Below are 72,089 nucleotides of genomic sequence, written 5' to 3' on the forward strand. Positions count from 1 at the left end.
AGAGGGAGGGTCGACCCCTAAGCAAGGACAAAGCAAGAGGAATATATTTGATAAGGTGCCTTCTTCTTCTCTTATTCAACTTCTCTTTTTGTATTCGGCCACACAAAGCAACCACAAAAAATATGGTCGTCCCTAGCATGATGAAAGGCAAGGAGCCGACCCTAAGGAGGAAGCTAGATTGAAGAGAGAAAATAATTAATTAGCTCTTGAGGCAATACCTCCCCTTCTTTTATAATCCTTGGCCATGACAATTAAGAAAAGATTTTTCCAATGAATTAAAATCTTCCTTTTAATCATCCCTTGATTCCTCTAATTTTCCTCTTGTGGTCGGCCCCTTGCTTGGTGACCAAGCAAGGGTGGCCGACCCCTTATCATGAAGAAAATTTTCTTATAAAATTTTATAAACAAAAAGGAAAGCTCTTATAAAATTTTACAAGCTCTCTATTAATTTCCTAATGTGGATGGTAAAAAAAGAAAGTTTTAAAAATTAAAACCAAGTTTTAAAATTTTAAAAAAACATCCTTTTATAGAATCCCTTTTTAACATGGTTACAAAAAATAAAACTTTTAAATTTAAAACTTTCTTTTAAAACCATGAGGATGGTTACAAAAAAGGAAAGTTTTAAAACTTTTAAAACTCTCTTTTAAACCATGTGGCCTAATTCAAATAAGGAAAGTTTTATAATTTTGAAATCTCTCTTTTAAAACTTGTACATATCTACAAAGAGAAGATTTTAAAAATTCAAAAACACCCCTTAACTTTGAATTATGTGGCCGGCCCCCTTGCACAAAGCAAAGGCCGACCACCTTGAAGGAATTTATGGCCGGCCCTTGGCTTGGTCACTAAGCCTTGGGTCGACCCTTCTTGGATACCAAGATGGGCTTTCATTAAGTGGACTTGAAGCATTAATGAGGCTACGACAGGGACCTAGAGGAGAAATTGGTTTTGGCCTTCCGACAAGCTTGAATATCCCGTGTTCGCCCCGAACACACAACTCAAGTTCATCAATAATAACTCATTCCACTAGAGAGTTATTATTGCACTACCACACCAATCCCAAATTACATTATGGGCTCCTTCTTATCATGAGTGTGTTAGTCTCCCTGTGTTTAAGATATCGAATGTCCATTAATTTAATTGAGTTACTGACAACTCACTTTAATTAATGTCTTAGTCCAAGAGTAGTACCACTCAACCTTATCGTCATGTCAGACTAAGTCCACCTGCAGGATTTAACATGACAATCCTTATGAGCTCCTCTTGGGGACATTCTCAATTTAGATTACTAGGACACAGTTTCCTTCTATAATCAATAACACACACTATAAGTAATATCATTTCCCAACTTATCGGGTCTATTGATTTATCGAGCTAAATCTCACCCTTTGATAAGTTAAAGAAATAAATACTAAATATATGTGTTTGTTATTATATTAGGATTAAGAGCACACACTTCCATAATAACTAAGGTCTAGTTCTTTTATCAAGTCAGTATAAAAAGAAGTTACCTAAAATAGTCCTACTCAATACACTTAGAGTGTACTAGTGTAATTTATTAGTCAAGATAAACTGATACCTAATTATACTACAATTATTCCAATGGTTTGTTCTTTTCCATCTTAGTCATGAGCAACTATTTATAATTTATAAAGAACTGATAATATGATCTTCTGTGTGTGACACCACACACCATGTTATCTATAATATAAATTAATTGAACAACTACACTTAACAAATAAATATAGGTATTTGACCATTGTGATTCTTTATTTCTAAATAAATATTTATACAAAAGCTAGGCTTTTAGTATACACTCTAACACTGCGAACCGAGAAATACCTCATTATCCCATGCTACTCACAAAATTCCTGAAACTTTGAATCTGTGCACTCAATCCCATTGTCTGACTTAAGGTATTTGATCTTTCTTCCGGTCTGGTTCTCCACTTTAGTTTTCCACAGTTTAAACTTTGTAAAAGTTTTTGATTTGTGACGCATAAAGTATACCCAGACCTTTCATGAGAAATCATCAGTAAAACTCATAAAATACAAGTGCCCTCCACGTGATGCTACACTGGCTAGTCCCCAGAGATCCGTATGTACATAGTCTAGAATCCCCTTCATCTTGTTTGTTGCTGTCTTGAATTGCACTTTGCTCTGTTTCCCAAGAACATAGAATTTATAGAATTCAATCTTACACTTCTTGATACCCTTCAACAAATCTCTCTTGTGAAGTTCTAGCATCCCATATTCACTCATATGCCCTAGCCGCATATGCCACAAGACAGTACTGTCTGATTCAGACTCCACTGAGGCGGCTCCACCTACAACTGTAGTCCCAATCAACTTGTAGATGTTTCCTGCTACCTTTTGTCCTTTCATTATCGTCAAAGCTCCCTTGCTGACCTTAATCACCCTGCTCACTGATTTGTAATTACAACCAATACCTTCCAGTGTGCCTAATGAGATCAAGTTCTTCCTTAGCTCTGGTATATATCTGACATCACATAAAGTTCTGATCACACTATCAAACATCTTGATTATGACATTCCCTATGCCGATAACTTTGCATGATGCATCGTTTCCCATCAACATTGAACCAGAATCCACTGCCTAATAGGTGTCAAACCACTCCTTGTTTGGAGTCATGTGATATGAACATGTAAAGTCTAAGATCCATGCATTTGTTAGCTGCTCCGAACTTGACATAACTGATAGCATATCTCCATCACCGCTCTCTGAATTTTCTTCTCCAACTATGTTTGCAGACTTTACCGAACTACCTTTGTTCTCTGCAACATATTTCTTTATCTCTAGACAATCTCTCTTGATATGACTTTTGCCTCCACATTTGTAGCACGTGATCATCTTCTTCCTTCTCGATTTTGAACGAACCTTCTTGTTGTTACCCGATCCATGTAGAGATTTACTCCTACCACACTCTTAGTTGTTATTTACCACAAGTCCTTCTCCCTGAGAAACTTCATCTCTTGTTTTCTTCTTTTGGTGAAAACCTAGCAACACACCTGTGATCTCCTCTAATTTGAGAGTTTCCTTACCCTACATTAAAGTAGTAACCAAATTCTTATACGTAGGAGATGAAGGTAGAGAATTCAACAACATCAGTATATTGCCTTCGTCTTCGATCTTCACACCAACCCGCTTCAGATCACATATAATCTGGTTGAATACGTTGATATACTGGCTCAAATCGGTTCCTTCTGTCATCTTCAACCCGAATAATTTCTGCTTAAGATACAGCTTGTTTGTCAATGACTTTGACATGTACCGGCTTTCTAACTTTTGCCAAACTGGCACTGGTGATTCGTCGTCCATGACATGGTACATCATGTCATCCGTAAGACAAAGTCTGATTGTTGCTACTGCCTTCACCTTAAGTTCTTCCCAATCTGATCTCTCCATGCTTTCCGATGTTCTTTCTCCTAGCGCCTTCACCATGCCTTGTTACACCAACTGTTGGAATGTATACTAAAAGCTTAGTTTTTTTATAAATATTTACTTAGAAATAAGAATCATATTGGTCAAATATCTACATTTATAAGTTAAGTGTAGTTGTTCGATTAATTTATATTATAGATAACATGGTGTGTGGTGTCACACATAGAAGATCATGTTATCAATTCCTTATAAATTATAAACAGCAGCTCACGACTGAGATGGAAAGGAATAACCCATTAGAATAGTCATAGTGTAATTAGGTATTAGTTTATCTTGACTGATAAATTACAATAGTACACTCTAAGTATATTGAGCAAGACCATTTAAGGTAAGTTCTTTTTATACTGACTTAATAAAAGAACAAGACCTTAGTTATTATGGAAGTGTGCGCTCTTAATCATAATATAATAACAAGCACATATATTTAGTATTATTTCTTTGACTTATCAAAGGGTGAGATTTAGCTCGATAAATCAATAGGCCCGATAAGTTGGGAAATGATATTACTTATAGTATGTGTTGTTGATTATAGAAGGAAACTGTGTCCTAGTAATCTAGGTTGATAATGCCCCCAACAGGAGCTTATAAGGATTGTCATGTTAAACCCTGCAGGTGGACTTAGTCCGACATGACAATAAGGTTGAGTGGTACTACTCTTGGACTAAGATATTAATTAAAGTGAGTTGTCAGTAACTCAATTAATTAGTGGACATCCGATATCTTAAACACAGGGAGATTAACACACTCATGATAAAAAAGAGCCCAAAATGTAATTTGGGATTGGTGCGGTAGTTCAATAATAATTTTTTAGTGGAATGAATTATTATTGATGAAATTAAATTAGGTGTTCGGGGCGAACACGAGAAGTTTAATTTCATCAGGAGACCAAAACCAATTCCTCTTCTCGGTCCCTATCGTAGCCTCTTATTAATAAAGTATTATACCCACCTATACCCATCCTAAGGTGGCCGGCCAAGCAAACTTGGAACCCAAGCTTGGGCCAACCAAGCAAATAGGATGAGCCAAGTTGTGTGGTCAACCCTAACTCGAATCCAAGCTTGGTGTGGTCGGCCACATTAAATCAAAAAGAATTTTATTTTTTAAATCTTTCTTATGTGGATACCATAGTTTTAAAAGAGAGTTTAAAATTTAAATCTTTCCTTTTATAACTTTCTACAAAAGATTAAGTGAAAGGTTTGATATCTTTCCTTATTTTTAGTTAAAAGGAAGATTTTAATAAAACTTTCCTTTTATGAAACCATCCTCATGATTTTAAAAGAGAGTTTTAAAATTAAATCTTTCCTTTTATAGTTATTAAGAAAAGGATTGATATCTTTCCTTATTTGTAGATTGAAAGGAAGATTTTAATTTTGATAAAACTTTCCTTTTATGAAACCATGTTCATGATTTTAAAAGAGAGTTTTAAAATTAAAATTTTCCTATTATAATTTCTACAAAAGATTAAGAAAAGATTTAATATCTTTCCTTATTTGTAGATTGATAGGAAGATTTTAATTTTAAAGATAACTTTCCTTTTTGGAAATCATCCACATGTTTTAATAGAGATATTTTAATTTATAAAATTTTCTTTTATAACCAACCATGAAGGGAAAAATTAATAGAGAAATTTTTATTTTAAAAATTTCCAGAAACAAATTAGGAAATTTTAATTCTTGTGATTGAAACTTTCCTTACTTGGAGAATTAGAGGTGATCGGCCACTTTAATAAAAGAAAAGAAAATTATTTTTTATCAATTAAATTTTCCTTTTCATGGCAAAGAAAATAAGGAAATTTTTATTAAAACTTTCTTTATTTGCCAAGACCAAAGATTATAAAAGAGAGGGAGAGGGTGCCTTCACAAAGAGAACTCTCTTCTATTCTTCTCCTCTCTTCCTTGGTGTGGCCGACCCTCTTATTCTCCCTTTTTCTTTTTTCTTTCTTCTCCTTGGCTGAACCTCATCATCTCTTGGAGCTTGGAAGGTGGCCGGATCTTGCTAGGAGAAGAAGGAGGAAAAGGAGGCTTTGTTTCTAGCATCCCTTAGAGCTTGGTGGTGGTGGCCGAGACTTGCTATCTCTTGGAGAAGTTTGCTTGGCCGAAACTTGGAAGAAGGAAAAAGAAGGGCTTGGGTGGTTCTCGTCTTGGAAGATCGTCGCCCACACGACGTCCGAGACAAGAAGAGGAATACGGTAGAAGATCAAGAGGTTGTTGCATACAAAGAAAGGTATCACTAGTAATTATTTTCCGCATCATACTAGTTTTTCTTTGTATGAATTCCAAACACAAGAGGCTAGAGATTCTAGATATTCGGATTTGTTTCAAATTTGTGTTTCTTTTATTTTTCAATCTTGTGATTCGATTGTTCTTTTTGGTTAAACCTAGAGTTATATAAGGAAATTAAATATTGAATTTTGTTAAGAGGCTTTTTCGAGGCAGTGGTGGATGTTCCCATACCCAAGAAGGTCAAGTGCCTCGCCATGTTTGACCTGGGAGATGATTTCCGAAATAAATATTTAATTGAATTTGTAATATAGGTGGATTTGAATCTATAATGTTAAGTATCGTTTGCGATCCAAGTCTAAACCTCTAAGAACAGATAAGTTAAATTTGGAATCAATAATGTTAAGTTCCATTTGCAATTCCGAATTTAATTTCTAAATAACACAATAGGTTATTAAGAAAGGTTCAAGACTTGTACAAAATTTTTGTACAGGGGAACCGGTACGATATTCCTTGGACCAACCAACACCAACAAGTCCTTGACTCTTCTCTGTCATAATCCGAAGTTTCTGGTTCCGTCAAACATCACTAGATCAAACTTCGCAGAAGTGGTCCCCGACATGTTGAAGAAATCTGCCAAAAACTTGTAACTCTAATACCAATTGTTACACAAAAAGAGGGTAACAGCTCTCAACCTCTAAAATACGGAAGAAGAGGAAGAGAGAAAAGAGATCACACGGAGCAACAAGACAAAGGTGCACAAAAGGAGAGCAAACACGAAGAAAGAGAAGAAGAAGAATTACCGTGGTTCGACGACGTGCCTACTCCACAAAAATGATCGAAGCTTTATTAGAATTCTCTCTACACAAGAGAATCATATTACATGATTAGGTTTTGGAAATCTAAACCCAATATCTCTCTCTTCCTTTCCCTCTCTCTTGCCGTCGACCATAACAAGAAGTTCTCCTCTTATTGTCGTGAGCCACCCAAAGGAAGAAGATCTTCCTTTTGCTTCTTCTTCCTCTTCTTGATCCTTCTCCTTCACTTGTGACTAGTACGTTATAAAGATGAAGCTTGATCTCTTAGAGTTGTCTTGAAGAGCTCGGCGTGGATACGAAAGAGACGAGGTTTGACAATGTCACAAAAGGTTGATGCCTTTCTCGTTATAGGTCATCCATAAGTTATACCTAGAATACTTATTATTTATTTTGTTTTATTTTATGATCTTGTCTGTGCTATTATATCTTTCATATGCGTAGTGTGTGTGATGTAATAAATTAGTTTATTTATCGTTAAATCTTCCACTATACTTGTTTATAAAACATATTTTTAACACACACCACATTAGGCATATCCCAATAGTGATATCAGAGCTCGATTGTGCTTCAACATGATCGTAAAATTGTTTATAGTTCATAATTAGTATTGTAATTAATTTTTAGGATTTGTTTTTTAAATTATTAAGAAATTTTTTATTTTTGGAAGTTTCCTAAATTGTTAGAAAATTTAACTTTTGAAAAGTTTCTAAAATAATTTTGAAAAATAAAATTTAGAAATATTCTATTAATTTAGAAATTATCATTTCTAGAAAATTTAGGAATTTTCTGGAAAGTTTCCTTCCATAGGGTTAGAAGGCGCCATTGTACTGTTCATCGAAGGTGCCTTCCTGTTGGTGTAGCGGGGCCGGTAAGAGGGGAGGGGTGAATTGCCTGCAAAATAAGAATACCCTCCTTAAACTTTCAACTCTAAAATTATAGCAACAATAATAAGAAAATTAAAAAAAGCAGAATAATAGAAAAGAAAGAAGACTCAGCAATTTTGACTTGGTTATAACTAAGAAGGTTGTTAATCCAAGGTGATTGGAAAGCACACTAGAAAAGTCTCCTTCTTTAAAGGCGGAGAAGTCTTTTACACACTAAAAGCTCTTACAGGTTGCTAGGAAGTTGTTACAGAGTTGATTGATTAATTTTCTAGCTTCAGGGGCCTTTATATAGCTCTTGGAAAACCTATTCCGAGTCTTGAAGGCACCTCCAAGAGGGTTGAGAGCGCCTCCAAGGGGTTTGACCGGATAAAACTTTATCCGCGCTCAAACGGTTAAGTAGACTGGGTCTGAGGCGCCTCCAATGTTCTTGAAGGCGCCTCGGACAGCTTGAAGGCGCCTCAGACAAGTCTGAGGCACCTCCAACATTGCATAGTATAAATAGCTTCCAGCTTCTCTTTTTCCTCTTCTTCCGAAGCTTTGATCGCTTGGGTGATTTTGGCCAACCGAAATAGAACTCACCCGAACCCAATTTCCGGCCTTCTCCTCGAGCATGCTTCCGACTCTGTTTCTCGTCCCTCAAACGTCGTGCACGTTCTTCTCGTCCACCGGTGTACTCTTCTGTAACTTTCTCGTCCTTCAGACGCACTGAGCCCATCGACTCCTTTCCCGTGTCGTCCTTCTCGCTAGCTGCGTCTTCCGCTCAACTTTCTGCGCTCCTAAGATCCTGCACACTTAGACACAGGGATCAAATAATAAGCAGGACCTAACCTAACTTGGTTGATCACATCAAACAACCGCGAGGGTCCAACAATCTCCCCCTTTTTGATGTGCATCAACCCAAGTTCAAGTTAGGAAAAAAAATAGACAAACAGTAATTTATAGAAATTACTAAACTAAAAGTTTAAGCATAAAGATTACAATAAAAGAATTTTCAAAACTAAGAATTTTTTTTAAAAATTTTTAACTCTCCCTAACTTATTCCTATCTCTTCCCCTTTGATCACAGAAAAAAAAATGGGGGCATAATTATCAAGTAGAAGTTTTCTAAAGAAAAGTTCAAGTTTTAAAATAAATCATTTTCAAAAATAATTTCTAAGTAGAATATATTTTTTAACTTAGTCAATTTTTAAACAATTTTGATAACTTCTTTTTGAAAATTTTCTAAGTGAAACTTTAGGTAAGATAATTTTTCTGGAAAAAAATTTAAAAAAATTATTTGAAAAATTTGTCTAAATACAAAAATTTATTCATGAACCATTTTTCTAAGTATAAAAATATTTTTGAAAAAATTGTTTAAAAAATGTTTGAAAAACTTTTTAAAGCATTATTTAATTCTAATTTTAATGTTTTATCAGAAAGTTAATTAAACATTTTATTTCAATATTTCTACGTTCAGGTCGTGACGAGGCACTAGGCCTTCTTGGTTATTGGAGCAACAACCACTTCCTTAGACAAACCCTCATAAAGAAATTTTAACGTTTAATTTTCTCGCTGAAAGCTTTAACCAAAAAAAAATTAGTCTAGAAAAGATTTTGGAACCCAGTAAAGATTCTTTCCTACTGGATTAATCAGGAACTTAGGGGGTACATAACTTTTGGAAATTTTCCTAAGTTGTCCCTGATGTTTTCTAATATATCAGTTTAATTTTCCATATAACTTGAGTTTTGATTTTGGAAATTTATTCAAGCATGCATAATCATTTTTGAATTTTTGAATTTTATTTTTCAATTTCTTATTTTCTAATTTTAAATTATCATACATTTCTAGTGGGCATGCTTTTGCTAAATTTAATTTTAACTCACTATTTTCTTTTTCTAATTTAACTAAATCATTAGTGAGTACTTTAATAAATTGAAAGGATTTCTTGGGAGTTAGGTTACATACCTGACTTACCTCTATTTCCGATGCTCCCCCTTCATCGCAGCTTTCTTCTTCTGATGATCCTCCCCCTTCATCTATGTTCATCTCCGAGCTGGTTTCTTCAAACAGATGGTTGACTATCAGTGCTAATCCCGAGAAGGCTTCAACTTCTGATTCTGAGGATGATGATTCATCCCATGTAGCCTTCAGACTTTTTCGCTTCGAGGACGTCGACTTTTGAAACTTCTCTTTGTCCCTTTTCTTCAGTCTTGGGCAGTCATCCTTGATGTATCATTCCTCGTTGCAGTTGCAGCAATGAACCGTCCTTTTGCTGCGTTAATGCCTTTTTGACTACGATCTAAATTTATTAGTTTTAATAAATTTATTTAGCTTCCTTACCAATAGAGCCGCTTCAGATTCGTCAATCGATGCTTCAGAGTTGGGATCGTCCTTTTTGGCTTGTAGGGAAATGTTGAGATTTGGCTTCTCTACTTGTTTAGGCTCTGCAATTCGAGATTCGTGAAGTTCAAATGTAGAAAATAAACTTTCTAAAGTACTTACATCAAGGTCCTTAGAGATGTAGTATGCATCTACTAAGGACGCCTATTCTGGAGACCTTGGGAAGGCGTTGAGCGCATACCGAATTGAGTCTTGGTTTGTTACCGATTCTCTGAGGTTGTTTAGCTGAGTTATCAGCTCTTTGATTCTCACTTGAAGTTGCGCTACATTCTCGTCGTTGTTCATCCAGAGATTCGTCAGCTGAGTCCGGAGGATGTCCCGCTTTGCTAACTTTGCTTCTGATGTGCCTTCGTGGAGCTCCAGGAATTTTTCCCAGAGGTCTTTGGCGGAGTCATAACTTCCGATCCGACTTACCTCTTGGGGACGGCAGAATGTTGAGCAGGTGAAATTCCACCTTTCCGTTGGCCACGAAATCGGCTTGCTCCTTCTTCGTCCACTAATACTCTTCTTTATCTTTTAGAGCTGTAAAACCAAATTTCATAGTTAGAAGAATGTCAAAATCCGTTTTAAAAAATACCTCCATTCTTCTTCTCCATGTAGCAAAGTCTCCGTCGAATTTCAAGGGTTGAATGCTTGTTCCGACCATCGTCTTGATCTTTGTGCTTCAGTCAGCGGTCAGTCCTTCTGAGGTGGTTTGGCTCTGATACCACTTGTTGGTGCAGTGGGCCGACAAGAGGGGAGGGGTGAATTGCCTACAAAATAAGAATACCCTCCTTAAACTTTCAACTCTAAAATTATAGCAACAATAATAAGAAAATTAAATAAAGCAGAATAACAGAAAAGAAAGAAGACTCAGCAATTTTGACTTGGTTATAACCAAGAAGGTTGTTAATCCAAGGCAGTTGGAAAGCGCGCTAGAAAAGTCTCCTTCTCTAAAGGCGGAGAAGCCTTTTACATACTAAAAGCTCTTACAAGTTGCTAGGAAGTTGTTACAGAGTTGATTGATTAATTTTCTAGCTCTAGGGGCCTTTATATAGCTCCTGGAAAACCTATCCCGAGTCCTGAAGGCGCCTCCAAGAGGGTTGAGGGCGCCTCCAAGGGGTTTGACCGGATAAAACTTTATATGCGCTCAAATGGTCAAGTAGACTGGGTCTGAGGCGCCTCCAATGTTCTTAAAGGCGCCTCGGACAACTTGAAGGCACCTCAGACAAGTCTGAGGCGCCTCCAATACTGCATGGTATAAATAACTTTCAGCTTCTCTTTTTCCTCTTCTTCCGAAGCTCCGATCGCTTGAGTGATTTCGGCCAATTGAAATAGGGCTCACCCGAACCTAATTTCCGGCCTTCTCCTCGAGTAGGCTTTCGACCCGACTTCTCATCCCTCGAACGCCGCTCATATTCTTCTCGTCCACCGGTGTACTCTTCCCTATCTCTCTCGTCGTTCAGACACACCAAGCCTGTCGACTCCTTTCCCGTGACGTCCTTTTTGCTAGCTGCATCTTCCGCTCAACTTCCCATGTGTTGGGTTTTTCGGGCCGCGAAAACCGCTTTTTCGCGTCGCGGAAACCCCGAAACTCCCTAGCCAACGGATCCATGCAAAGAAATTTTTTTTCGAAAAACTATGAGTACGAGTTTACCTAGATCTACACTTAGATCTACAAAGGAAAAAGGTTATACCTTTGAAGCAAAGCCCTTCGCAATCCCGCAAGTCCAAGGTACGCCGAATCTCAAGATTGTCAACGTAGACAATCCTCTAGAAGTATCCACATGAACAAGATGTGTTTTCTAACACACAAGGATGGAGAAGAGAACACTACAAGTGTGCTAGCACTTCTTGATGCTCTCGGATAGGATTGGAAGATGAAGAAAGGAAAAGAAGAGAACACACTCCTCTAAAACTCTATGTGACTTTCACTAACCTTTCTTCTTGGATTAGATTCACTCACCTTTCTTCTTCCTTGCTTGAAACCCACGGCAATAGTAGCAAAGGAGGAGGAAGAACTCAAGGAAGAAGATGCAACAATAACCACGCTTAATTGCCATGAAATGAAAACCCACATTTCAAAAAATGTGGTCGGCCACACATGTAACTCCCATTCCATTTAATGTGGCCGGCCACATTAAATGAAAATGGGATTTGTAACCTCCTTGATGACTTGGAGATGATGTGGCAAGGCTAGTCATGCCATGTAGGATGAGTCATCCTTCATGAAGTGGCAATACATCAAGTCAAACTTGATGTTTCAACTTCCATTTGGTCAAGTCAAAATTGACCAATTTTCTTCCTTGTTGAGTTAAATCCAACCTTTGATTCAAGTCAATTTTTAATTTAATGAATCTCAATTCATTAATATAAATTGACTCAATGAATCAAATTTAAATTAGACTCATTCAACAATTGAATCTAATTGAGTCTAACTCAATAAATCTAATTTGAATTAATCCGAATCCAATCTTTGGTGCATCATATATGTTGGAACCCCAAGGTTGTTTTGGTGTGATCAACAAGTTAAGTTAGATCCTGTGTGTATTTAACCTTGTGTCTAAGTATGCAGGAGCTTAGGAGCACAGGTACTCGAGCGGAAGACGCAGCTAGCGAGAAGGACGGCACGCTGTGCGTCCGAGGGATGAGGCGCTGCGGAAGAGTACACCGGCGGACGAGAAGGAAGCGCGCGGTGGTTCCGAGGGACGAAAGCCAGAGCGGAAGATTGCTCGGGGAGCAAGAGACGCAGCTGGCGAGAAGGTCGACGACCGAGGGACGAAGACTGCGGATGAGTACGCTGGCGGACAAGAAGGAAACATGCGACAATTCCGAGGGACGAGAAGCCGGAGGGAAGCATGCTCGAGAAGACCGGAAGTTGGGTTCGGGTGAGCCCTATTCCGAAAGGCAGAAATCACCCAAGCGAGCGAATCCGGAGGAGAAGACCCGGACCGAGGCGGGACTGAAACGGAGCAGAGGTCCCGGACGCAAAAGTCAACCAGAGTTGACTTTTTGCTCCGGGGCGCCCGGAACTGTCCGGGGCGCCCGGAACAGTCTGGGGCGCCCGGAACGTGAAGTTTGACCAGAACGTATCTTTCGTGTTCTAGACGTTGGGGGATAAAGTTTTATCCCCCCAGGGCGCCCGGAACCCTTCTAGGCGCCCCAACCAAGGCTATAAATATAGCCTTGGTCCAGAAGCTTCAAATCATCTCAGAGATTTATATTCCAAACACTTGTGCGATTCTGTTCTAGTTTAGCTTCTGTCTTTTGTGCTTTCACTACTGTAAGAGGCTTCTCCGCCTGAAGGAGATATTTTAGTGCACGTTCATTCCTTGGATTAACAACCTCCTTAGTTGTAACCAAGTCAAGTTGTGAGCCTCTTCTTTCTGCTTTTTATTTACTGCTAATTTACTTTATGTAAGTGTTCTGTTGAAAGTTCGAGAAGGGTCTTTGTTGTTTTTTTTAGGCTATTCAACCCCCCTTCTAGCCGGCCCAACGGTCCTACAAGTGGTATCAGAGCCGAGACGCTTCAGGAGGACTAACCGAGATGGCCGGATCTAACATCCACCCGCCAAAATTCGAGGGGGACTTTGCAAGCTGGAAGAAGCACATGGAGGTATTTTTCGGTACCGATTTTGATTTATTACTAATAATGGAACTCGATTTTGAAGCTCCCGAGGGCAAAGCAAAAAATCAATGGACAAAGAAAGAGCAGGCCGAGTATGTGGCAAACAAGAAAGCAGAATTCCATCTGCTAACCGTACTTCCGCCACAAGAAGTCAACCGTGTCAGCACCTACAATTCGGCAAAGGAGCTTTGGGAGAAGTTCCTTGAATTACACGAAGGAACATCCGAAGCCAAGCTTGCGAGACAGGACTTACTTCGCAACCAGCTCACCAACCTCCGTCTTGAAGAAGGTGAAACAATTGCACATCTACACTCGAGGATACAGGAGCTCATCACCGGACTTTCGAATCTCGGAGAAGAGGTAAGTAACCGAGATTCGCTCAGGTACGCTTTAAATTCCTTCCCTAGAAATTCAAAATGGGCATCATTAGTAGATGCCTTTTACATTTCGAAGGACTTAGAAAAAATTTCATTAGAAGAATTTTTTTCAACATTTGAAGTGCATGAGTCAAGATGTGCAGGAATGAGGGAGCCAAAGAACAACGTCGCCCTCAAAGCTTCGAGAGACGAACCTGAATCAAAATCTTCTCTCGACAACGAGGAAATGGTAATGATGGTAAGACGATTTAAGAAGTTATACAATTCTAGAAAAACTAACCATCCACAAGGTAGAAAGAAAAGAACAATCCGTTGCTACCATTGCGACGAAGAAGGGCATGTCAAGGACAACTGCCCCAAGCTGAATAACAAAGACAAGGAAAAGGGTAAGAAGCCTATCCAAAAACGAAAGGCCCTGAAGGCGACGTGGGACGATACGTCGTCCGAATCGGAAGTCGAAGCATTCTCCGGACTCGCACTGATGGCGAGTCATCAAGACGATGACTGCGATTCAAGCTCTTCTGAAATGAGCATCGAGAGCATCGATGAAGGGGGAGACACGTCGGAAGAAAGCAACAGTTCAGGGGGAGAAACGGACAACGAGATCGACAAGGTAAGTCAGGTACGATCTCTTCCTCCCGATAAAATGTTTAAGTTCGTTAAACTTTTGACAAAAGATTGCTGCAAATTAGAAAGTGAAAATAAAAATTTAAAAGTAATTCTAGCTAAGTCTTGTCCCTTAGAAGAATTAGATAAATTAAAAATAGCAAATGAAAAATTGAAACTTGAAAATGATGATTTGAAAATTCAAGTAGATAACTTGAAAAACTATGCATGCTCATCTAAAACCAATTTTAGAAGATTTAATAATTTAAATTGGTACTTTAAATATCACCCGGGACAAATTAGGAATATTTCAAGAAAATATGTCCCTAAAAGCTTTTTAATTAATCCAGTAGGTTTGAACCTATATTGGGTTCCTAAATCATGCTTAAATTAATTTTAAAATTAAAATTAGCGCTTTAAGTGAGAAAATTAAACAAATAATTTCTTTATGAGGCTTTGTCTAAGGAAGTGGTTGTTGCTCCAATAACCAAGAAGGCCTAGTGCCTCGCCACGACCTGGAAGCCAAAATATTGAAATAAATATTTAATTAACTTACTAATGAAGAATTAATACAAGAATTAATTAGTGCTTGAAAAAGGTTATTCAAAATATTTTATTTCAAATTTACTTACTCAGAATTTTTTTTAAATATTCTCAAAAATTATTTTTTTTTTAAGTTAAGAATCTTTTTAAAAAAGAAATCTCAGCTTAAATTACTCAGAAAAACTTTCTAAATTTCTTAAAAACTTAGAATTTTTTTTGAAATATTTTTTTTAAGTCTATAGCCCTTAGATTATTTTTCTTGGAACCCCATTTTTTTGTGATCAAAGGGGGAGAAGGGAAAGTATAAGTCTAGGGGGAGGTAGGTAGATAGATTTAATTTTTCTATCTTTTTGTACTTAAATTGCAAAAAGATAATTTACTTAATTTTATTTAATGTCTATTTTTACCCTAGCTTAACTTGGGTTGATCACACCAAAAAGGGGGAGATTGTTGGAACCCCAAGGTTGTTTTGGTGTGATCAACAAGTTAAGTTAGATCCTGTGTGTATTTAACCTTGTGTCTAAGTATGCAGGAGCTTAGGAGCACAGGTACTCGAGCGGAAGACGCAGCTAGCGAGAAGGACGGCACGCTGTGCGTCCGAGGGACGAGGCGCTGCGGACGAGAAGGAAGCGCGCGGTGGTTCCGAGGGACGAAAGCCGGAGCGGAAGATTGCTCGGGGAGCAAGAGACGCAGCTGGCGAGAAGGTCGACGACCGAGGGACGAAGACTGCAGATGAGTACGCTGGCGGACGAGAAGGAAACATGCGACAATTCCGAGGGACGAGAAGCCGGAGGGAAGCACGCTCGAGAAGACCGGAAGTTGGGTTCGGGTGAGCCCTATTCCGGATGGCAGAAATCACCCAAGAGAGCGGATCCGGAGGAGAAGACCCGGACCGAGGCGAGATTGAAACGGAGCAGAGGTCCGGGACGCAAAAGTCAACCAGAGTTGACTTTTTGCTCCGGGGCGCCCAGAACTGTTCGGGGCGCCCGGAGCAGCCCGGGGCGCTCGGAACAGTCCGGGGCACCCGGAACGTGAAGTTTGACCAGAATGCATCTTTCGTGTTTTGGACGTTGGGGGATAAAGTTTTATCCCCCCCAGGGCGCCCGGAACCCTTCCAGGCGCCCCGACCAAGGCTATAAATATAGCCTTGGTCCAGAAGCTTCAAATCATCTCAGAGATTTACATTCCAAACACTTGTGCGATCCTGTTCTAGTTTAGCTTCTGTCTTTTGTGCTTTCACTGCTGTAAGAGGCTTCTCCGCCTGAAGGAGATATTTTAGTGCACATTCATTCCTTGGATTAACAACCTCCTTGGTTGTAACCAAGTCAAGTTGTGAGCCTCTTCTTTCTGCTTTTTATTTACTGCTAATTTACTTTATGCAAGTGTTCTGTTGAAAGTTCGAGAAGGGTCTTTGTTGTTTTTTTAGGCTATTCAACCCCCCTTCTAGCCGGCCCAACGGTCCTACAAGTGGTACCTATTCCAATTGGTTCATCATATGAACCTAATCTTCATCCATTTGTTCTTTGTATGTGACCCAATAGGTTCTTGTAACGTTGGCAATGTTTCTAAACTCCTTTAGAAATATAAGCAATGAGCGACATCTAGCAATACATCATTGCTACCCAAGTTACAAGAATGTTGAGATCCAACATCACCTTGTGACTACTAATTGTGACTCCTCACAACATATGACAAGTGTCCTTCTATCCTAGACATCTAGATTGATCAATGTGAGGCATAGACCGTGTCATCCTCTGATCAATCTAAATCTTGAACTCCAAGTAAACCCACTAAATCAAATGAGCTCAATATCTTATATTGACTCATTTGGGCATGGCCATGCACTTCGTGGTCTCACTCTATCAAGAATATCGATGTCTCTCCCGTCATATAAGAGGGATAGATCCCATCTACATCACTCACATCCCTCCGCATAATTTGTTACATACCCAGTAATCGCCTTTATAGTCCACCCAGTTACGGGTGACATTTGACGAAACCAAAGTACATAACTCCTTATGTAGGGAACCATGGTGACTTCAGGTCTAAGGACTAGTAGTCATACTAATAGCAACATGAGAAAGTATATGACACTCATATAACGATCCATGATACTTTCTCATGGCGGGTCATTCAGTATACATTCTCCAATGCATACCCATGTGTCAACTTAATATCTCCATATCCATGACTTGTGAGATCGAGTCATCGAGTTGACCTACATGCTAGTCTTATTGCATTAACATTGTCCCTGAATATTAATACTCGACTAGGAATGATTAAGAGTAGTGTTCCCTATATCATCTCACTATCGATTCAACCAATCGATTGATATAGGTAAGAACCTTCCACTCAAGGACATTATTATACTTAGTTTATTTGGCACCAATACAAGTAAGTATAATAACCAAAAACCAAATGTCTTTATTTATATAGAATATGATACAACAAGTCCATAATACAATCATCAAATGATTGGCTCTAGGGTTCTAGCTAACAATCTCCCATTAGCACTAGTGCCAATCAGTGTAGGATCTAAGCCCCAATGACCTAGTGTGACTATCATGCTTCCTCTGTGCCAAAGCCTTGGTCAAGGGATCTGCGATGTTAGCCTCTGTGGGTACTCTGCAAATCTTCACATCTCCTCTCTCGATAATCTCTCGAATGAGATGGAAGCGCCGTAGTATGTGTTTGGTCCGCTGGTGTGAGCGAGGTTCCTTCGCCTGTGCTATCGCTCCATTGTTGTCACAATAGAGCTCAATAGGGTCAGCAATGCTAGGAACCACCCCAAGTTCAATGACGAACTTGCGAATCCAAACTGCCTCCTTTGCTGCCTCTGATGCAGCAATATACTCGGCCTCTATCGTAGAATCAGCTACTGTGTCCTGCTTCGAACTCTTCCAGCTCACAGCACCACCATTTATGCAAAATATGAACCCTGACTGCGATCGATAATCATCCTGGTCGGTCTAGAAGCTAGCATCACTGTAACCCTTTACAGCTAGCTCATCATCGCCTCCATATATCAAGAAATTTTCTTTAGTCCTTCTTAAGTACTTAAGAATATTCTTGACCGTTATCCAGTGACTTTCACCTGGATCTGACTGGTATCTGCTCGTCATGCTCAAAGCATACGAGACATCAGATTGAGTACATAGCATGGCGTACATGATAGATCCTATGGTTGAAGCATAAGGGATCTGATCCATGCGGTCTCTCTCCTCTCTAGAAGAGGGACCTTGAGTCTTCGAAAGACTCACGCCATGTGACATCGGCAGAAACCCCTTCTTGGAGTTCTGCATGGCAAACCGAAGGAGTACCTTGTCAATGTATGTACTCTGACTTAGGCCAAGCAATCTCTTAGATCTATCTCTATAGATCTGTATCCCTAGAATGTTGGATGTCTCACCTAAGTCCTTCATTGAGAAACATGTCCCTAGCCAAGTCTTGACAGACTGTAGCAAAGGGATGTCTTTCCCAATGAGCAGTATGTCATCCACATACAATATGAGGAAGACAACTGTATTCTCTACAACCTTCTTGTAGACACAAGGCTCATCTTCGTTCTTGATGAAACCAAACTGTTTAATTGCATCATCGAATCGAAGATTCCAGCTCCGAGAGGCTTGCTTTAGTCCATAAATGGACCTATGCAGCTTGCATACTCTGCCAGTATGTTGTGGATCTACAAAACCCTCAGGTTATGTCATGTACACATCCTCGAGCAGGTTTCCATTCAGAAACACGGTTTTGACATCCATCTGCCAGATCTCGTAATCGTGGTAAGCTGCAATAGCAAGCATGATCCGAATGGACTTAAACATCACTACTGGAGAAAAGGTTTCATCATAGTCAATACCATGAATCTGCTTGAAACCTTTAGCTACCAAGCGACCCTTATAGATAAGTCCATCCATGTCAGTCTTTCTCTTAAAGACCCACTTACACCCTATGGGTTTTACCCCTTCAGGTGGATCAACCAAAGTCCATACTTGGTTGGTGTACATGAATTCCATCTCGGATCTCATGGCTTCTAGCCATTTTTCAGAATCTGGTCTCATCACAGCTTCCTGATAGGTGGTAGGCTCATCCTCTATGAGCACAACGTCATCATGGTCAGACAAGAGAAATGAGTATGTCTCAGGCTGACGACGTACCCTATCAGACCTGCGAAGAGGTAGGTGTACTTGAACTGGTTGTTGTTCCTCAACTCTTTGTGGAACAACATCTTCCACAACACTTTGTGGTTCCAGTTCAACTTCCATCGAGGCTTCAGTGCTAGGATCTGCATCTTGAACTTCTTCCAGATCGAATATACTCCCACTAGTCTTTCTAGAAACAAAGTCCCTTTCTAGAAAGACTCCAGTCTTTGCCACAACTATCTTGTGCCAACTGGGAATGTAGAAGTACTATCCCTTAGTTTCCTTGGGATATCCTATAAAGTAGCACTTGTCAGATTTGGGTCCTAATTTATCTGAGACTTGACGTCTAACGTAAGCCTCAAAACCCCAAATCCTCATGAAAGACACCTGGTCATCTCTCCCAGTCCATATCCTATATGATGTCTTTATCACGACCTTGGATGGAACTCGGTTGAGTATAAAAGCTGCCGTGTCTAGAGCATAGCCCCAAAGGAATGTCGGAAGATCTGTGTGACTCATCATAGACCGTACCATATCTAATAGGGTACGATTCCTTCTTTCGGATACACCATTCCACTGTGGTGTTCCAGGAGGAGTGAGTTGGGATAGAATCCCACACTCAGCTAGATAGTCACGAAACTCATGGCTAAGGTATTCTCCACCTCGATCTGATCGAAGTATCTTAATACTCTTGTCAAGCTGGTTCTGTACTTTATTCTTGAATTCTTTGAACTTTTCAAAGGATTCAGATTTATGTGTCATCAAGTACACATAACCATATCTACTGAAGTCATCAGTAAATGTGATGAAGTACCTATAACAGCCTCTAGCAGCGACATTGAAAGGGCCACATACATCACTATGCATAAGTCCTAACAAATCAGTCGTTCTTTCGCTGTGCCCACTAAAAGGAGTCTTGGTCATCTTGCCTAGTAGGCATGACTCGCACGTCTCATAAGATTCAAAATCAAATGAGTCCAGCAAACCATCCTTATGGAGCTGGGATAAGCGCTTGTCATTTATATGACCTAAGCGACAGTGCCAGAGATAGGTTTGGTTCAGGTCATTTGACTTGAACCTCTTAGTATTTATGTTATAGATAGGGCTTTCAAGGTCTAGAATATAGAGTCCGTTTATCAGAGGTGCACTACAATAGAACATATCGTTTAAATAGACAGAACAACATTTGTTCTTTATTGTAAACGAGAAACCTTTCTTGTCCAAACAAGAAACTGATATAATGTTCTTAGTTAATGCAGGCACATAACAACAATCGACTAACTCTAGTACAAGCCCAGAGGGCAGAGATAGAAAGTAAGTCCCTACAGCAACAGCAGCAACCCGTGCTCCATTGCCTATTCGTAGGTCCACCTCGCCCTTTGTCAATGCCTTGCTATTTCTCAGCGCTTGTACATTAGTACAAATGTGCAAAGCACATCCGATATCTAATACCCACGATGAAGAAATAGAGAGGTTGACTTCTATAACATGTATACCTGAAGTAGAAATCTTATTTCTCTTCTTCTTAAGATCTTCCAAGTATTCTTTGGAGTTCCTCTTCCAGTGCCTTGCTTGTCCTTGATATAGGTGACAAAGATATTCAACCATATCGTAAGCGCCCATCAACTCATGTTGCTTCTGAAGCTCAGAGTTCATGGTCGCGAGCATAAGACAGGACACATCTAATGCGTCATCTTGATGCTTCTTGTAAGCATCTCGGTCTGCTCGCGTGGCAGTGGCAGGAGGAGCCTCCGGAATGGGCTGCTCCAGAACGTACAGTTTACGTTCTTGGGTGAGAACTATTCTCAGGTTCCTGTACCAGTCCAGGAAATTTGCTCCGTTGAGCTTGTCCTTCTTAAGGACAGAACGCAGAGAGAAGTTGTTCGTGTTTGACGTCATGAAAATTCTACAACAGAAATAAATGCAGAAATAAATATCATATTCTTTTAAATTATTTAATTAGGCCTTCAACTAAATGATGCTCCCACTGAATACTATAATTCATGTGGGACAAGATCCACATCATACTAACCCTTGAGTTAGCTTTGGCTAATACGCCCAAGATTTAGTATGATAGGTAGGTAACGATTACCAATTACATCTCTATGCAACTCTTGTTTATAAGATCATTATCCGCAGTTATATTAAAACTTGAGTTAGCTTTGGCTAATACACCCAAGAATTAATATAAATGTGATTTATATCCTATTTTTCCAATCGTTGGAAGAATGCCTATAGTTGTACTCGATCCAACTGAGTTAACTAGTTACTCAATCTAATTGAGTTGTACTCACCCATGCGTTGATAGGCGGGACCAAGATTGTCCCTCCATACCCTACCAAGATAATATGTGTTGCTCTGCTTTGGCAGATTCAACAACACATGTGATCGAGGTAGTGATAGGTATCACGGCACGGTAGGCATTAGAGTTGACGTGATTTAGATCTAATCTAAACGTCGATGTTGTATCATACACTCGATATAGATCTAATCTAATCGATAGGGTGCATCTTGTACACGATGTAGATCTAATCTAATCGTAAGGGTGCATCTTGTGCACGATTTAGATCTAATCTTAATCGTTATGCACTAATTAATTACTTAATTAAACATGCATCACATACACAAGTAATTAACTAAATTTTGTGATTATGTCATGGCCCTACTACGATCTTCTCAAGCCAATGAGAAGATCGGATGGTCAACCTAAGGTCAACAACTTCTCAAGCTCCTTCCTTTGACCACCTCGTGTTGCTCGCGCCCTCCTCGTAACTCCGTCTCGAGTGGACCTTCCACCGCTTCAAAATTTACATTACAATTTTGAAACTCGAGTTACATTCAAGTCTAAATCTAATTTACAACCAGAATATAAATAGGGAGGCACGACACGCAGGTCGCGTATCAAATACAGCACACACAAACACATGACGACACGCAGGTCGTATTATAAATTACAACACAAATCCAATCATATTGGGTCTTTTTGGGCCATGACTATCACAAAAATAATATATAATTCAAAATTATATATTTTCATAATTTTCTGTAATTTTTCATAATTTTTATAATTTTTATAAGTAAAATTTTCCGGCGGTCCCGTTTAGCGATTTTCGGGCGCAATCGCGGAACGAATCCCCTTGCGGGGCCAGGGGCAGCGCCCCTACCCGCGATCTAACCATCACGAGGGTTCCTTTGCAATCCAACAGTGCCTTAGCCCACTGTCCAAAAAATGTTTTGGGTCGAAACATTGCCGTTACGGAAAAATCTTCTCGGTAGTCGAAGCCTACAAGTGTCTAAACACTTGTGCTTCGCTTCTACGAGAAAAATACCCTTTAAAACTATAAAAATCATGAAATTACAGAAATTCACAGAATGATGATTTTTAATAAAAACCAAAATAAACTCGTACACACCTTCGCACGTGGCTCTGATACCACTGTTGGGTTTTTCGGGCCGCGAAAACCGCTTTTTCGCGTCGCGGAAACCCCGAAACTCCCAAGCCAACGGATCCGTGCAAAGAAAATTTTTTGAAAAACTACGAGTACGAGTTTACCTAGATCTACACTTAGATCTACAAAGGAAAAAGGTTATACCTTTGAAGCGAAGCCCTTCGCAATCCCGCAAGTCCAAGGTACGCCGGATCTCAAGATTGTCAACGTAGACAATCCTCTAGAAGTATCCACACGAACAAGATGTGTTCTCTAACACACAAGGATGGAGAAGAGAACACCACAAGTGTGCTAGCACTTCTTGATGCTCTCGGATAGGATTGGAAGATGAAGAAAGGAAAAGAAGAGAACACACTCCTCTAAAACTCTATGTGACTTTCACTAACCTTTCTTCTTGGATTAGATTCACTCACCTTTCTTCTTCCTTGCTTGAAACCCACGGCAACAGTAGCAAAGGAGGAGGAAGAACTCAAGGAAGAAGATGCAACAATAACCACACTTAATTGCCATGAAATGAAAACCCACATTTCAAAAAATGTGGCCGACCACACATGTAACTCCCATTCCATTTAATGTGGCCGGCCACATTAAATGAAAATGGGATTTGTAACCTCCTTGATGACTTGGAGATGATGTGGCAAGGCTAGTCATGCCATGTAGGATGAGTCATCCTTCATGAAGTGGCAATACATCAAGTCAAACTTGATGTTTCAACTTCCATTTGGTCGAGTCAAAATTGACCAATTTTCTTCCTTGTTGAGTTAAATTCAACCTTTGATTCAAGTCAATTTTTAATTTAATGAATCTCAATTCATTAATATAAATTGACTCAATGAATCAAATTTAAATTAGACTCATTCAACAATTGAATCTAATTGAGTCTAACTCAATAAGTCTAATTTGAATTAATCCGAATCCAATCTTTGGTGCATCATATGAACCTAATCCAATTGGTTCATCATATGAACCTAATCTCCATCCACTTGTTCTTTGTGTGTGACCCAATAGGTTCTTGTAACATTGGCAATGTTTCTAAACTCCTTTAGAAACATAAGCAATGAGCGGCATCTAGCAATACATCATTGCTACCCAAGTTACAAGAATGTTGAGATCCAACATCACCTTGTGACTACTAATTGTGACTCCTCACAATATATGACAAGTGTCCTTCTATCCTAGACATCTAGATTGATCAATGTGAGGCATAGACCGTGTCATTCTCTGATCAATCTAAATCTTGAACTCCAAGTAGACTCACTAAATCAAATGAGCTCAATATCTTATATTGACTCATTTGGGCATGGTCATGCACTTTGTGGTCTTACTCTATCAAGAATATCGATGTCTCTCCCGTCATATAGGAGGGATAAATCCCATCTACATCACTCACATCCCTCCGCATAATTTGTTACATACCTAGTAATCGCCTTTATAATCCACCCAGTTACGGGTGACGTTTGACAAAACCAAAGTACATAACTCCTTATGTAGGGAACCATGGTGACTTCAGGTCTAAGGACTAGTAGTCATACTAATAGCCACATGAGAAAGTATATGACACTCATATAACGATCCATGATACTTTCTCATGATAGGTCATTCAGTATACATTCTCCAATGCATACCCATGTGTCAACTTGATATCTCCATATCCATGACTTGTGAGATCGAGTCATCGAGTTGACCTACATGCTAGTCTTATTGCATTAACATTGTCCCTGAATATTAATACTCGACTAGGAATGATTAAGAGTAGTGCTCCCTATATCATCTCACTATCGATTCAACCAATCGATTGATATAGGTAAGAACCTTCTACTCAAGGACGTTATTATACTTAGTTTATTTGGCACAATACAAGTAAGTATAATAACCAAAAACCAAATGCCTTTATTTATATAGAATATGATACAACAAGTCCATAATACAATCATCAAATGATTGGCTCTAGGGCTCTAGCTAACACCATGCTCCTAAGCTCCTGCACACTTAGACACAGGGATCAAATAACAAGCAGGACCTAACCTAACTTGGTTGGTCACATCAAAATAACCGCGGGGTCCAACACTTCCATCCATGGAAGGCGCCTTCCACAGTGAAGGTGTGGAGGCACCTTTAATTCACTTTGAAGGCGCCCGAGTAGAAATTCCAGCTTCCTTTCATTCTTCTGCTATTCCGATCATCTGGGTGATCGCGACCATCCGAAATAGGGCTCACCTGGACCTATTTTCCAGCCTTCTCCTCGAGCAGGCTTCTGCTCCGGCTTCTCGTCCCTCGAAACATCGTGCACGTCCTTCTCGTCTACCGGTGTACTCTTTCATAGCACTTCGTCCCTCGGATGCACCGAACCTGTCGACTCCCTTCCCGTGCCATCCTTCTTGCTAGTTGCACCTTCTACTTGACTTCTTATATTCCTAAGCTCCTACACACTTAGACACAAGGATTAAAATACCACAAGACCTAACTGAACTTGGTTGATTACATCAAAACTACCCTTGGGTACTTACAATCTTCCTCTTTTTGATGTGCATCAACCCAAGTTCAAGTTAGGGTTAAACAGAAAGAAATTACAATATTATAAGTAAAGTCCATTGTAAATTCAATGAATTAACGATTTACAAAAGAAAAATGTTCTAACTCCCCTACTCTCCTTTAACTTATACTTATCTCTCCCCCTTTGATCACATCAAAAAAATAGGAAAAAATATAAAAAATAGATAAACAAATTTGAAAAAATTTCTAGTGGTGGTACATTACTAATATTACTAGTATGTTAGTATTTTCTATAATTAATTTTAAAATATATTCTATTTTTAATAACTAAGCATCTATTTTGATAAAATATAATTTAATAATTACTTTTCGATTTCAAAAAATCTTGAAATTTTTTGTCAAATTTAAAAAGAGTAAGGTAGACTAGCAAAAAAATTTCACAGAAAGATATTATTTAGTCTAATAGAAATAATTTATTTTAGTAAAGTAGCTAATTTTCAAAAATAATTCTTTCAAAAATAATTTTTTACTTCTAAAAATTTTGTAAATGTTTCTTAGATATGGTAAACAGATTGTTTAATATTAAAAAAATCAAAGTTCTCAATTTCTATTTCCTTAAATTTTTAATATTAAAAACTAACTTTTCGAAAAACAATTCATAATAAATCAAATAAAATTTGAAAAATGTCAAAAAAATTTGTTATGATAGAAGACATCATGCTTTATCCTAGAAAACTAAAATATTTCAAAGATAAGTTAGAAAAGTATTTTTAATACTCAAAATATCATATTCATTAATAAATTCATAGAAAATTATTCAACGGTCAAAAAATTTTGAAATTTTTTTTATAGTTAAAGAAGATGATATTATTTCTCAAAAAAAAAATACTTTTTTAGAAAATTAACTCTGCAAAATATTTTTTAGATCGAACAACATAATAATTTTTTTTGTTAAAAAAATATCCAACAAAAATAAGAAAATTTTTTGAAATAATTTTCTGTTAGTAGATCAAATTATCAGATAGCACGGTAAAAATTTCCAACAAAAAAATATTTTTATAGTTAAACCAAAAGGATTTGAGAATTTAATCAAAAAGAGATTTTGGAACCCAATATAAGTCCGTACCTACTGGATTTATTAAGAATTTTGGTGGAATATAATTTTTAGGGATTTTCCTAATTTGACCCCTATGGTTCCTTATATACCAATTTAAATTTCTACAATTTCTAAAATTTAAATTTGGAGATGAACATGCATAGTCACTTTTTAAAGATTCTATTTGTTCTTTTAATTTAACATTTTCTATTTTCAAATTGTCGAACAATTCTAGTGGACATGTATTAGCTAATTTTCTTTTTAAATCCACATTTTCTTTTTCTAATTTGTATAAATTTTTAGAAAGTATTTTGATAAAATTAAAAGACTGATCTGGAGATAGGGCACGTACCTCACTTACCTCATGATCTGATGCTCCCCCTTCATCGCAGCTTTCCTTTGATGATCCTCCCCCTTCATCGATGCTCATCTCTGAGCTACTTTCATCTTCTTCTTTGTGGTCGGCCAGTAAGGCTAGTCTGGAGAAAGCTTCGATCTCAGACTTAAAGGATGACGATTCATCTCATGTGACCTTCAAATTCTTGTGCTTAGATCTTGTTGGTCCATTTCCCTTGTCCTTCTCCTTTTTCTTTAGTTATGGGCAGTCATCTTTGATGTACCATTCCCCTTGGTAGTTGTAACATCAGGCCTTTTTCTTACTCTGAAAATGCTTCTTTGCCTGTGACTTATTAAATTTATTAGATTTAATGAATTTACTAAAAATTTTACCATTAGAGTCATTTCGTCTTCATCAAATGACGCTTCAGAGTTTGGATCGTTCATTTTTGCCTTCAAGGCAATGTTCTGACTAGGCTCCCTTTTCATCTCTACACATCTAGATTCGTGAAGTTCAAATGTGGAAAAAAGATTTTCTAATGAACTAACTTCCAAGTCTTTAGATATATAAAATGAGCCAACTATAGAGGTCCACTTAGGTGTCATAGGAAATGCATTTAAAGCATACCTTAATGAATCTCAGTTTGTTACATTTTCTCCAAGATTCGTTAGTCTGGTAATGAGTTCTTTGATCCTCGAGTGTAGATGTGCGACTGTTTCACCTTCTTCCATTTGGAGGTTTGATAGCTGGTTCCGAAGTAGGTCCCTTCTCACGAGCTTTGCTTCAGAAGTTCCTTCATGCAACTCTAAGAACTTCTCCCAAAGTTCCTTTGCTGAGTCATAATCTCTAAGCTGATTTACTTCCTGGGGTGGAAGTACGCTGAGTAGGTAGAACTCGCACTCTTTCGTTTGCCACGAAGTCTGCTTGCTCCTTATTGGTCCATTGATGTTCTTCCTTTTCATTTCCTTGGGAGTCTTTAAGAGCTACAAACCCGTATTTAATGATTAACAGTATTTCAAAATTAGTTTTGAAAAATACTTCCATGCATTTCTTCCAAGACGCAAATTCTCCCTCGAACTTCGGTGGGAAGATCGTCGGCCCGGCCATCGTTTCGGTACTTCAGTCGACAGTTAGTCCTTCTGAGATAGTTGAGCTCTGATACCACTTGTTGGTGCAGCGGGACCGACAAGAGGGGTTGAATTGCCTAAAAAAATAAAAACAAACCTTTCTTGTTCTTTGGACTTGGATTAGTAGCACAATTCTAATTAAACAACCACAATAAAGAAACTAACAACTTAAAAGGGAAATAAGTAAGAGACTACGACTTTTACTTGGTTACAACCTAGGTGGTTGTTAATCCAAGGTGATTGTAAAGCTCCACTAAAAATATCTCGTTTGATGAAGGCGGAGAAGCCTCTTACACTCTTTGAAAAGCTCATAAAGTTACTAGGAAGTTAATACAAAAGTTGTTTTCTATTTCCTAGGTCCATGGGTCTTTTTATAGCCCGTGGAAAATCTTATTCATCGCTTGAAGGTGTCTTCCATAGGGCTGGAAGGCGCTTCCAATGAGGCACCAAAGGATAAAGCTTTATCCTTTGGCAATAGCTAAAATCAGCTTAGTCGAAGGCACCTTCCATAGGGCTGGAAGGCGACTTCGTACTGTTCATCGAAGGTGTCTTCCATCCATAGAAGGGGCCTTCAATTCACTTTGAAGGTGCCCCAGTAGTAATTCCAGCCTCCTTTCACTCTTTTGCTGCTCTGATCGCCTAAGTGATCGCGACCATCCGAAATAGGGTTCACCCGGACCTATTTTCCAGCGTTCTCCTCGAGCAGGCTTCCGCTCCGACTTCTCATCCCTCAGAACGTCGTGCACGTCCTTCTTATCCACCGGTGTATTCTTCCGCAACACCTCGTCCCTCGGATGCACCGAACCCGTCAGCTCTTTTCCCATGCCATCCTTCTCGCTAGCTACGTCTTTTGCTCGACTTCTTGTGTTCCTAAGCTCCTGCACACTTAGACACAAGGATCAAAATACCACAGGACCTAACTGAACTTGGTTGATCACATCAAAACTACCATAGGGTACTTACAGTGCCAACTAATTTGGAATCTCCCCCTGAATTACTGAACTATTTAGGTTTTAGGTTTGTGTCGATTTACTTTATAGTTGTAATAGACTTAGTTATAGTTTGGGTTTAGATTGATTTTATTTTTATTTATTTTAGGTTTATTTGTTGATTTATTTGATTTGATTTTATTCTTTAGGTTTAAGTTTATTTTTGAAGATTTAGTTTTTTATTTTAAGAGTGAGTTATTTGATTTATTTTGATTTATGTAGTGAATTTCATTTTTGATATATAGTATTGATTGAATCCTACTTGCATGGTTAAACATGCTTTCGGAACCCGAGCTTTGGTTAATTTATTATTTTGAGCTAGATTTTAAAATGATTTAAATGTTGAGTTAGAATGGTATTCAAGTCCAGATTTATTATATACAGCTCTTCGGGATCCAAGTATCATATTTAGATACTTGGATCTTGAGGTAAACTTTTCCAACTATTCTTTTAACTTTTTAACTTTAGTTTTTAAAAATTTCTTAAGGATGTTATTTTCCTTAAGGAGGATATTAGCGTGTTCTTCAATTTTAGTTAACTTGTTATTTAGGCATGAAATAATTTTAAAGAAATTTGTAGTGTAATTAAATTTTACCCCAGTTGATTCATCTAAACTGGAAGCGGATCCATTGCTCGACTCATATTCTGACTTGTCTTCTTGATCTATTTCACCTCGGTTGCCATCAGTGTGAGGTAACTTGCTTGCTTCGGTTCGTCTGCTCCCGATCCATCTAAAGACAACTCATTCCAATTCGCCTTTAGTATTTTCTTTTGTTTCTTGATCTTGTTTTCGTTTAGGCATTTGTGTTTGAAGTGCCCTTTCTTGTTGTAGCTGTAGCATGTGATGTTTGTCTTTGAGTTGTTGGATGCAGATATAGATATCTTCTTCATGTCACATATGGTGAAGATTTTCTTGCGCCTAGTGAACATCTTCCTTAATGTGTTCACTAGCTAGTTGCTCTTCTTAGTCTGATTCTAGTTTGAATTCAATTTTTTGCTTCATGTTTAGCTCCCTTCGAAGTACCTATTAGAAAGTAATTCCTTTCTTGACTTTTGGGCAGTTAGTTTGTTCATGCAACTCTAATTCACAAAATAATTCATTTAGCTTTAATTTTGAGAGATTCTTTGAAACCTTATAGGCATCTACGATCGATGTCCATAGTGAGTTTCGAAGGAACGAGTTCAGAGCATACCTGATAACGTCATGGTTCTCGAGTTGATGTCCAATCATGTGTAGGTCGTACAGGATATCCTCGATCCTCATGTATAGTTGGCTTGTGGTTTCTCCATCTTGCATTTTGATATTAAATAAAGAATTCAATAATAGATCATGCTTCATTACCTTTGAGTTAGTAGTCCTTTTGTGTAATTTGATTAGCTTGTCCCATATCTCCTATGCGTTCTCGTGTGGGCCGACTCGGTTAAGTTCTTCTTTCGTGAGTCCGTACTAGATCGTGTTCAACGCTTTTGAGTCAATTTGGGCTTTCTTATTATCCTTTGGACTCTATCTTTCCAAATCAAATGGTACTTTTATTGCTTCATTTACAGGCATCCAATACCCTCGTCGGATAGTGAACCGTTGTTCGATGTCTGTCTTCAAGTAGACTTCCATCCTCTTTTTCCAATACAGAAAATCATTTTTGTTGAAAAGAGAAGAGGAAGAGCGGTGTTGAATCCCTCAAGTTGGAACATTGATCATGGAAAATAAAAAGCTAAAAGGAGCCACGACTTGGTCTTGGATTAATAATGCTTGAGAGAGAAAAAATATGTTGACGACTTGAGTGGTGTTGTACCACTTTCAAGTAAAAATCGAATAAGAAATAATTATCTAAAAATGTAAATTTTACCAATTCAAATAAGATATGTTAAGAATAGATATCCAAAAAAGAATTAAAATCGTTCCCCCGGTTTGATTGGTGGTTGCACCAATTTAAAGCAGAACCTATTCTGATACCACTTGTTGGATCGAAACGCACATGAGGGGGGGGGGGGGATGAATCATGTGGTTTTCAAAAACTTTTCTTTAATTCTTTTTAAAAATAAAGTATGCGCAGTGGAAAGGAAAGAAAGTAGAAAACAAGCAGAAACTACAAGTATGCGATCAGTTTTTACTTGGTTCGGAGCCTTCGGCGACTCTTACTCCAAAACTCAAGTCACACGGACCTATCGACAGATAATCCACTATAAACCTCTTTCAAAACCATCAGAAGAGGGGATCGAATACACAAGAATCATAAGAGTGTAACAAGCTACACTTTCCATTTACAGAAATTAAGTACAGGAATTAAATTGTGTTGCCAAACACTTTTGTAGATAGTCAGCTCGAACTCTGTGTTTGGACAGCTTCACAACAGCAGTCAGGCATAGTAGAGTCATAGAAGGGCAGCAGCAGGAAGCTGCAATAGTCAGAAATCCAATCGGACATGTAGAAACTCGTATGGAAGTTGTACTTTGAAGGTCGCGAGACACCCTTATAAAGAATGTGGAAGGCGTCTTCCATAACCTTGAAGGCGCCTCCAACATGTCAAATCTAATCCCAAACTCATTGCTCCTTATTTGTGATGAAGTTTGAATTTTATGCCTTGAAGGTGCCGTCCATAGCATCGAAGGCACCTTCCATGAATAATACAAAGGCGCCTTTCAATGTTTGAAGGCACCTCGGGTACTATTCACTTGAGGTCTTTTTGCTCCTTTTGCCTTGCAAGTTAGGCTAGTCCAACATGATAATATTTAACTTGTAAAACGACATTAGTACATTAATAATAAGATTAATTTATAGCTTAGACCTTGCCTTCCAGACTAAGATCTAGTCAGGGTCTCAATTTAGGTTTTCGAAATAAACCTAAATTGGATCAACGCCTACTAATCCTTCAACTGAGATGCGTCCTCAGCTAATCACTCTCCTCCAGTAATTTACCTTTACTTATCATGTGTTAAGTTACCTCATTGACATCAATATGACTTGATAGGACCGCCAGGTCTTCCTACCGAAATCACACATCCAAACTTCGTCATTCGGGAATTGCATATCTCGATCTCCTACTAGAACGATACATCTAGACTTCGCCACTTGGGAATCAAATATCTTGACCAGACTTCCTGTTTGGTGTCAGGTCCTCTTGACCCGTCAAGTTAGTCAATTCTACACATTCGATAATAAAGTTAAATTACAATAACATCTAATTTAACTCATTTGTCATTTATCAAAACCTAAATTAGACCATTAGTGCAAATTGTACCAACAGATTGATTCAACCTCATGAAAATTCTCATCGACCATTAGGATAAATTGAAAAGTACTCATGGAGATCCATCCATACGACTAATATGCTTAGATTAATTTTTCATTGGAGAGAAAATTTTCTATAATATACCACAACTAAAACTCAAATTTTAAATCTCTTAATTATCTATGAAAAAATCTAACTATTGCACCATTACTCCAGGCGAAAAAACTTCACCATTGATGTCTAACCGTGCAAAAGATTTTTACCACATTATTTTGTTTTGACTATTAAAAAGACCATTAATATATACTTTGGTATTGAAAAGTTTTCAAAATATTTTGGTTAAAACATTGTGATGACTTAAAATAATAATATCGGACTACTATTATCTTTAAAATACTTACATTTTTTTTTTGCCCACTAAAAGTCTATCACCGAATTACTAATCACTTTCATAATTTTTAATATATCATTATTGTATCCGATCCTAAGAGTTTAATACTGATTATACTTTTAATTTTAACGACTAAAAGATAATTAAAGTGGAGATCAAAATGTCAAAGTAAAATCATTATTGGATTCGTCATCCATGTAAAGATTAATTATTTTTTGTGACCACCAAAAACATTATTGAAATATTATATTTCTGTTTCAAAAGTATTTGTATAAGGTTATCTATTTAAGATTATCTTATTTAATTCGAATAATCTCGGATAATAGAGTATGCCTATTATGCCAGTAAATTACGGATAGAATCTCGCAGGGCTTCCCCGATCTGCTCTCCCGCTGCAAAATGGCGTCTGCTTCAGGTGAAAGAGTCTTTACATAACTACAAGTATGCTTAATAAATCATGAAAATAGTAAAATACTTTGGTCTCAGTTACATAACCTAGTCTTAATTAAATCCTAATATTGTTAAATGCTTAATAATTGTAATATACTGGTCAATGCCTTGTTAGCCTGATCCATTTGGACTATGAGTCCCTTATCTTCCCCATGCATTGATTCTCATTCTGCACATTCTAAGAGTACTACAACTATACCTCCAAGAGAAAAAAAAGTTGTATTGGGTTATTAAATTTGTTGAATTGGATATTATCTGTTATGACCAATTTTATGTGGTTCTTGGTGAGTTGGTGGTGTTTTCAAAAGAAATGATGTTTTTTTGTTTGTTGCTTGTTTTCATATCTTAGTTCTCTTTTCAAATTTTGGAAGCTTGCTTCACTTTGTTATATAGTCACCTTGGTTTCACTCAGTTTCTTTGATATCTCTTTGTTTCTGAAATATGAGATACTAGCTTGGCTTTTGAATAGTTGATCTTTGTCAATGGGAATGTGCTACTGTTAATTTTCATGTCGCAAAAATGTCTGATCACTCATATTTTGTTTGTTTTTGTCTGAATTTGAATTTGAGTTTGTAGTCTTTATGCCAAATTAGAACCCCTAGCATTTAATATTTCTTTATATGTTTTTGCAATCAAGGAAATTACCGTTTTCTTCACTAGGTTATATGATGTTGAAGGTTTCTTTTATTTTCTTGTGATATATGATTGTTGGTCAACATTTACTAGAAACTATATTTTTTTCCATTATTATTATTGACTTTTTTTTTTACCACTGAATTAAAGTCAATAAGTTGGCAGGCATGCCTAATCTCTAATTGTAATGGGGGAAAATCATATGGTGCCATATTGCGTATTATGAGTCATGAAGTTTAAGGAATATTATCTCTGTTCAACATGCTTGAGATTATGGCTGTCCTTATAAATTTTACTAATCTTGATTTGATTTGATTTGATATGTTTTTCTCAAACATCGATTTCATTCATGAATATTTGTGACAATTGGTTCCTTGGTTACAGTATCTTTTAAATCACGAGAAGATCATCGGAAGCAACTTGAATTAGAAGAAGCACGTAAGGCTGGGCTTGCCCCAGCTGAAGTGGATGAGGATGGAAACGAAATCAATCCTCATATTTCCCAATATATGTCCTCTGCACCTTGGTATCTCAATGCAGAGAGACCTGTAAGTGATTTTTCACCAGTATCTGTTATTTATATTTGTCTAGATAAACCTGAGTTGGACTTGTGATAACTTGCTATTTTTTTTATAATCGAATAGAGTCTCAAGCATCAACGTAAGTGGAAGTCAGATCCTAATTATACCAAGTCATGGTATGATAGAGGTGCAAAGATATATCAAGCAGATTGTTATAGAAAGGGTGCTTGTGAAAAGTAAGTAAAGCAGTTTTTATATTCTGGAACATTTCCCACCTTTGATATACCTTTGATATAGTATTAAATTGGACAAGCTTCTACATGCTAATCTGCCTGTTTTTCTTCCTAACATTTGCATGTGGCTATTGTCTATCTGGAATGTCGTTAAGTATATTCTCTATTTCATACTTCTAGAGAGGAGTTGCATGCCACTAACAAGAACTAGCATTCATTCACCTATTTTCCAAATTGAAGTTTGTTTATGTGCCACACTAAATTATTCCTTGTGCACTAGCAAGAACTGACATTCATCTGCCTATTTTCTAAATTAAATGTTTGATCATGTGCCACACTTTTTACTTATATATAAACCTTAGGTGACTATTAGGCATTATTATTCATTTGGCATGCTATCAATATGGAAGAGAATATAACATTTGGAGCACACTAGAAATTGTCCATTGATTTTGCTTGCTTCTACATTATTTTATGCTTCCATGCTGAACTATATGTATATACATTCTCTAGATGTGGAGCAATACTCATGACAAGAAGTCTTGCATGGAAAGACCTCGGAAGGTTGGATCTAAGTGGACAAACATGCATATAGCGCCAGATGAGAAAGTGGAGAGCTTTGAACTTGACTATGATGGTAAACGTGACCGTTGGAATGGGCATGAAGCTTCTCCTTATTCTCGTGTGATTGAGCAATATGAAGCTAGAGAGGAAGCCAGAAGAAAGTTTCTGAAGGAACAACAGCTCAAAAAGTTGGAGGGGAAGAATAGCCTGCAGAATGGTGAGAACGCTGCCAGTGATGATGATGTGGATGAAGATCTGAAAATTGATGAGGCTAAAGTTGCTGAGAGCAAACAGATGGACTTTGCCAAGGTAGAAAAACGAGTTCGCACCACAGGTGGTGGAAGCACAGGAACTGTCAGGTAATTTTTATTTCTGACTCCATTTGAAATTTATATCAAACTGGAAGTTTTATTTATTTCGAGCATCACATGTTGGCCCTTTTCCCATCAAATTGTCAAACTCCTAAGTTCTTTGTTTGAGAGCATGCACTAATAATTTCATGCTATTCCATCTAGGAATCTGCGTATTAGAGAGGATACAGTTAAATACGTCCTGAATTTGGATGTCAATTCTTCATATTATGTCATGCCCCGAGAGGAGGTTGTCCGATGAAAATCGGACAGCACCTCCCCTATATAACAAATGAAACCAGTATACATTGTCCAAGGCTACTCACAAGCAACAACATCCCACACGGCTGGATATAAAACACAACCACGCAGTTATATACACAGCTCACATGGCTGAAACAAAAAGAACATAACCACGCAGTTGTATAGTAAGCAGTCCGCACGATTGGAACAAAAATACTGTGGAAGATATAAGCAAAATATAAAAACAATACAACTAATTGCGAGTTGACCCGACTTGACACAACAAGTTCATAACCGAAATAAAGCACACCACAAGTCCGGAAAACCATACAGAAGGTACATAATACAAATACAAGTACAAAACCAATAATACGAGTGGAAACATTAACGATAGAAGTCGCTCGATCTGGCATGGGACTAGCGCACAAGATCTCCAGACGACTCCAGAAATCCTTTACCTGCTAGCTGGCGATATAAATCAGTTTACGGGGTGGTGAGTACTAAGATTCAGAGGGTAATAGACAGATAGTGCATGAACATAATAAAAAACTAGATATACAAAGGTATAAAGTCTCATAGGGAAATTAGCAGATACTACAGTGATATCTTAATAAATATCCATACATGAAATCATATCCTAGGCTAGCAATAGAAGTCAGGAGTAGTAAAGATCTTTAATAGTACTGCTCATACTACAAGGGTATCATGTGAGGTATACTACCAATAAGTAAGCCAGTCTAAACACATACAACAGATATATATCTCAACATATGTAAGTATATCAGCATAAGTAAGCAACAACAGCATAAACTAGCAACAGCAGCATAAACTAGCAACAGCAGCATAAGCTAGCAACAGCAGCATAAGTAAGCAAAAACATTAGCAGGTATAATAATAACAGAGTATGCATGGATGGTAACCCCACCCACCTCTCTACACCACGACCCCAGTATGGTCGAAAGAACGGATAAATGACAAACTGTACACCACTCCAGCTACCACTACTCTCGAGTGGCCGAGGGGACAGTTGTATAGTAACTAACTAGCTACATCTGCAACGGGGGTCCTTGCTGCTCGCAACTGCAGCTATCACTACCTATGAGTGAGCGAGTGGGAGCACGACAGGACAAGCGACACACTCCAGTTACCACTACCCATGAGTGACCGAGTGTGCGACCCTGACTGATGACTCTCTCACACCACAAGGGAGACAATGATCGTTAGTATGCATGCATTGACATGATGCGCAAGATGCAACGGTCATCATATATATTTAAAAACAGAAGTCAGGTATGCTACATGATACCAGCACGCTCAGTAAGGTGTGTAAATAAATAACATCCAAAGCAAGTAAGCATGATATCTAGTATCTGCTAAATATCATAGATAGCAACGTGAGACTGTATAGATATAGAAACGAGTAGCTCAAAGATCGAGTGGATAGGCATCAAGCACAGGAAAAATATGAGTAGATTTAGGTAAATGCATCAACTATCTGAATATAAAGTTCATGCACTAGGGTCAAAGTACTAAATAAATAAAGCAGGAAGTACCCACCTTAAATATGCAAGTTGCGCTGAACATTCTTCACATCCAAGAGTCTGCTTCAGATCGAACAAAGACCCTGCAACATAGATTACAAATCATAGCCAAGTTCTACCGTGTATCGAATAGAAAATCTCTAATTGGGTCTACCTAATCACCTCATACTTCGTTCAACATTCTGATCAATATTTGCATAAGGAAATTAACGAACAAAGCATAAGAAATAAGAGGTTTTGTTACCCACGGTTCTCTTCTCTGGTGGCAGTCGTTGCTCCAGGAGTAGCTGATACGGCTCACAACAATGATGAGGTGGCTCGGCACGATTGAAGCGGCCAATGCGTGGTAACCCCGTGCAACTGCTGATGTGTGGGAGAACAACAACCCTACTCCCTTACGTCCTCAACTCTCCGGCGATGGTAGATGAAAGAGGAACAGTGGCGTCGACTGGACGTGATTGGCACAACAGAAGATGCATCGACTCACAGGAAACTGGCGATGGAGATCGGAAGGGGAAATCGAGAGGCCAACGGCCTACCCCCGTCACCGGCTTGAGTGCTCGACTTTTGGCAAGCTTCGAGTGTCCGCGACCAGGAGGAGAAAGATGGTAGCTAGATCATAGCTCAGGTGATCGACATCAATCGGAGTGGATGAGAGGGATCTAAGGCACGAGATGAACAAGGGGTCGGCTGCGTCACTGATTTGGCCTCAAGCGAAGGAGCAGCGGAGATCGAGAGATGGGAGCTTGTGATAGTGAGCGGCGATAGATCGGGGCGATTAGGCGCGTGGCTACCGTGACAATCGAGCAATAAAGGAGATGATCGGGAGATGGCGCAGAGTCTGCCCCATGGCATCATGGTCGGAGGAGGGTGGGGGCCGACGACGCCAGGGAGTCCGCCGATGATGACCTAGAGGAGTTGACAGCTACTGCGGCGGTGCCGGCAAATCGAGATATCAATGATGACGGGAGACAAAAGGGCGGCTAGGAGATCGGGACGACTTCTTGCTCATGATTGCAGAGAAGTCGGTGGTGCATGGAAGTCCGACGATCGGCAAGGCGATGTGGATGGTGGCCGGTGTAGAGAATGGGAGGCGCGATCGGAATTGGGGGAGAAAGCGAGGTTTGGGAAGAAATGAAGAATTAGGTATGATTAATATATATAACTTAGGTTTAGGTAACTAAAACTTAAGTTAATTCCTCAATCAAATCCCACTTTAATAGTTATTCCAAACATGCTTTCTCTAAGCTTGATTGTTTCATCCCCTTAAATGTGTCGTACAAACTCCGTATAATTTCCAGAAAATTTCATAAGATTATTTCTCAAATAACCTTGTTATTTAATTATTATTTAGGTGTCGTATTTTACATTCTTCCCCACTAACAAAAATTTGTTCCCCAAATTTCCTGCTCAACTCAGAAATCCCTATCTAAGAGTAACAACCAGACAACATACTCATATACCACTCCATCCAAATATCATGATCAAATCCTTAACTATAAAGGATGACTCTGTGGGTTATGAGCTCACCCCGCTTCTACTACTCCCACACTGCTACCCAACTAACTGCGGGTAAAATCTACTACCATAAAATCCATAACACACACTATCTACAACTCCTTCTACGTCTCCATCTGTCTGAGAGTAGAAAGCTATACTGAATCAGTACTCTATACTCATGGTCCACTGTAAAATCTACTAAAATTGTAATGTGAATCACAAATCTCCATTCGATATATTATTCAAAGATATACCATGAGATTTAGTAATCTCTCTACAGTATAACCTTGCTACTCGATCCTAAGAATCTGTCCTACTGATCAATAGAATGGGAGCAAGTTAGTCAATCAAACAACATTTACCCACATCGCATCATATCCTCTCTGTGTCCTAAGTAATCCCACAACAAAGTTTATCATAACATGCTGCCAATTTCATTCCAATATACCTATCTACTGAAACAATCTCACTAGTCTCTGATGTTTAGCCTCCATCTGTAGTCATACTAGATATTAAGCTACAAAATCCGTGATGTCTTTCCTCATGTCGCTCCACCAATAGGAATACTCCAAGACTCCAAACATTCGGGTACCACCCATATGTATCTCAACTCTGGATTAGTGTGCTTCCTGGAGTTACTCCTCCCGGACAGAATGAGACTCAAGAACACACAATCTCCTACGGAGATAATAATTCCAGTATAAATGGTGTGTCCATATTTTCAGTGTGAAAATGATAGCTACTAACTCCAAATCATGAATCAAATAATTCTTCTCATGATCTTACAACTTTAAAGAAGGATATGAAACTACTTGACCGCGCTACTTCAAAACTGCACCTAACCCCTGGTACTGTACATTTGTGTAGCGTATAAATCCGTCTACCCCAGATGGTAAAACTAAGACGGGTGCAACTATCAACTTTTTGTTTTAGCTCCTGAAACTAGTATCACAAGCTTCTGTCCAGGAAGATTTCATTTCTTTCCTAGACAGTCCAGTCAACGACATATCTATGTTGGAAATACCCTCAATCAATCACCGGTAATATCCAGCTACATTAAGGAAGCTACGAGTCTCCTATACAGACTTCGACTACTCCTAACTGGTACAACCTCTATCTTCTGAGGATTCACTGATATACCTATGCTAGAGACAACAAGTCCCCAGTAATTCTACAGAAGACAATCAAAATGCGCACTACTGAACTTCACATAGAGATGTTCTCGTCGAAACATCTCCAGAACTATGCGAAGATAGTGTTCGTGACCCACCTCGGATCAGGAATATATCACAATATTGTGAAGACAATTATAACTGATTCAAATTCTCTAGGAATACTAGATTCATCAAGCCCATAAAAACATCTAGGGCACTGATAAGCCTAAATGGCAATACTAAGGACACAATGTCTGTACAACAAAGACACTTAACTATAAGATCGCTGACGACGAGTCTATAACATGATCACCAACTACAAATCACAAAATTCATAAATATCAAGACATACTACTCCTCGTCACTATCAACATCAAACACTAAATAATAGATCACCAAGTCAAATATCCATTAATAGAGTATCAGAAAAATCACATATCACACAACATTTAGATGTTGTGTAAAAGGATATCCACCAATAAATCATCAGAAATCAACATATCACAATATCTGATCTCACAATATCCATCAATCTCAAATCATTCTCAACATCAATCATACTTGATAATTTTCCAGTGACCAATTCTTATTATAGTGTACTATCAAGATGCAGAAATATATCATCATCCAACTTATGATGTATGACTACTAAAGTCCAAGGGATATCTCTTGACTTCCTGATTGATAATCTACAACTCTTCAAATGGTAGAGATATGGTCAATTCATAAGATATGAGTATAAAAACTTTACTAATCCTATCTAAAAATGCCCAAAAAGTATGTCAAATCTCATCCTTCCAAATACTCAAATATCCGCAATAAAAGAATCACAATCCAAAGTCCAAAGGGTCACTCAACCTCCTGACTAAGAGTCTACCCATCAGAGAATATCACCACAAATCTCATAATCATACTCGTAAAATGTCCTCCGATAACTGTCGACAAAAGGTCGAACACTCTGATCTAAAATATAGATTTCAAGACCTTTAGTAAATGATCATATGGTCAAAGTCTTCAGCTACTTATGGAGACAATGATAGTTGATCTGACTAACCATTGTCTTGCAACACATCATACTATGATTGCTCCACTTGAGGTTCAGTAATCTTTAGTGACGAGCAATGCACACAAGGATAGAGGAGCACCATCAACAAATAACTAACCGGCATCACTGTCGATCATCGCTCTGCCCCTTGAAGATCGTCATCTGAAACTTCCCCTCATTAACGGCCAGATTTAATAGGTGTTATTCAACTAACATCACCTCCTCCGCATCATTGAGGCTTATATATCTCTAGGTATCATCAAGGATATCTAACTATATCCAATCGATCCATGAGTCTGGATCTCCCATGGAACAACGTTAGGCGAGTCATCTGACCATCGCCTTATAAAGCGTTATGCTTCCAAAGGAAATAAAGAAGTACTCTCTCTCAAACTCCTCAAAACAATCACCAAGAGATGCCCTGAACTCAAAAATCATCTTCTGCATTTTCCTTTACGTGGTGCCTGGTCACGTAAAGGATACGCAACTAACATCATCTTTTCTTCACCGGTACAAGTCATATATCTGAATGTACTGACCAAGTTATACAACCAAGTAACGGTTATATCTTGTAAGTGTTAAGCAGCTAGCTCTACACTTTTTCATATCAGTGGGGTCATCTTTCCAAATGTACCTTCTAAATTATCTAATCAGGTATAAACAGTTCATGGTCAAAGTCCTAATGGGATAGAATACATCGATCCTCTATATACTAGTCAAGCTAACAATGGTATACGGCTAATTCAACCATTTCTATGTTCGTACAAGTCATGTACTCATATGTGCCTTCTAAGTTATCTAACCAAACACAAATAACCCAAAGGTCAGAATTTTCATGAAATAGAGTAAGTCGGTCTTCTACTGACCGAACTAATAAGAGTAAATCAGTCTTGTACCAACTAAACCATCAAGAATGAATCATTCCTCTCCTAACTAAACCAACAAAAATAAATCGGTTCTCTACTAACCGAACCAACACGAGTAAATCGATACTCTACTGACCGAGCCAACATGATATTTAGCAGATACTATCCACTACCAAACAAGTAATAGCAGAAACTAGTAGTACTAGTGGTATGGTAGAAGAAATCCCATGAGACTGTAATCCCTTATCTCTAGTAAGGTTTAATGGACCTAAACAGTAGTTCTACAAGGGTATGATGGATCTAAACTCACCCAACACATGTCATACATGCTATAAATAACTAGACAAGTACCAATAGAAGTGTCTGATAATAGTACACAAGCATACCGCTTATAGCTTGGAGATGTTCTATCGCTGCCTGGTCCCAAAACTCGCAAAGTCACATCAAAAAAATAAATCGCGAAAATACAAAAACATGAGAAAACAGGCATCGTAAAATTTGGCTCTGATACTAATAAATTATCATGCCCCAAGAGGAAGGTTGTCCGATAAAAATCGGACAGCACCTCCCCTGTAGCAGTGACAAATGAAACCAGTATACATTGCCCAAGGCTACTCACAAGTAACAACTGCCCACACAGCTGGATATAAAACACAATCACGCAGTTATATACACAACCCACACGGCTGGAACAAAAAGAACATAACCACGCAGTTGTATAGTAAGCAACCCACACGGCTGGAACAAAAAGACTGCGGAAGACATAAGCAAAATATAAAAATAATACAACTAACTGCAAGTCGACCCGACTTGACACAACAAGTTCATAACCGAAATAAAGGACACCACAAGTCCGGAAAACCATATAGAAGGTACATAATACAAATACAAGTACAAAACCAATAATGTGAGTGGAAGCATTAACGATAGAAGTCGCTCGATGTGGCATGGGACTAGCGGACAGGATCTCCAGGCCACTCCAAAAATCCTTTACCTGCTACCTGGTGAAATAAACCAGTTTACGGGTGGTGAGTACTAAGACTCAGCGAGTAATAGACAGATAGTGCATGAACATAATAAAGAACTAGAGATACAAAGATATACAGTCTCATAAGAAAATTAGCAGATATTACAGTGATATCTTAATAAATATCCATACCTGAAATCATATCCTAGGCTAGTAATAGAGGCCAGGAGTAGTAAAGATATGTAATAGTACTACTCATACTACAAGGGTATCATGTGAGGTATACTACCAATAAGTAAGTCAGTGTCTAAACACATACAACAGATATTTATCTCAACATATGTAAGCATACCAGCATAAGTAAGCAACAGCAGCATAAACTAGCAACAGCGGTATAAGTAAGGAACAACATTAGCAGATATAATAATAACAGAGTATGCACGGATGTTCACCTTGCCCACCTCTCTACACCACGACCCCAGTATGGTCGAAAGGCCGGATAAATGACAAACTGTACATCACTCCAGCTACCACTACTCTCGAGTGGCCGAGGGGACAGTTGCACAGTAGCTAACTAGCTACATCTGCGACGGGGGTCCCTGTTGCTCGCAACTCCAGCATCACTACGCATGAGTGAGCGAGTGGGAGCACGACAAGACAAGCGATACACTCCAACTACCACTACCCATGAGTGGCCGAGTGTGCGACCCTGACTGACGACTCTCTCACACCACAAGGGAGACAATGGTCCTCAGTATGCATACAATGACATGATACGCAAGATGCAACAGTCATCATATATATATAAAAACGGAAGCCAGGTATGCTACATGATGTCAGCATGCTCAGTAAGGTGTGTAAATAAATAACATTCAAACCAAGTAAGCATGGTATCTAGTATCTGCTAAATATCATAGATAGCAACGTGAGATTGTATAGATATAGAAACGAGTAGCTCAAAGATTGAGTGGATAGGCATCAAGCACAGGAAAAATATGAGTAGAGTTAAGGTAAATGCATCAACTATCTGAATATAAAGCTCATGCACTAGGGTCAAAGTACTAAAGAAATAAAGCAGGAAGTATCCACCTTAAATATGCAAGTTGCGCTGAACATTCTTCACATCCAAGAGTCTGCTTCAGATCGAACCAAGACCCTGCAACATAGATTACAAATCATAGCCAAGTTCTACCGTGTATCGAATAGAAAATCTCTAATTGAGTCTACCTAATCACTTCATACTTCGTTCAACATTCTGATCAATCTTTCCATAAGGAAATTAACGAACAAAGCATAAGAAATAAGAGGTTTTGTTACCCACGGTTCTCTTCTCTGGTGGTAGTAGTTGCTCCAGGAGTAGCTGATACGGCTCACAACAATGATGAGGTGGCTCGGCACGATTGAAGCGGCCAATGCGTGGTAACCCCTTGCAACTGCTGATGTGTAGGAGAACAACAACCCTACTCCCCTACGTCCTCAACTCTCCGGCGATGGTAGATGAAAGAGGAACAGTGGCGTCGACCGGCCGTGATTGGCACAACAGAAGATGCATCGACTCACAGGAAACTGGCGATGGAGATTAGAAGGGGAAATCGAGAGGCCAACGGCCTACCCCCGTCACCGGCTTGAGTGCTCGACTTCTGGCAAGCTTCGAGTGTCCGCGACCAGGAGGAGAAAGACAGTAGCTAGATCATAGCTCAGGTGATCGACATCAATCGGAGTGGATGAGAGGGATCTAAGGCACGAGATGAACAAGGGGTCAGCTGCGTCACTGATCTGGCCTTAAGCGAAGGAGCAACATAGATTGAGAGATGGGAGCTCGTGATAGTGAGCGGCGATAGATCGGGGCGACGAGGCCCATGCCTACCGTGACAATCGAGCAACAAAGGAGATGATTGGGAGATGGCACAGAGTCTGGGGGGGGGGCCGACGACGCCCGGGAGTCCGCCGATAATGACCTAGAGGAGGTGACAACTACTGCGGCGGTGTTTGGCAGATCGAGACATCAATGATGACGAGAAACAGAAGGGCGGCTAGGAGATCGTGATGACTTCTTGCTCATGATCGGAGAGAAGCCGGTGGCGCACGAAAGTCCGACGATCGGCAAGGCGACGCGGATGGTGGTAGGCGTAGAGAATGGGAGGTGCGATCGGAATTGGGGGAGAAAGCGAGGTTTGGGAAGAAATGAAGAATTAGGTATGATTAATATATATAACTTAGGTTTAGGTAATTAAAACCTAAGTTAATTCCTCAATCAAATCTCACTTTAATAGTTATTCTAAACATGCTTTCTCTAAGCCCGATTGTTTCATCCTCTTAAACGTGTCGTACAAACTCCGTTTAATTTCCAGAAAATTTATAAAAATTTTCAAAAAATTCCATAAGATTATTTCTCAAATAACCTTATCATTTAATTATTATTTAGGTGTCGTATTTTACTTATTATGATCCAAAGACTCGTTCTATGCGCGAGGATCCTTTACCTGATAGTGATCCAAATGAAAAGTTTTATTCAGTATGCCCTTTCTAAAAAATGTAATATGCCAGTTTGACCACAACCTTCTCGTTATGGAGGTCTTACCGATAGTTTCTGTTATATGTAGGGTGATAACCAAAACAGAATGAATGGTCAAGCATTGGATTTCAAGCAACTGAATACACATGCTTGGGAAGCATTCGAGAAAGGGCAGGATATTCACATGCAAGCTGCCCCATCTCAAGCTGAATTGCTGTTCAAAAACTATAAGATGATTAAGGAGAAATTGAAGCATAAAACTAAGGATTCCATCATAGAGAAATATGGAAATGCAGCTTCTGAGGAACTGCCAAGAGAACTTCTTCTTGGGCAGACTGAAAGAGAGATTGAATATGATCAAGCTGGTCGAATAATTAAGGGACAGGTATGGTTATTAGATTAATCCCCTCTATGCCTTACAAAGATTCTAGAAATTTGTGTTTTTTTTTAAAAGGTGCAATTTGGGAATTTGAAACTTTTTCCTCATTTTCATTTTGTAGCTTTTGATTGCTTTAAGGATTTTTTAAATTATTATTATTTTCCAATAACACTTGTATTTGTTTTGGCTAATTTCAGTTATACATGATGCTGGCTGGATTTGCAGGAGGCCTCACTTCCAAGGAGTAAGTATGAAGAAGATGTCTTCATTAACAACCACACGACTGTTTGGGGTTCATGGTGGAAGGATTTTCAATGGGGTTACAAGTGTTGCAAGCAAACAATACGTAACAGTTACTGCACAGGCTTAGCTGGGATTGAGGCTGCTGAAGCTGCAACTGAGCTTATGAAGACAAACATGGCTCGCAAGGAGGCCACTCAAGGTATGTTTAAATGCTTGTTAGTTACCTAGTACAAACAACAATTAACATTAGACTCTATACTCTTTGGTTTTGGCTAAATGGAAGCTTGCCTGGTTATTCACCATAGTGAAGTTTTCTTCTCAATTAGCAAAAGCTGTCTAAATGCAGCTTGTTTGCCATCTTTTGTATCACTTTGTAAATTCCTAACTTATTTTTTCTAATGTTTGCCTGCGTCAGACAACATTCCAGAGGATGAAGAAAAGCAACTGGCAACATGGGGAACTGATGTCACTGATAATTTGGTTCTTGATAAGAAATTGCTTGCAGAAGCCGTGAAGAAGGTAGCATTTTTTTTTCCTATTCGTCTTTGTGATTTCGATTTCCTGATGGAAAGATACTGAAAACTGTCTCTTTTCAACAGGAGGATGAAAGTAAGAAAGAAGAACGAGATGAAAGAAAAAGGAAGGACAACATCAAGTGGAACGACGAGGTATCATCTCCCATACAGTTTGTGTGGCAGATTTAACATCCTAATCATCCTAATTACTTGCTATGATTTACCCTTTTTATATGTATCTCGTACTAAATTCAAATATATTCGAACAGGTTACTGCAGAAGATATGGAAGCCTACCGAATGAAGAGGACCCATCATGACGACCAATGAAAGATTTTCTACATTAATTAACAGTATAACCTCGGTCTAATTGGAAAAATCTAAATATACTGCATCAGTTAACAGTATAACCTCGGTCTAATTGCAAAAATCTAAATGTAATTCTTAGAAACTTTCTTCAATCAATGCTGTATTTGTTGATCCATCTCTCTCAGCACTAATAACCCAAAGCACTTGCACAAAGCTGTGTCGCATGAAGAATAAACTATGTCGATTAGTTAGGTAGCATGTTGATTATTGTATGCATTAATGAATTGAAAGCTCCTTGTATTGACAAATTCTAATTTGACGTCTTGGTTTTGTTAAAAATCTTCTTTTCTGAAACAAGCCGTGAGGGAAAAGAAACAAGGTAAAGATATGAGAATTTTGGAATTTAATTACATTTATTGCATTTAGGTGGTGCATCACATCTCCAGCTTATCCTACCGAACAACGAAGAGTGGTTGCATTAAGAAAAAGACGGGGGGAGGGGCTGGAAGATTGTCCATCATCTTGCAAAGTGACAAATTACTAAATGGACAAGACGTGATTGAACCAGTAATAATTCCCTTCTCAATCAACCAAAGATTTCTCTGCCATCTTAAAGAAGAACAGCCCTGGCCGAGGTCAAGGTCAAGCTTATTGCTCCATCACCAAATTCAGCATCTTGTCCCTCAAGTTCATATATGACGCGATATAAAATTTACACCTGATGTGATGTTTGTCTCAGTCCTATTATGACCATATTCGCCATCATTATTATCAAACACTGTCAATGTCGTAGGTTGAAAAAAAATTGATTAGACTGCCACTTGGATGTCTGCCATTTCGATGCTGCGACCAACTGTGTTTTGCTTAATTTTTATAGTTTTTTCTTGAAACATTCAAATCTCTTCATGTCATCCATGAGGTAGAGGTAATTATTATGGTATAGTTGGATACATCAATAGCATGATTGCATAATTGATGCCATAGGTGGAAGAGCCATCGAGAGCGTAATAGATGCAAGCGGAATTGACTAATGACGACCGACATGTGTCCGACCCAATAGTTAGCCGAGACAGTACGAGTCAATCCATGTCATATTGGTTGATGACCACGTAACTTCAGTAGCACGACCTACTCTAGATTTTAAAGGGTCCAATATAAAAGAAAAATAGATCTGTGTATTCATATAAAAATAAATAATAAAATTGATACTATAAAAATAATTTTATTAATTGAACACATAAATTAAATTTATATTTAAAGATTTTAAGATTTAGAAAGATATCTTACTATTTTATTAAAAATCTTCCCTCTTTACTAACTAACTTTGGTGAAGCTTAAATTAATATTCTTTTTTTTATTTACACTAAAAATAATTCCAAGGTTTATTAGTAATTCTACAAGTGAAACAATCAGTGATCTAGAGTTCGAGACTCACTTATACCGTATTATTATGAATTTTTCTCATCATTAATTTTTGTCTGATTGTTTTATATAAAAAAATATAATTCTCTTTAGTCTCATATCTTAGAATTGACAACACAATGATCAAAGAAGTTTCTATAAATATTTTAGGCCAACGATGTTAAAAAAATATACTTTTCTTATTTTTTTACTAAGACAAGTATAATATTAAATTAAAATAATTTTTTTCATAAGGAAGCTCATTATAATAGTTTGTTGCTGGGATTCTCTAGCGTGACTATTGCATGGGTCTGACGAATCCTACCCAAATAATTAATTCTTGGTTCGTAAGGGTGACATTAGAAAATCTAAACAATTTAGATTTTCAAAGACTCAAATAATTTATATATTATTATATTACACATGCAACGCATGTGTACGATCATACTAGTAAATAAGAAAAGATGGGTGGATGAAGAAAAGGCCCGCTCCGTTCATATTTTTTTTTTTAACTTTAGATACTTTTAAAAAAATTCATAATGTTTTAAAATTTATAATTAGATTTTTTAAATTTATTTTTTTAAGATGATTTTGTTAATATTTATTTTAAAATATATATTATAAACGGGCTCACTTTTAAATTTATTTATTTTTCAACGAATACGTTTTGTTATCATTTAGTTAAAAATATATTTAAAATTTATTAAAAAAATGAACCTGCTAGAGGTAGGGCCTTGTGCACCATCCCCACTTTAACCACACTAGGGCCAGTTATGTTCAATAGCCTATTAAATGATAATGTTATTATAATTTGAGTAATTTTTTCAGAGCTTTCTCAACTCAGAAATAAAATTAAATATTTATTTTCTTTAAAAAGTTTTATCTAGAAATGGTTATTATTTCAATATCCAAAAAGGTCTAGTATCTCGCTACAGTCGGGAAACTAATTATTGAAATAAATATTTAATTAACTAATTGTTAAACCTTAGTTTAACTAATGTATAAATCAATCCTTAGGTTTGAATCTAAATTAAAGATAAAATTAATCATCTCACAAATCCCTAATTAATAATCTAGAAGAAGGGTGAATGTATTTAGGTTTAAAATTAGTTAATTAAAACTTTAGCCTAATTTAATCAACGAAAATATAATTCAAATTAAACTAAACTTAATAAAACTTAACCAAACTTAAACCAAATCATAATTAATTTTTAAATTTTAATTTCAAAATCTAAAATATTTTTAAAAGTTAATTAATTTTCAAATCATAATTAATTTTCAAATTTTAATCTTAAATATTTTAAATATTAATTTTCAAATCATAATTAATTTTTAAATTTTAATTTTAAAATCTTAATATTTTAAAATGTTAATTTTCAAATCATAATTCATTTTTAAATTTTAATTTTAAAAATATAAATATTTATTCAAAATTCAAACTTAAATATTTTTTAAATTCAAACATAAGTATTTGTTCGAAATTCAAACTTAAATATTTTTAAAATTAAAACTTAAATATTTTTAAAATTAAAACTTAAATATTTTATTCAAACTTAAATATTTTTGAAATTCAAACTTAAATATTTTAAAATTTAAACTTAAATATATTTGAAATTTAAATATTTTATTCAAAATTAAATATTTTAAAATTCAAATTTATATATTTTTGAAACTCAAACTTATATATTTTTGAAATTCAAACTTAAATATTTTTAAAATTTAAACTTAAATATTTTTGAGATTCAAACTTAAATATTTTAAAATTCAAACTTATATATTTTTGAAATTCAAACTTAAATATTTTAAAATTTAAACTTATATATTTTTAAAATTTAAACTTAGATATTTTAAAATTTAAATTTAAATATTTTTGAAATTCAAACTTAAATATTTTAAAATTCAAACTTATATATTTTTGAAACTCAAACTTCGATATTTTAAAATTCAAACTTAAATATTTTTTAAATTTTAACTTTAAAATTAACTTAACTTCATCTCACACAAATTCATAAGCTAAATGTATTTGATAACATAGAATATGGAAAATTAGAAAAATGAATAATTACTTCCATACTTTTAAACTTAAGTTTTTCATGCTTGGGCTCTAGGGTCATAGTCATTAATCAAGGCATTAATTGAAATATTTAAGCTCACTATCCCCTACAAATTACTTAAACTTTTTAACAGAGGGAAATAGGGAGTTAATTTTTTTTTCTTTTGGGTTGATATTTCAAAAGATTTATAAGTTAAGATTTTCAAAATCAATTACTTCCTAAAAATTTTAAAAGAATTTTTTAGCTATATTTTTAACTAAGTTTTTTTTACAACAAAAATCTTTTCAAACTATGTATTTAGCTAAAGAAATCATCTTCAAAAGTTAATTATTTAGCGAAGTTTTTTTAAAGTCTTTTTAAAGCTAAGTTTTATAAAAAGTTTTTAAAGCTAACTATTTAGCTAATATTTTTTAAGCTAAACATATTTTTTTGGAAAGTTAAGTGTTACTTTAAGGTGAGCTTATAAGAAAAGGATTAAAAGGTTAACTTTTCAAAATTAAAGTTTTTTTTACAACTTTTCTTTCTACTTAATAATTTTTTTATATATGTCAAACGAGGAGAAAGGTATTAAAAGTAAAGTAAAAAACTTTTATTTTGAGAAAAAAATCTTTATGTTGAGAAAAAGTAATACTTAAGGGGGAGTAAATAATATTTTTTTTTTACCTTGAAAAATGCTCCTTGAAAATGTTACTTGAAAATTACTTATTCTTCTGCCTTATTATTTTGTATATTTTTACTTAACTTTTGAACCAGGTAGCCATAATAAAAAAGGGGGAGATTGTTGATGCAGGAAACACCAGATGATCGAACCTGTGTTTTGATAATGGTAAAGGAGTTCAAAGTTATGCAATCTTATTATCTAACAAGTTGAACTAAGTGTACAGGAAAGTCCTAAGTGATCTTAGGCAAAGGAAAGTCCTGAGTGATCTTAGGCAAAGGAAAGTCCTAGCTACGGTTAGGCAGGTGGAAAGTCTTAGCTGCGGTTAGGCAACGAAGTTTTGGTCCAGGGGACTAGGCGAAGTCTTGGCGAGTCGAGGACTTTGGGCAAAATCCTAGAGTCGAGGACTCTAGGTGAAAATCTTGGGGGTTACGGACACCAGGTGAAAGACTAAATAGGTCGTGGATCAGACGTTCAGCATAAAGGTCTGAAGTTTCGGACATTGAGTAAAAGTCTAGACAGTCTGGAGGACTAGTCTGACAAAAGGTAATTTCTCCTAACAAGAGTAGGTGAGGACGCATTCCCCGAAGAGGGAACAGTAGGTATCGGTCTGACCTAAAATTTTAGTGAAACTCAAAGTTAGGAACGGACAGTTCGAAGGCTGTCAAATCTTATCGTTCTTTACATATTATGTGCCTAGACTAACCTTATTTTGCAGGAAGTTGAAAATGGGCAAAATAGGGGTCCGGGCTCCCGGTATGCCTTAGCCAAGCAATAGCTTGGGTAAGGGCCAGGCACTCTCGCGGTCTGGGCGCTGAGACGACCAAAATATAATATGTTCGCTAAGCTGGAGCGCAAGGATTGGTCTGACCTGTGTCACGGTCCGAGCACCCAGAGGTGGATAAGCTTTGTCGATCACCTTTCAACAAGAGCACGCCACGTCAGCATGCTCCAGCCGCCCAAAATAGGTTATAAAAGAAGCATTCGATCAGTGGCTTCACAACCACATTCTAAGCAACTTCCGCTTCTGTGCACTGCTCTAATAAAGCCTCTACGACGCCCAAAAGCTGCTCCGATGACAACCACGTTCAAGGTCTAATTCTCCAAGTTGCCGGTATTATTTGTTATATTGTTAAAATTAATTGCTTAATTGTAATCATTACTGTAACTTTCTGAATTGATAGTGATTGCCCAACGAAAATGATCGACGATCGCGAGCCTTAGAGTAGGAGTCGTCGCAGGCTCCGAACCAAGTAAATGTTGGTGTGTTAGTGTTGTTTGCTTTTCATTATTCATAATGAAGTCGACTCGATATTGATTTTAATCGATTATTTCGTCCATCAGTCGACAAAATCTTCTTCCAATCAACTCCTCTAAATTTGGTTCACTGGTGTTGGAAATGTGAATGGAATAAAAAGGTGGAGACGAAGAGACTTTATTGTGCATGAGTTGTTAGTTCCACATTAGAAGTCTCTTAGCTTTATTGTTGGTTTAAATTATGACACATGCATTGATGTTGTAAACATATGCATAGGAAGAGACTCTATCACGTGTGGGTGCGCAAGGGTGGATGCAAATCCAGGATCTGGATTGTACTGAACCAAGGTTAACACAGGAGCGAGCACGACCTGCACACATTGAATGTCGGACCGGTCGAGGCAAGATTTGCTCAAGTGAATAAACTAACATTTTGTCACCTGAATATCTTTTTGCTACTTGCTCAAGAGTATAATAGAAGCATTAATATAAAATTAATGGTGATTCCATAACGTCTTGATATTAATGGTGACATTAAACTCATTAATGGTGATTTTGTAATATTTCAGCATTAATGACGACATTAAATACATTAATAATGATTCCATAATGTCTCAGCATTAATGACGACATTAAACCCATTAATAATGATTCCATAATGTCTCAGCATTAATGAAGACATTAAATCCATTAATGACAATATTAAACTCAGTATTAAATGACCATAATTTGGTCATTCATCGTAGTCAATGTGAGAGCTCCTATATAAGGAGGCTGGATCTTCAGCAAAGAGAGAGCGAGATAGAAGGAAAAGGTGAAAGCGAAAGTAAAAGAATTTCTTCACCTTCGTTCCCTAATTCTTTTCTCTCAGTCATGCATCCATTCAGCTGAACTATTCGTGATAACACTCGGATGTATTCTCAGTTCGCCATAAACAACCAGTGCTTGGTTGCATGCATGGTTTTACCATTGTATTCTGGAAAACAGACAACTCAAGAGAACCTCGTGTTGGTGCAATCGACCTAAGTTTGATCGGTATAATCATGGTTTTGATGTGTGTGTCAAAAAGTTTAAGTTAGACTTTCATATGTATTTGATATGTGTTTGAGTCATGCAGGACTTGGTGAAACACATGAGGAACTTGGTGCGACCATGTTTGGGAAGCTCATCCAAAAGCTCGGATCCTTGAGTCGGTGAAGGATGGTGTGGAAGACATATGAGGGACCTCTGGACGAGGAGCAATGGAGTGGAGCCGAGGGAAGTGGACTTCAAGGCAACGTGAAGGATGACATGGAGAGGAGCCGCGGGCTCGGGTACATCTGAGGGGCAAAGGCCGAGGAAGAGGGCTTCAAGGGTGACTCTTGAAAGGATGAGTGTGAGTGTGTAACCAAGACTAGTCGACTGATGGAAGTTGCAGTCGACTGGGAGTGAACAGAAGCATTCTATTCGCTCGGCCAACAGTGATTAGTCGATTGGTACTTTCACCAGTCGACAAGTAAGTGACCGTTGGTAGAAACCCTGATTTTGCCAAGTAGTCGTGGTTGTGTCCAACGGTTGCATCAGTTGACTAATGGAAGTGCCAGTCGACTGGTGTGCAGGAAATGAGTTGTCTTGTGATCAACTCTTTCCTCTCTATATATTGGAAGCTTAGGGCATTGAAGGAGGTTACTGATTTGTTGTTACACTCTTAGTCTTGGCCTCCAAGCTTCCAAAGCCTAACACTCTTCTTCCAATTCTCATTCTCAATCTTGTAAAGAAGAAGAGTGCCTTGTGAGAGTTTACTCTATCGAGAAGAAGAAAGCTCTAGCCGGAGATTACCGGGGATTAATCCACTGAAGGATTAAGGGATCATCCACCTTAAGGACAAGCCGTGGAGTAGGAGTATGCAATCTCTGAACCACACTACATCGAATGTGTTAGTGTTTGTATTTTTGATTGATTTCTTGTTTTAGTTTCATGTCTGCTTGTGTAAACTAACCTTGTAGAGAAGAAACTGACTTCGAGGTGTCCAAGATATTCAACTTCCCTTCTAACCGACCACAAGATCTCCAACAAGTGGTATCAGAGTGAGGGTGCCCTTCAACGGACTAATCGCTGAGAAGAGCAACATCAACACATGGGTGTGGCTCAAACATTCACCCATCAAAATTCGAAGGAGATTTCTCTTGGTGGAAGAAGAGAATGGAGTTATTTTTCGAAACCAATTTTGATATTATGCTAATTATGGAAAATGGTTTCAAAATACCTAAGGATTACAATAATGAGATACTCGAGAAAATAAGGTGGAGCAAGAAACAAAGGGAAGAACATTTAGAAAATTCAAAAGCAATACATCATCTACTAAATGTCCTTCCCTAACAAGAATTAACAAGGGTTGGAAACTACTTAAGCGCCAAGGAATTATGGGAAAAGCTAGTGGAGCTTCATGAAGGGACATCGGAAGCAAAATTAGCAAGAAGAGATCTCTTCGAACTCAACTCAACAATATCAAGCTTAAAAAAGGAGAAAATGTATCAATTTTACATTCTAGAATTAAGAAAAATTTAAATGGACTAACAAGTGTAGGTGAGCCACTTACAAACTGAGACATCATAATGAAAGTCATCAATGCTTTCCCAAGAACCACAACATGGATGCCCATTGTAGATCCATTCTACATTTCAAAAGACATAGAGAAATCTTCTCTAGATGAATTCTTCTCAACAATGAGCTCCACAAAACAAGAGTTGAAGGATTAGATGGAGAAACCCATAGATCAAGAGGAGTAGCCCTTGTGGCAAACAAGGGAAAGGGAAAGAAGAAGAAATCTTCATCTCCACCATCTTCTGATTCCGAGGAGTCAAGTGCCTCAATGGATAGCGATCAAGAGGCATATATGGTAATAAAGATGAAAAATGCATTTAAGAATTTTAATTCTAACAAATCATATGCTAGGAGAAGTTCAAGAGGCAAGAGTAGAAAAAGGAAGGTAAAGTGCTACAATTTCCAAGGAGAAGGACACATAAGGGATGAATGCCCCCTCTTGAAGAAGAAGGAAGAAAAGAAAAAGGAAGAAGAGAAGAAGATAAAGGGAAAAGGGAAGAAGGTCAAAAGTTTATTCGCGACATGGGATGATCCATCATCATCATCGGAGGAAAAAGAACAACTTGTCTCCCATTTTGCTCTAATGGAAATTGATGATGTTGCCTCCACCTCATCCGAAAATGAAGAGGGAAAGAGCTCAAGTGAAGATGAAGAAGGGAGCTCAAGTGAAGGGGAGGGACAATCTTCCGACTCGGACTTCTCGATAAGTGAGGTATACAATCTTCCCCCTCATATTTTAATTAAAATTATTTCAAGTACAAATGATGATTTATTTAAGCCAAAAAGAAAGAACAAATCTTTGAAAAATGATATTTTCATGCTTAAGGAAAAATTAGAATCCATGCCTATTAAGGATAATGATGTGCATGCTTCTTCTTCCTCTATTTTAAATGTATCATGTTTAGAAGAAGAAAATAGGGAATTAAGGGAAAAGGTAGAACACCTCACCAAAGCCCTTATAAAATTTGAAATTGGCTCAAATACCCTAAGCATGATTATTGGGAGCCAAAGGGCAAACTTTAACAAAAAGAGGCTAGGATACAATGAACCCAAAAATGTGAAAGCCTACCATTGTGTACTTGCTAGGGGGCAATCTAAGACAAATACCATAGATAGGAAATGGATCCCTAAAGAGTACTTGGTCAACCCAATTAGAAAGAACTTCTATTGGGTACCAAAGTCAATCCTCAAGGGTTAGAGGATTTTGAGTTAGTCAACCGTGAAAGTCATAATTCTAAATTTTTTTTCCTATGTGATTGACTTGAAACCTTAAGAGGGAGCACTTAGCCTTGAATATAACCTCATGAAGGCAAAGTAGAGGTTACCTTTATTTCATCTCACAAGGACTTACATCATATTTTTAAACATAGATGTGAGATGATAGGATGATACTAATAATTCACTTATGCTTATGACATTTTGATGAATTATGAAATGTATCAATTTTTAGTGATCATAGTCCAACTATGGGGAAAGCAAATATTTAATTAATAGACATTTTACCCATAGATCATAGTTGGACATTTCAAATATTTGGAAATAATTCTATGTTTTACTTATAGTGGTACACTTATCTTGAAACATATGAATACAAAACAAGGTTTCAATTTGATACACTATTGTATGTTTTCAAGGTTCTTGAGATTTGGTCAAAATTTCAAAAATACTTTGATTTTCCATGAAAAAATATTTTTCCTTAATAGAGGACCTTAAAATAAATATGTGTTCAAAATTTCATGATTTTTAAATTTTTTTTGAAATTTTTTATATATTTCTGAAGCTGGCTTCAAAACGTTGGTATTCGAATTGGCTTTGTGGCAGTCGACTGCAACAGTTATCAGTCGACTGGTAGCTATTTTCTATCACTTTCAGAAGCTGATTTTGGGTATTTTTAAGTCAACATTGATGCCATAGTGTACTTGGAAGATAGGTGCAATCTTTTTGATGGTGTCAAAGGGGGAGAAATGAGAAGGTTCAAGTTAGAAACTTAATTCTCCATATTTGTGCAAAACTTGAAAATTAAGGTTAAGAGCATATGTTAAGGGGGAGTTTGGATTTACACTTCATGTTTACATATTGCTTGTAATTTTCAAGTTGTTATTATTTGTGTCTAACTTAAACATATTGTCACACATCAAAAAGGGGAGATTGTTGGTGTAATCGACCTAAGTTTGATCGGTACGATCATGATTTTGATGTGTGTGTCAAAGAGTTTAAGTTAGTCTTTCATATGTATTTGATATGTGTTTGAGTCATGCAGGACTTGGTGAAACACATGAGGAACTTGGTGCAACCAAGTTTGGGAAGCTCATCCAAAAGCTCGGATCCTTGAGTTGGTGAAGGATGGTGTGGAAGACATCCGAGGGACCGTTGGACGAGGAGCAATGGAGTGGAGCCGAGAGAAGCGTACTTTAAGGCAACGTGAAGGACGACATAGAGAGGAGTCGCGGGCTTGGGTACATATGAGGGACGAAGGCCGAGGAAGAGGGCTTCAAGGGTGAATCCTGAAAGGATGAGTGTGAGTGTGTAACCAGGACCAGTCAACTGATGGAAGTTGCAGTCGACTAGTCCAGTTGACTGATTAGTCGGCTGGGAGCGAACAGAAGTATTCTGTTCGCTCAACCAGCAGTGACCAGTCGACTGGTAAGTGACCGTCGGTGACCATTGGCAAAAATCCTGATTATGCCAAGTAGTCATTGGCTGTGTCTAATGGTTGCATCAGTCGACTAATGGAAGTGCTAATCGACTGGTGCATAGGAAATGAGTTGTCTTATGATCAACTCTTTTTTCTATATATTGGAAGCTTGGGGCATTGAAGGAGGTTACTAATTTGTTGTTACACTCCTAGTCTTGGCCTCCAAGCTTCCAAAGCCTAACACTTTTCTTCTAATTCTCATTCTCAATCTTGTAAATAAGAAGAGTGCCTTGTGAGAGGTTTGCTCCACCGAGAAGGAGAAAGCTCTAGACAGAGATTGCCAGGGACTAATCCATTGAAGGATTAAGAAATCGTCCACCTCAAGGATAAGCCGTGGAGTAGGAGCAAGCAATCTCCGAACCACGTTACATCGAATGTGTTAGAGTTTGTATGTTTGATTGCTTTCTTGTTTTTCTTTCATCTCTGCTTGTGAAAACTAACCTTGTAGAGAAGAAACTGACTTGGGGGTGTCTAAGCTATTCAATCCCCCTTCTAGCCGGCCATAAGATCTCCAACACCTCGAAGCACAGTTGGAGGTGGGACGAATATATTTCAAGGAAGTCGCGTTAAACACAAGCCTCAGTATCTTAGTCAGTGAATTCTCTTTCCGATTCGGTGATCAATTCCTGATTCTACTACACATTGCATCAACTCTACAACTCGGACCACTGAAAGTTTGGCAGAACCAACCCTGCTGGTAGCCTGAGATTATCCACTTAATTCATCTCAATAGATAAGTTAGAATTGATTTTATGTAATTTCAATTCTCTATACTTTTTCCAATATCTCCGGCAACAAATTATCCAACAATCTTGAAACAAACTTCGATTCTATTGAGATGACCACAGAACAAAATGTTAAGTTGCAACAGACTCAACACAGTAAGGCCCCCTTGCCCTGATTAGAATTGTTCCAATCAAACATGGGGAAAGGCCAGAGAAGTTCATTGGATTAAACTTCAAGAGGTGGCAGCAGAAGATACACTTCTACTTAACCATGCTCAATCTATCTCGGTTCTTGACCGAGGGCCCTCCCAAGCGTATTGAGGATACTGATGCACATACCATAGTGCACTGGAGGCATGGACTCACTCTGAGTTCCTTTGCCGAAACTATATCCTCAATTGCCTTGTCGACTCGTTGTACGCTGTGTATAGCACGAAGAGAATGACTAAGGAGTTGTGGGAGTCCCTGGACAAAAAGTACAAGATGGGGGATGCAAAGGCCAAGAAGTTCATCGTAGGTCGATTCCTGGACTACAAGATGGTTAACTCTAAGATAGTGATCAGCTAAATCCAGGAGTTTCAGATGATCTTGCACAAGATTTACTCAGAAGGGATGGTTCTGAGTGAAACCTTTCAGGTGACTACTATCATTGAAAAACTACCTCCTGACTGAAAAGGACTTTAAGAACTACCTGAAGAACAAGTGGAAGGAGATGAATGTGGAAGAGTTCATTGTTAGACTTCACATCGAAGAAGACAACAAGAGTTCAGAGAGAAAGCTATTCTCTCAAGCTACTTTGAAAACCAACGTGGTCAAGCATAGTCAAAACTCAAAGTGGAAGAACCCAAAGACTTCCAAGATAGGACCTAAAGGAGGCATTAAGAAATTCTCTGGGAAGTGCTTCAACTGTGGTCGAGCCGGTCACAAATCTTCGGAATGCAGAAAGCTGAAGAAGAAGCAGGAGGCCAACCTAGACGAGGGACCAGAAATTAACAATGGTAGATCAATATTGGAGCCACCAAATATGTCTACTGCAATAAGGAGCTGCTCCATAATGTTGAAGAAGTTAATGAAGACAAGCTGTTCATGGGGAACTCAGCAACCTCGAACATCATGGGCTAAGGAAAAGTGGTGTTGAAGATGACCTCGGGCAAGGATCTTACTCTGAACAATGTGTTGTATGTTCCAGAGATTTGGAAGAATCTAGTGTCTGGGTCACTGTTAAGCAAGCATAACTTTCATATTATTTTTCTGTCAAAAAATGGAATGTTTGTAGGAAGGGGCTATGTATCTGATGAGTTGTTCAAGCTCAATGTAATGACCATTAGGCCTAAGATAAATAAAGATGAAAGCTCTTCCATTTATATACTTGAGTCTTCATATTGTGGCATAGTAAACTAGGGCATGTTAACTATGATGTGTTATGTAGATTAATAAGTATGCGAAGCATACTAACATTCCACCTTGACCCAAAACACAAGTATGAGATTTGTGTTGAAGCAAAAATGACAAGGTCATCCTTTAACATGTTGAGAGAAGCAACAAACCCCTTTGGGTTAATTCACACCGATGTGTGTGACCTCAAAGGTACACTAACACGTGTGGGAATAAATATTTCATCAGTTTTGTAGATGATAACACAAAATATTATTATGTGTATCTTCTCAAAAGTAAGGATGAAGCTATAGAGAAATTTGCTCTATATAAGAATGAGGTTGAAAACCAACTTAATAAGAAGATTAAGGTGGTTCGAAGTGACCGATGCGATGAATATGTATCACTGTTCGTTGAGTTGTGTGTTGAACATAGGATTAGATATGAAACAATATCTCCTTATACTCCTAAGTAAAATAGAGTTGTTGAGTGAAAGAATCAAACTCTAAAGGAGAAGATGAATGCTTTTTTATTGAGCTCTGGATTGTCATAGTTCATGTGCGGGGAAGTTGTGTTAATAGCTAATTACCTTTTAAATAAGGTACCTCAGAAGAAAATAGGTAAGAGCCCTTATAAATTACGGAATGGAAGACAACCATCCTATAAATATTTACGAATGTTGAGGTGCCTTACCAAAGTTTTGGTGCCTGATCCAAAAAGAATTAAGATAGGACCAAAGACAGTTGATTGCATATTTATTGGATATGCATATAACAACAATGCGTATCAGTTTTTTGTGTATGAGTCACAAGTACCAGATATACACAAGAAATCGATAATAGAATTGAGAAATGCCTCATTCTTTGATCATGCGTTTCCATATAAGACCCGAGAGGAAGCTAGCTCCTCAAAACGAGTATATGCAACACAAGGTGAAGATGATGATGAGAAACCAGTCGAGGTTAAGCTTAGATGGAGCAAAAGAGCATGGGTAGAAAAATCCTACAGATTGGATTTTATCACTTTTATGTTAGAAAGTGAACCCTAAAATTACTTAGAAGCAGTAAACTCTTCTCATGAACCTCACTGGAGAGAGGTAATTGCATCTAAGATAAAATTTATCTTGAAAAATCACACTTGGAAACTTATGGATCTTCCTCCAGGAAGTAAACTACTAGGTTACAAGTGGATCTTTAAGAAGAAAATGAAGTCAGATGACACAATTGATAAGTATAAGGCTAGATTGGCAATCAAATGATATCAACAATGAGATAACATTAATTACTTTGATACGTATTCTCTGGTGTCGAGAATAACTTCCATCAGAGTATTGTTGGCTATTATAGCTCTATGGAATCTCGAAATACATCAGATGAATGTAAAGATAACCTTTCTAAATAAAGATTTAAAATAGGAGATCTACATGGAGCAACCTGAGGGGTTTTCTGTACCAGGATAAAAAAAAAGATTTATTGATTAGTGAAGTCATTATATGGCTTGAAATTGATAGTGCAGCGGGGTCGGCAAGTGGGAGGTGAATTACCTATAAAAAAATAAACCCCTTCTCATTCTTTTGATTTGATCAATAGCACAATAATAATAAATAGAATAATAAAACTGAACAAAAAGTAAGAGAACAATCTATTTACTGGTTATAACCTAGGTGGTTGTTAATCCAAGGCATTAAAGAAGACTCCACTAGAAAAACTCCTTTGTTGAAGGCGAAGTAGCCTCTTGCTGACGTTTACAATTCACTGAATGACTAGGAAGTGAATATAAGACTTGTAGTTTAGTTGTTAGTTCTTTTCTAAGTCCAAGGGTCTTTTATAGCCCCTGGAAAATCTTATCCAACGTTGGAATGTGCCTTCAATAGGCTTGAAGGTGCCTCCAGCGTGACAAAGCTTATCACCGAAGATAAAATCTTATCTTCGAATAATGACTACTATTTGTTGAAAGTGTCTTCCATAAAGGCTCGAAGACACCTTCAAGCTCAAAGGCGCCTTCAGGGGTTGAATGCGCCTTCCACCAGAAAGGCGCGAGGGCGCCTTCAATACCATTTAAGGCACCTTCAACAGCTACTACCGAGCTCCACACTTCTCCATTGTCTTTTCTGATGCTGCGCTCACTTAAGTGGTTTCGATCATCCAGAATAGGGCTCACCCAAACTCATTTTTCAGCCTTCTCCTTGAGCAAGCTTCCGCTCCGGCTTCTCGTCCCTCGGAAATGCTGCGCGTCTCCTTCCCGTCCACCAGCGTACTCTTCTGCAGCGCCTCGTCCTTCGGACGCACCGAACTCGTTGGCTCTCTCCCATGCCATCCTTCTCGCTAACTGCATCTTTCGCTCGACTTCTTATTTTTCTAAGCTCCTGCACACTTGGTCACAAGGATCAAACACAACAGGACCTAATTGAACTTGGTTGACCACATCAAAACTACCCCGGGTTCTAACAATCCCCCTTTTTTATGTGCATTAAACCAAGTTCAAGTTAGAGTTAAAAATGCAATGAAATAGTAAAGCAATGAATTTAAACAAGTTAATTGTAAAAAAAACAAATACAAGGATAAAAATCCTAACTCTCCCTTAACTTTTACTTATATCTCCCCCTTTGATCATATAAAAAAAAATTAGAAAAAAATTTTGAAAACATAAAGTAAACTGTTAGAAAAGTTTGAAAAAATTTTCTAGGGGTATATAACAAAATATTACCAGTAAGCTAATATTTTTCAGAACCATAAATATGCTATTGTTAGTAACTAATCTCCCATTTTGACATAAATTAAAAAAAATAACTCAACAGTAAACAATTTTTTTTTAAAAAAATTAGTTTGTAAATTAAATCATCAGATAGCATAGAAAAAATTTTCAAGTCAAAATATGAACAAGAAAAATGTATTTTTCTAATTTGAGACAATTTCTATAATTTAAAAAAAATAGAGTTTTAATCTAAAAAGGATTTTGGAACCTAATATCAATTCTTGCCTACTGTATCACTAAAAATTTGAGAGGTACATAATTTTTATAGATTTTTCTAATTTATCCTTGGTGATTCCTTATATACCAATTAATTCTACTATTTTTTTTAATGCTAATTTTAAAAAAATATTTGAATTCAAATATGCATTGTCATTTTCTAGTTTTTCTATTTGTGCTTTCAATTTTTCATTTTTTATTTTTAAACTATCGAACATTTCTAAGAGATATGACTTTGCTAAGTTTAATTTTAACTTAGCATTATCTTTTTCTAATTGAACTAAGTTCTTTGAAAGAATTTTAACAAATTGCAAAGACTGATTGGAAGAAAGTGCACGTATCTCACTTACCTTATGTTCTGATGCTCCCTCTTCATCACAACTTTCCTTTGATGATCCTCCCCCTTCATCGATGCTCATTTCTGAGTTGTTTTCATCTTCTCTTTGGTGGTCTGCCATTAGGGCTAGTCCGACGTAAGCTTCGATCTCATACTCGGAGGACGACGATTCATCCCATGTGTCGAGCAGCCCGAGGGTGATTAAAACTGTCCTCAGGTTTCCCTTGGAGGAATACTTACTGGTCGCCGATCGGCTATCGGTTCCCGAATAGTAGATCACCCTCACCGGTCCGCTCGCCAAAGTTTGGGAGGACGCGCGCGTACGCGTCGCGCTCATGTCCCCCAATCAGCTAGGGGACAGTAACCTGCAGCAGGCGACCGGGGTATGCCTTTCTGCTTTACTGATATTTTTTATTTTAGCTTTTAACTTAACTGCCTTTATTCGCAGAGTTGGGTAGAGCAGATCGCAGTCAGCAATCGACTGGCTGAGCTGGAGGAAGAAATGAAAAAACTCAAACTTTCGGAGGCAAACCAAGGGCAATCCACGATTGCTTTGGAGAAAAGCAAAAATCTCTTGGAAGCCGAACGGAAACGAACTTCCGATCTGGCGAGCGAGGTCGCTCGGCTTGAAGCTGTGGTCAAACAACGGGATAAAGAGATCAAGACGGCGACCACTCGGAAGCGCAAGACCATCGATGACATGGACCTAATGAAGGTGGAGATCAGAGGGCTAGAGCAATGCGTCAAGGAGCTGGATGTCCTCCTGGCCACCGAGAAGGAGGGCCGCTCGGCCGATCTGCTCAAATTTGAAGGAGACTTGAAGGATCTCCATGCCACCAACGATGCTTCCCGAGCCGCGCTCCAAGGTTATCAGGATGGGGAGTCGGCCCGCTCTGACGAAGTGAGGAAGGCATTTGTCCGCTCAGATGATTTCGGAGAGAAATTCACCGACAAGATTTCCCTCACTTTCGAAGAGGCGATCAAGGCGGCGGTGGATTACTTGAAGGCTAAAGGCCACCTTCCCGCCGAGCTGACCATCCCCCCAGAGGATCTGGCTACCGTGATGGGCGTCATTCCTGATGCTCTTTTTGATTTTGACGCGTGAGGAGTGTTTATGTTTTTGTACTCTTGCTGTTCGGCACAACTCATTTTTGCTGTAGCCTCTTTTGTTTGCCCAGCGTTTGGCGTAAATAGATCATCTTTCTGTTCTTGCAACTTTTGTTTTGGCAAGAAATTTTTCTTTCTTCATGTTTAAAGTGTTCTTTAAAACTCCTCCGCTCGGCTCCATACTCTTAACATGAGCTCAAGCCGATTGTCTTCGAAAAACGTCTTTCGCCATGCGACTGCATAGCCGCTCGGCGAGCGAACGTCATTCGTTCACGTGCTCACGTCTTTAATTCTTATTAACTATCTTTTGCTTTGCATCTTATCTCAAAGGGGTTTTCCCCATATTTTTATCTAAGCGAGCCGCTCGGCCGTATGCTGGCCTTAAAGAACAGGCCCTGTCGTCGGTCGGCTCTTATCGCCGGAATGTATCACGTGGATGGCTATCCGCTCAGAGGGTTTAAGGGCCCGATGAAATGCAACGGTGGCAGGTGGTGCTTCCGCTCGGACGTTTGTAGACGCCGGCTCGTCTCTCGATATTTAACGTCGGAGCTCGACGGTCTTCCGCTCGGAGGTTTATAGACGTCGGAGCTCGACGATCTTCCGCTCGGAGGTTTATAGACGCCGGCTCGTCTCTCGATATTTAATGTCGGAGCTCGACGGTCTTCCGCTCGGACGTTTATAGACGCCGGCTCGTCTCTCGATATTTAACGTCGGAGCTCGACGGTCTTCCGCTCGGAGGTTTATAGACGCCGGCTCGTCTCTCGATATTTAACGTCGGAGCTCGACGGTCTTCCGCTCGGACGTTTATAGACGCCGGCTCGTCTCTCGATATTTAACGTCGGAGCTCGACGGTCTTCCGCTCGGACGTTTATAGACGCCGGCTCGTCTCTCGATATTTAACGTCGGAGCTCGACAGTCTTCCGCTCGAAGGTTTATGACGTCGGCTCGTCTCTCAATATTTAACGTCGGAGCTCGACGGTCTTCCGCTCGGACGTTTATAGACGCCGGCTCGTCTCTCAATATTTAACGTCGGAGCTCGACTGTCTTCCGCTCGGACGTTTATAGACGCCGGCTCGTCTCTCGATATTTAACGTCGGAGCTCGACGGTCTTCCGCTCGGAGGGTTTATAGACGCCGGCTCGTCTCTCGATATTTAACGTCGGAGCTCGACGGTCTTCCGCTCGGAAGTTTATAGACGCCGGCTCGTCTCTCGATATTTAACGTCGGAGCTCGACGGCCTTAAAGGCTAATCTTTAACACAGCCGCTCGGCAGACACACTAGCCATCTTTTAATTCATTTCTGCTTCCTGCATTACAAGGACATGGGCGACTAGCATATACACAAAAATGAGTTACGTCAGTGCACCTCTCATCCAGCTCGATAAGGCTGGAGATGATTCGCGCTCCATGGCCGATCCAGCTGCTGTCCGTCTTCATCCTCCAAATAGTAAGCGCCCGAGCGGAGCTTTTCGATAACCTTGAAGGGGCCCGCCCAGGGAGCTTCCAGCTTGCCGACGTCGCCGACCGGCTTGGATTTCTTCCAGACAAGGTCACCGACCTGGAATGATCTGGGGATTACGTGATGGTTGTAGTTTTGCTTCATCCGCTCCCGGTACGCCATCAGCCGAACGGACGCCTTGGCTCGCTCCTCGTCGACCAAATCCAACTCCATGTTCCTCCGTTCGGCGTTGCCATCATCATAGCCTTGGATCCGGACGGACTCAACGCCGACTTCAACAGGAATGATCGCTTCACCGCCATACACCAGGTGGAAAGGCGTGACGCCCGCCCCTTCCTTTGGAGTCGTTCAGATAGCCCATAAGACGCCCGGCACTTCATCCACCCAACTTCCTCCCAAATGGTCGAGCCGAGCACGTAGAATACGAAGAATTTCCCGATTAGCTACTTCAGCTTGACCATTGCTTTGGGGGTATGCTACGGACGTGAAGTGTTGCTCGATGTCATAGCTTTGGCACCAATCTTTGAGCAATTTTCCGGTAAACTGCCGTCCGTTGTCGGAAACTAGTCGGCGAGGGATGCCGAATCGACAGATGATGTTCTGCCAAATAAATTTCTTGACCATCTGCTCGGTGATCCTGGCTAGCGGCTCGGCCTCCACCCACTTGGAAAAATAATCAACCGCCACCAATAAAAATTTCCGCTGTCCGGTCGCCATAGGAAACAGACCCACAATATCCATTCCCCATTGGTCGAAAAGACAAGACACAGTAGCGGCCTTCATTTCCTCTGTCGGTCGGTGGTCGAAGTTATGGTACTTCTGGCACGAAAGGCACGTCGACACGGTCCGAGCGACGTCTGCTTGTAAGGTTGGCCAGAAGTACCCGGCCAACAGGATCTTCTTAGCCAGCGATCGTCCGCCCGGATGTCCTCCGCATGATCCTTGATGTACTTCTTGGAGGATGTAAGCCGAGTCCTCCGAGCTCACGCATTTCAACAGCGGGCGTGAGAAAGCCTTCTTGTAAAGCTGATCGCCGATGAGTGTGAACCGACCGGCTCTCCTCCTTAGCAGCTGGGCTTCATTCTGATCGGACGGTGTGGCGCCCGAGCGCAGAAACTCCGTGATGGGTGTCCTCCAGTCGCTCGGAAACGTAAGGCCTTCCATACGGTCGACGTGCGCCACCAACAATACTTGTTCAATTGGCTGCTGAATGGCGATCGGCGTTATTGAGCTCGCGAGTTTGGCTAACTCATCGGCCGCTTGATTTTCTGCTCTGGGTATCTTCTGGACAATGACTTCTCTAAAATTGGCTTTAAGCTTCTCAAAGGCTTCAGCGTAGAGCTTGAGCCGAGCACTGTTGATTTCGAAGGTACCAGAGAGCTGCTGAGCAGCCAACTGGGAATCCGAATGAAGCCTGCAAGCCGGCTATGAGGGCCTCATACTCTGCTTCATTGTTTGTAGCATTATAATCCAACCGGACGGATAAGTGCATCTTTTCTTCTTAAGGGGAGAGCAACAGTATTCCAATCCCGCTTCCGAGCCGAGTGGACGATTCGTCCACAAATATTTTCCACATAGCTTCCGGCTCTGAATTCTGCACCTCAGTCACAAAATCTGCCAAGGACTGCGCTTTAATTGCCGAGCGGGGCTGGTATTGGATATCAAATTCACTTAACTCCGTCGTCCATTTGATGAGCCGCTCGAACGCTTCTGGATTCAATAATACACGCCCGAGCGGGCTATTGGTTTTGACAATGATGGTATGTGCCAGGAAGTATGGACGAAGGCACCGAGCGGCGAGGACCAGAGCGAAAGCCAGCTTCTCGAGCCCAGTGTAGCGAGATTCAGCATCTTTTAAAATATGACTAAGAAAATACACAGGCTCTTCTCCGCTCGCTCTCACTAATGCCGAGCCGATTGCTCGCTCAGTTGAAGACAAGTAAATACAAAGTGGCTCACCCGCAGTCGGCTTGGCTAATACCGGGAGAGAGTTCAGATATGTCTTCAAATCATCGAACGCCCGATCACATTCTTCGTCCCAGTGAAACTTAGTAGCCTTGCGCAAGATTTTGAAAAAAGGAAGGCTCCGGTCGGCGGTTTTGGAGATGAATCTGGACAGAGCAGTTATCCGACCGGTCAAACGCTGCACTTCCCTAGTATTTCTTGGAGGCGGCATGTCTTGTAGAGCTTTCACCTTTCTGGGATTTGCTTCGATGCCCCGCTCGGTCACTATGTAACCTAAGAAACGCCCTCCTTTTGCTCCGAACAGGCACTTCTGGGGATTTAGTTTGACTCCATATTTCCGTAGCGTTCGGAAGGTTTCCTCCATGTCTTTGAAGAGATCGGCCGCTCGGACGGACTTGATAAGAATGTCGTCCACATAAACTTCCAGATTCCGCCCGATCTGTTCCTTAAACACTTTGTTCATCAAGCGTTGATAAGTGGCTCCCGCGTTCTTCAATCCGAACGGCATCACATTATAGCAGTAGGTGCCGTCGGCCGTCACGAAGCTAACTTTTTCTTGATCTTCCCGGGCTAGCGGCACTTGATGATATCCTTGATAGGCGTCGAGCATGCATATCAACTCGCAGCCGGCCGTAGAATCCACTAGTTGATCGATTCCGGGCAAGGGGTAAAAGTCCTTTGGGCACGCCTTGTTAAGGTCCCGGAAATCGATGCACACTCTCCACTTGTTGTCGGGTTTGGAAACTAGCACCACATTCGCCAGCCAGCTCGGAAACTGGACCTCGCGTATATGGCCGGCCTCTGAGAGTTTCTCCACCTCCGCTCGGATTATGGCATTCTGCTCGGCGCTGAAGTCCCTTTTTCTTTGCTTTACTGGTCGAGCGTCGGGTCGGACGTGGAGCTCATGCTGTGCTATACTTGGTGAAATTCCGGGCAGCTCATGTGTCGACCAGACGAAGACATCATGGTTTCTCCGGAGGCATTGGATCACCTCCTCTTTCTGATTCGTCTCCAGATCGGACGCGATGAATGTCGTGGCTTGCGATCGGGTCGGGTGTATATGCACTTCCTCTTTTTCTTCATAAACTAAAGAGGGAGGCTTTTCAGTTATAGTATTCACCTCGATCCGTGGCGACTTCCGAGCGGAAGTTGCTTCTGCTCAGACCATTTCAACGTAGCACCGCCGAGCTGCCAGTTGATCCCCCCGTACCTCTCCCACTTTGTCTTAGACGGGGAACTTGATCTTCTGATGGAAGGTGGAGACGGCCGCCCGGAACTCGCTGAGAGCCGATCGCCCCAAAATGATGTTGTAGGATGAGGGAGAGTCGACCATCATGAAGTTCGCTGTCCGCGTCCTCCTGAGCGGCTCTTCTCCCAGTGAGATGGCCAGCCGGATTTGTCCGACCGGTAGGACTTCATTGCCCGTAAACCCATAGAGGGGGGTTGTCATGGGCAGCAGCTCGGTGCGGTCAATTTGTAGTTGATCGAACGCCTTTTGGAATATTATGTTGACCGAGCTTCCTGTGTCAATAAAAACGCGATGAATAGTGTAGTTGGCTATTACCGCTTTGATGAGCAGAGTGTCGTCGTGGGGCACTTCAACTCCTTCCAAGTCCCCAGGCCCAAAACTGATTTCGGGTCCACTCGCCCGCTCTCGGCTGCAGCCGACTGCATGGATCTGAAGCTGCCGGACGCTCGCCTTTCTTGCTCGGTTGGAGTCTCCTCCAGTCGGCCCACCATCTATGATGTTGATTTCGCCTTGGGAAGTATTGCTTCTATTTTCTTCTTCTCGGGCGGAAGGTCGGGGACGTTCCCTAGACATTCGGAGATTCTCACGCCTCGGAGAGCGATGCCGCTCGGGAGTCGGTTGTTGCCGCCTGTCGGCTACTGCCCGATCGGCTTCCTGAGGCCTCTGCCGCCTGTCGGCTGATGGCGACCGACGACCGGCGCCTCTGGAAACGGGGTGGGCAATTAGAGGAAGACTGCGGCAATCCTTGGTGTTGTGTGTGTCCGTCCGGTGGAAGGAGCAGAACATTGGGGTCCATCTCTTCTTTGTCCTAGGCCGCTCGGCTGCTACTTCTTGGACATGAGGTATTGGATGAGCTCGAATTGCTTCGGCCCGTGGTCCTCTGGGTGGCTGATGAGCAACGTGCGACTTCCGTTCGGCAGGAGGAGCCCGCTCGGTTGGAGTTTCTTTTTTCCGGGCCGCTTGCGCTTCCTCCACGTTGATGTATTCGTTGGTGTTGGTTGCTACTCGGAAAACCTATAGGTTCCACTGTACAAAAATTTTGTACAAAGGTCTGAACCTTTTCCTAGCTACTATGTGTTCTTTTAAATTAAATTTTGGATCGCCTGCGGAACTTAACACGTTTAATCCAAAACTTAATCTATTTGTTCTTTTAGGTTTTGACTTGGATCTCCTGCGGAACTTAACACGTTCGACCCAAGTCTCCTTAAGTTATTAATTCCATTAAATATTAATTTCCATAAAAGGTTCCCAGTACTGACGTGGCGAGGCACATGACCTTCTTGGATATGGGAGCAACCACCACCGACTAGACAAAACCTTTAATAGAAAGCTAATATTTAATTTCCTAAAATAACTTTAGGTTAACCAAAGAGAACAATCAAATCACAAGGAAAAGAAAGAAAACAAAAGAACACAACATCGAAAAACATATTCGAAATACTAGAACGTAAGCCTCTTGTATTTGGTATTATTTCCATAAATAACTAGCATGATGCGGAAATAAAAATTACTAGTTATACCTTGTAGAAAAACCTCTTGATCTTCTACCGTATTCCTCTTCTAACCTCGGACGTTGTGTGGGCAACGATCTTCCGAGACGAGAAACCACCAATCACCTTCTTCTCCTCCTAGCTAGGTTCGGCCAACAAAGAGGAAGCTTCACCAAGGAAGAAAATCAAAATACTAACCAAGCTCCAAGAGATGCTAGCTTTCTCTCCTTCTTCTTCTTCTTCTCCGAGTAGTATCCGGCCACCACAAGAGCTCCAATGGAAGAGTAGAGTTCGGCCACCACAAGAGGAAGAGAGGGAGAGGTTGGCCGGCCACACCAAGGAACAAAAGAGGGAGAGAAATAATAGATGTTGTGTCTCATGAAGGCACCCCTACCCCTTCTTTTATATTCCTTGGCCTAGGCAAATTAGGAAATTTAATTACCATAAAATTTCCTCAATTTCCTTGACATGATTTTATTGAGAAAAATAAAATAAAATTTCCCAAATTAAAACCAATGGCCGGCCACATCATTGGAGAACAAATTGGACAAGTTTTAATCAACAATTAAAACTTCCTAATTTGTTTCGGAAATTTTAAAAATAAAATTTCTCTTTAAAATCTCTTCATGGTTGATAAAGGAAATTTCTATAATTTTAATTTTATCAACATGTGAATAATTTTAAAGAGAAAATAAAACATCTCTCCAATCTACAAATAAGGAAAGAGATCTAATCTCTTTCTTTAATCTTTGTAGATCTTTTACAAGAGAGATATTTTAATTTTAATTCTCTTTAATAAATTATTTCTTCTACATAATAAAAATTAAAATTAAAATCCCTTTTAAATCTAATTTGGCGGCCCCCACTAGCTTGGGTTCAAGCTAGGCCGGCCCTAGCTTGTTCCCAAGCTAGCTTGGCCAGCCCCTATTGGGTGGGTTTAGAAGGTGGGTATAGGTGGGTATAGAACTCTATAAATAAGAGGCTACGATAGGGACCGAGAGGAGGAGTTGGTTTTGGTCTCCTGATAAAATTGTTCGCTCGAACACACAACTTAATTTTATCAATGATAATTCATTCCACTAGAGAACTATCATTGAACTACCGCACCAATCCCAAATTACATTTTTGGGCTCCTTCTTATTATGAGTGTGTTAGTCTCCCTATATTTAAGATATCGAATGTCCACTAATTAAGTGAGTTACTGACAACTCATTTAATTAATATCTAAGTCCAAGAGTAGTACCACTCAACCTTATTGTCATGTCGGACTAAGTCCACCTGCAGGGTTTAACATGACAATCTTTATGAGCTCCTCTTGAGGACATTATCAACCTAGTATCTCTAGGACACAGTTTCCTTCTATAATCAACAACACACACTATAAGTGATAACATTTCCCAACTTATCGGGTTTATTGATTCAACGAACTAAATCTCACCCATTGATAAATTAAAGAAATAAATATCAAATATATGTGCTTGTTATTATATTAGGATTAAGAGCACACACTTCCATAATAACTGAGGTCTTTGTTCCTTTATAAAGTCAGTATAAAAGAAACGACCTCAAATGGTCCTACTCAATACACTCTGAGTGTACTAGTGTAATTATATAGTCAAGATAAACTAATACCTAATTACACTACGACCTTCTAATGGTTTGTTCCTTTCCATTTTGGTCGTGAGCTACTGTTTATAATTTATAAGGTACTGATAACATCATCTTCTGTATGTGACACCACATACTATGTTATCTACAATATAAATTAAATGAACAACTACAAACAAATGTAGACAATTTGACCAAATGTGATTCTTTATTCATAATAAATGTTTACAAAGCTTAGGCTTTCAGTATACACTCCAACAATCTCCCACTTATACTAATGACTAAGCTGCCATATCTTCTACCATACATCTGATTCCCATTCCCTCCACATGCCGATCGAAAGCTTTCGCCGGAAGGGCCTTAGTGAAAGGATCTGCCAGGTTATCCGCTGATGCAATCTTGGTGATGACAACTTCTCCTCGCTTCACAATATCTCGTATCAGGTGGTACTTGCGCTCTATATGTTTACTTGCCTTATGAGCTCGTGGTTCCTTCGAGTTTGCAACTGCACCACTATTATCACAATAAATTGTGATGATTTTGGGCAAAACAGGAATCACATCTATGTCCATTAGAAAGTTCCTGAGCTATACTGCTTCTTTAGCTGCCTCAGAGGCTGCTACATATTCAGCTTCCATGGTTGAGTCCGAAATGCATTTCTGCTTAACACTCCTCCATGAAATGGCTCCACCTCCTAAAGTAAACACATAGCCTGATGTAGACTTACTGTTATCCCTATCTGATTGGAAATCTGAATTCGTGTAACCCACAGGGAGCAGATCGTCTGCTTGGTAAACTAGCATATAATCTCTAGTCCTTCTCAGGTACTTTAATATATGCTTTACTGCAGTCCAATGTCCTTGTCCAGGGTTACTCTGATATCTGCTGACCATGCTCACGGCAAAACAGATATCAGGTCTCGTACATAGCATTGCATACATTAGGCTTCCTACAGCCGAAGCATAAGGAACTGCTTTCATGTCCTCT

General features: G+C 39.0%; 1 pseudogene; it reads left to right on the forward strand.

Annotated features, from left to right (window-relative positions):
• Positions 1 to 33,481: 33,481 nt before the first annotated feature.
• Positions 33,482 to 46,415, forward strand: LOC122052469 (annotated as a pseudogene).
• The last annotated feature ends 25,674 nt before the right edge of the window (positions 46,416 to 72,089 follow it).

This window comes from Zingiber officinale, chromosome 3A (assembly GCF_018446385.1).
Source record: "Zingiber officinale cultivar Zhangliang chromosome 3A, Zo_v1.1, whole genome shotgun sequence".
Taxonomy (NCBI): domain Eukaryota; kingdom Viridiplantae; phylum Streptophyta; class Magnoliopsida; order Zingiberales; family Zingiberaceae; genus Zingiber; species Zingiber officinale.